This window comes from Hibiscus syriacus, unplaced genomic scaffold (genome assembly GCF_006381635.1).
Source record: "Hibiscus syriacus cultivar Baekdansim isolate YM2019G1 unplaced genomic scaffold, ASM638163v2 tig00111841_pilon, whole genome shotgun sequence".
Lineage (NCBI taxonomy): Eukaryota > Viridiplantae > Streptophyta > Magnoliopsida > Malvales > Malvaceae > Hibiscus > Hibiscus syriacus.
The window spans coordinates 3,513,665-3,585,753 of record NW_024063196.1 but is presented as its reverse complement, the minus strand read 5'-3'; the positions used below and the strand labels follow the sequence as shown (position 1 = coordinate 3,585,753).

The window sequence follows — 72,089 nt, the reverse complement described above, 5'->3', positions numbered from 1 at the left end:
AAGAATTTAGTTCTCATAGGTATGCCCTTAAAGCCATGGACATCGCCTGGTTCTGCAAAAGTTTGAAAGAACTATGCCCCAATAGTCTTCTTGAAGAAGCCCCACTTCACTCTCACATATATGACTTATATTGCTCGGCTCACCAAAGCACACAATGGTCATTAAAAGCTTTTTGCTTAGCCTACATCACTTTGATCATTGTTTATATCATAGGAATGAACTTGAGATAAAAAAAACTTTACAGTTACCGTATACGGATTATGCAATTAGGTTGTCCCTTTGAACCTAGATCTTGGGAACTCCAGTCAGCAAGGTAGGGTTTTCCTTCACATAACGCCTTTAAATTTTATGGGCTTTAGTCACATTCCTTTATATGTTTTCTCAACTTGATCTCGATTTAACCCTTAGGTTAGCGGATCTGTAATGTTATCCTTTGATATTAGAAAATCAACATAGATAACTCAATTTGAGATCAATTGTCAATGGTATTATGTTGATGATGCATATATCTCGACTTACCATTATACTTACTAGTCAAAATAAAACCATATTATGGGAACATGTTTAATCCATTTAAGAATATCCTCCAAGAAATTCCAAAGCCTTCGACTTATTCTCCAGACTTATCTAGACCTACAAACTCATAATCTACTATTAATCCGATTATAACCGTTTTCTTAAGGATTTTCATGACACTTTGTCCTGTGAAAATATTCATTTGTGTCATTGATAACTTAAATATCGAATTCCAACTGACATCAGTTTATCCTTCTAAACAATAGGATATTCAAAGAAAATACAATCCATTGGTTATGATTTATTTTCATTTGTTTTGGTAATATGACAGTTAGCTCAGGAATACTTGAGCTCGACTCATCTCATTTGCACTCTTAAATCTTCTACTTAACATGAGATTATAATATAAATAGCCCTTATATATTTAGAAATAATTGTAATGTAATTGATCTCTATATTTTCTTTCAATTTGGTCATATTTTACCTGAAAAATTGAGTATTGTTTTATATATATATATATATATTAATGTTAGATCGGGTCAAATGTGTATTTTTACCCAAAAATATGGTTGAATTTCGGGTCAGGTCGAGTGATGCATGGAGAGGTGTAATAATCTAGTTAGGTTTAGTTTCACCAAAAAATACACTCAACCCCGACTCATTCCCTAATAACGTAGAAATTAATAAAATTAGTATAATAACAAATTTAACCCTCAACTTTTTTAATTCATTTTAATTTAATTGTAATTATAAATAACTAATTTATTTATTTGATTTATTCTTTATTGTTGTTATCCAGTATTTTTTTTGTTCAACAAGGATTATTATTATTATTATTGATGAAGGAAAATGCTAAAAATGCCTCGTTAAAAACCTCTCTATTCCTATATAGAGAAAAAAGTACATTCATCCTAGCAAACAAGAACCAACAAAACTCAAACACCCTAAGACAAAAGCCAATCCTTGCAGCACAAGCAAACCCCTAGGACTCTAGAACAAAGCCACACATATTCAACAACGAGTTCACTTCAGCACCCAGACATGATCAGAGAAGAATTACCCTTGTTCAACAGCAGAGGAATGGAGCTTACCCGCCAGACTACACCCACTGACTTTAGTCTTGAATTGGCACATAACACAAAAGAGAATATGTGATCTGAGAGCCTAATACGCCCCTTGAATCCCAATAACAAATAATTTCAATCCCACCAAGCTTTGAACAAGACATAGCTAGGCAAACTTTGCTTCACCGAGTGATCTGCAAAACCATTACCCAATCTAGGAATGAATATAAGCTTCACAACTGGCATTTGCTTCATTAGCTTTTTGATCTCAACGAAACAATCCCACCACCTCCATAGTCTCGTAGACAAGTTTTCGATCCACATTCGTGCTACTTGGGAATTCGATTCAATAGCCAATCTAAAATTTGCGACCCACCCAGTTTCTGAGAACAACGACAAAGCAGTTTTATTGCCATCATTCAAAGAAATATGAATTAACCGAGGCTACAAGACCCAAAAATAACGCCTTAATATCATCTTTATTATTTCTCAAGATGCCTCCATAACCATCTACTGATTCTTTAAAAGCTCCATCCAAGTTAAACTTCAACACACTCTCTGCAAGAGGGCACCATACTGTAAGGGAAGACTTTATGGAACATCAATCATGAGGGTATTAAAATTCAAAGATTCTTTCAGTGCATTAATGCACCGAATGGTCAAGCCAAAAGTGGCAGTTGTTGTTGAAAATTTGGTAAGGGGAAATTACTAAATTTAGTCCCTATACTTTAGGGTATTTACAAGATTAGTCTTTAAGCTTCAACTATAAATACCTTAACCCATTTAGCTTCAAAACCATCCAAATCATTTCTTTCTCCCAATAGTAAAGAATTTAGAGAGTTTTCTTGTGCGTTATGAGTTTTTTTTGTAAACACCTGTAAATTTTCTCCCTTTAGTAAAAGATCTGAAGTAGTTTGGAGACGTAGGCATAATTGGCGAAACTCCGTTATCAATTTCGGGTGTTATTATTCCGCTTTTATTTTGAATTCTCATTAATCTGGTTATATGGAAATTACTTGTTTCATTTCCCAACAACTGGTATCAATGGCTTTTGGTGGTGAATGTTGTCATTTTTTTTCTTCGAGGTTACTATTCACATGAATAGTGAATTTTATGAATAGTAAAATTTGGTCGGCGATACGAGTTTGTCGACGGAGGTGTTCTAATACATGGTGGTTTATAGGATTTATCATAAATGATACAAAAAAAGCCTGATTCGAGTGGGAGCGATGGCTACAGACGAAGGGAAAGTGAAAATTAAGAAGTTCGATGGTGCGGATTTTGGCTTTTGGAAGATACAGATTGAAGATTTTATGTACTATAAAAATATATATCAACCTCTCTCAGGAAAGCAACCAGAGGCCATAAAGGATGAAAATTGTGCTCTTCTCGATAGACAAGCCCTCGAAGTTATCCGACTAACGCTATCCCGCAATGTTACTTTCAACATAGCAAAGGAAAAGACCTCGGTAGGTCTTATGGAGGCTCTCTCCAGTATGTATGAGAAGTCATTGGCCTCAAACAAAGTTCACTTGATGAGGCGATTATTCAATTTACGGATGGCAGAAGGGGCATCAGTGGCTCAACACCTAAATAAACTCAACACAATCATAACCCAGTTGAGTTTCGTGGAAATTGAATTCGATGATGAAGTTCGAGCTTTAATTCTCTTATCATCTCTACCAAACAGTTGAAATGTTATTGTTACAGCAGTCAGCAGCTCATCGGGAAACAGGTGAAGCATCAAGCTCCTCAGCCTTGCACACGGGAGTCTAGAGGGAGAACTTCAGAAGGAAATCTAAATCGTGGCAGATCAAAATCTAGAAGAGGAAAATTAAGAACGAGAAAGAAAGATTTTAACTGTTATAATGGCGGCAATAAGGGCCATTTTAAAAGAGATTGCAGAGCACCGAAGAAAGATATCGGCAAACAGGAATCTGCCAACATGACAGAGGAAACAGGTGATGCCATAATTCTAAGCGTCATCACTCTGATTAATCATGGATCTTGGATTCAGGGGCATGTTTCCATGCCACCCCATGCCAAGAAATCATGGAGAACTATGTCAGTGGTGATTTTGGAAAGGTTCATCTAGCTGATGATGAAACCTTGAAGATTGTCGAAAAATGAGACATCTGATTAAAGTTGCCAAACCAAACCAACTGGAAGCTGAAATGCGTGAGACATATTCCTAGCTTCAAAAGAAATTTGATTTCTATAGGACAACTTGATGGAGAAGGATATTGTACAATATTTTCAGTCTGTGAATGAAAGATTACCAAAAGAGCACTTGTCATTGCTCGTGGTAAGAAGACTGGTACTCTTTATGTAACCTCAAACTTGGAGAATATCATTGCAGTAGCAGATACCAATGGAAAATCAAACCTATAGCACCAAAGGCTTGGCCATATGAGTAAGAAAGGGATGAAGACACTTTTGTCAAAAGGGCAACTGCCAATCTATAGAGTATAGATGTCAGACTATGTGAGGGTTACATCTTTGGCAAACAAAAGAAAATATGTTTTGCAAATATTGGCAAGACACCCAAGGATGAAAAGTTAGAGTTGGTTCACACTGATATACGGGTACCATCTCCAGTTCAATCTCTTGCAGGCTCACTATATTATGTCACATTCGTCGATGATTCTACAAGGAATGTGTGTATTTATTTTCTGAAGAAGAAATCAGAAGTCTTTGATACCTTCAAAAAATGGAAGGCCATGGTGGAAAATGAGACTGGTTTAAAAGTCAAGGAGTTGAGGTCTGATAATGGACGAGAGTACAAAAATAAAAGATTCAGAGAATTTTGCACAAACAATGGGATCAAGATGGAGATAACAGTTCCCATGACACCGCAGCAGAATGGTGTAGCAGAGCGCATAAATAGAACACTGAATGAACATGCCAGAAGCATGAGGATACATGCCGGCTTGCCCAAATTGCTATGGGCTAAAGCTATCAACACTATAGCTTACCTGATCAACCATGGGGCCTCAGTTCCCTTGGATGGTGGAATACCAGATGAAGTTTGGAGCAGAAAATAAATAAACCTTTCACACTTAAGAATGTTTGGTTGTATTTCTTATATACACATAAATTCTGCTGAAGGAAGTAAACTTGATGCTAAGTCCAACAAATGTTTCTTTGTTGGTTATGGTGGTGATGAGTTTGGTTACCATTTTTGGGACTATAAAAATCGAAAGATCATCAGAAGAAAAGATGTCATCTTCAATGAGAATGTGATCTACAAAGACATGTCAATCATGGAATCAAGTAGCTCCAATACCGAAGCTGAAACAAAGGAATTTACTGAGTTTGAGGAGATTTCTGGAAATGATGTTCAGATCATTCCTGAAGTAGTTCAATAAGAACCAAGCATACCAAAACTGAGACGCTCCTCTAGAATTCCTAAACCAACCCAGCGTTATTCACCTTCTTTGCACTACTTGTTGCTGACTAACAATGGTGAACCAGAGTGCCATGATGAAGCAATACAGGTGGAGGATTCAGTCAAGTGGGAGTCTTCCATGAAAGATAAGATCCAGCAGGCAAGAAAGCGCTCCATAACAAGTGAGTTTACAGGATCAAAGAAGAGCACGATGGGAGCAAACGCTACAAAAGAAGATTGGTTGTCAAAGGTTTTCAACAAAAAGAAGGTATTGACTACAATGAAACTTTCTCTTCAGTCGTGAAGCTGTCTACAATCAGACTGGTGTTGAAAATTGTAGTTATAAAGAATCTACATCTTGAGCAGTTAGATGTAAAGACAACTTTCCTTCATGGTGATTTTGAGGAAGAAATCTATATGAGGCAGCCAGAAGGCTTCATAGAGGCAGACAAGAAAAACCTGGTATGCAGGTTGAAGAAGAGCTTGTATGGTTTAAAACAAGCTCCTAGACAGTGGTACAAGAAGTTTGATAGCTTTATAGGTAGCAATGGTTTTACCAGATGCCAAGCATATTATTGTTGCTACATCAAGAAGTTCGACAACATCTTCATTATTTTATTGTTGTACGTTGATGACATGTTCGTTGCATGCTCAGACATGTAAGAGATTATAAACTTGAAGCAAAAATTGTCGAAGCAGTTTGTAATGAAAGATTTGGGTGCTGCAAAGCAAATTCTTGGGATGATGATTAAGAGAGACACAAAGTCGGGGACTTTGAAATTATCACAGGCTGAGTACATCAATAAAGTACTCTCCAAGTTCAACATGCAAGATGTTAAACCAGTAAGTACACCTTTAGGTGTTCATTTTAGACTCTCCAAAGAACAGTCACCAAAGACGAAAGAAAAAAGTGCATATATGGTAAAGGTATCGTATGCCTCAGCAATTGGAAGTCTGATGTATGTCATGGTTTGTACTAGACTAGATATTACTCAAACAGTAGGAATTTTTAGTAGATACATGAATAATCCGGGGAAGGTACACTGGGAAGCAGTCAAATGGATCCTCAGATATCTGCGGGATACCACAAACAAAGCATTTTGTTTCAAAAGTGGAGATACGATACTGACAGGCTATGTAGATATTGACTTAGCTTGAAATGTTGATATCAGAAGAAGCACTACAGGGTATGTCTATACTCTAGGAGGTACTATAGTAAGTTGGGTTTCTCAACTACAGAAGATAGTTGCTCTCTCCACAACTGAAGCAGAATATGTCGTTGTTATGTAAGCCAGCAAGGATATGGTTTGACTTCAAAGTTTCTTGGAATAGTTAGGCAAGAAACAAGAAAACAATGTACTATATTGCAACAGTCAAAGTGATATCCATCTAGTAAAAAATCATTCCTTTCATTCTAGGTCGAAGCATATACAATTGCGATATCATTTTATCAGGTCTCTTCTGGAATATGGGATTTTAAAACTTGAAAAGATTAGTGGAGCTCAAAATCCAGCAGACATGTTAACAAAGACGGTGAGTACGGACAAACTGAAGTTGTGTTCAGCTTCAATTGGCATGCTTGAGTAACACGACTAGAAATATTATTGTATTGATCGAGGTGTGAAAACAGATTAAAATCAATCTTCAAGTGGGAGATTGTTGAAAGTCCAAGAAGCTTTCGTGCATTAATGCACCGAATGGTGAAGTCAAAAGTGGTAGTTTTTGTTGAAAATTTGGTAAGGGAAATTACAAATTATCCCTACTTTAAGATATTTACAAGATTAGTACTTAAGCTTCAACTATAAATACCATAACCCATTTAGCTTCAAAACCATCCCAAATCATTTCTTTCTCCCAATACTAAAGAATTTAGAGAGTTTTCTTGTGAGTTGTGAGTGTTTTTTGTAAACACCTATAAATTTTATCCCTTTAGTAAAAGATCTGCAGCAGTCTGGAAACATTGGCATAATTGGCCAAACTCCGTTATCAATTTCGGGTGTTATTATTCCGCTTTTATTTCGTATTCTCACTAATTTGGTTATAGGGAAATTACTCATTTCATTTCCCAACAGAAGATTGGTCCACCAGCTATCTTCTGTCATCACAAGGTTATCGTTAATCGTTTTCATCCAAATAAGAGCCCTCATCTTTACCATAAATAGGAGATCTCTTTGTGAATTTTGTTTATTTTCAAACACCATTTCATTCATTCCAACCATATGCTCCTAAGGGTTGCAACAACAACGATTAACCACACAGACTTTGCCAAACCTGTGAATAACTCGAAAAAATAGAATAAATAACGCCTCAAATTTTTAAAAGAAGGCCACACCATCGACCTCTAATTGCAAAAATTTCTCCAAAAACAATTAATGAATCTACATTCAAGGAAGAGGTGAAAGGAAGATTCAACACCTATTTTGCACCAATGGCATATGCTAAAGGACTCATCAAAATTCGCCCCTCTAGTAGATAGAAACCTCTTAGTTGGAAGGCTACCAATTTTCTTCATCCAAAGAATTTTTTTACTTTGGGCGGAACTTTTAATTTCCAAATATGGTCAAAATCAAAATTCAAGGATGGAATATTTTTATTGACCATTAATACCGAAAGCTTCCCCACTGAGAACCAACCAGCTTGGTCATGCAACCAAATTAAACTATTCGTGCTTGAACTCGAAATTGTCTCCCCCACAACAAGTTTTTTAAGTGCTTCTGCACCTGCTGGTTCTCTTTGCTAGTTCTCTTTCCAAGAGAGGTTTACATAACAAAGTCGGGTAATTAATCAATTCTAAATCACCCTGGTATTCAGTAGAGGCAATAATGCATAATTTACAAATAGTTAGGCTATACAGTCTTGGGAAAACTAGGTAAAATGATCTTGCCCCCACACCATAAATCTTCCCAAAATAAGATTGAGGAACCATCACCTAGTTTCTAGAGATAGGCAGCCCTATTCATTGACAACTATCGTTTTGATGTGAAAATAAATTCATTCTTCTCAATTAATAAATAAATGAAATACGTAGTAAAGAGAAGTAAGGATCGATCCTCAGGGACTTAGAAAATTCCAAATTTCTGTTTGAATGGTTTAAATCAGGCGTTAAGTAGTGAAAAGGAGTTTTTGGTAAAAAGGATTAAATAATAAAAAAAAAATTTAAAGAAAAATAAAGAGAATAGAAATTGAAAGTTGAAAATAAATATGGTAAAAACAACCTCAAGTATCGCTTTGACTCAATTTCCTTTGGATCAACGAATTAGATTTTCCCTTCGGGATTCACGTCGGTTACTTTGTCCACAAGGGCAATCCTCGTGACTCTTCTTTGTATACTGAACACTCAAGACAAACTTTGATTCCGGCTTCGGAAATTGATTAGATCAATTGTCGGAGATCAATAACATTTAAATTCATGAAGACCGACTCAAATTTTTTTTCAATAACTACTAATTTTGATCTCAATTCCCTCTTGTCAAGGCAATATCACCAAGTGTGTTCCCAGGAAGTCGAATGTGCTTTCAATAAGACGGTCCTTCCTCCTACACATTTAATCACAACAAAATCCTAACTAAAATCAATCTTTGATTTTGAAAACTGTTTCGATTTTTAATTCTCACGTTGGAATTGAGTCAATGCTTAGCTCTCGACTTATGAGAAAATTAGCTAAGCATGAAAAAGTCATACTTAGCATGTTTAAAAATAAAACTTGAAATAAAGTAAAAATGAAAACTTGAAAAGAAAAAAAAAACTTAAAAGAAAGAAAAAAAAGAAGAAGAAGAAGAAGAAGAAGAAGAAGAGTAAATTACGAGTTATGTGTTTAGGCTTATACCAAGAGGGTATTTATAGCCTCTAAAAACCTAGAGACAAACATACAAATTAAAATAAAAAAATCCTAAAGATAATTCCAAGTGTTTTCTAAATTCAAACGTTAAAATTTAAAAATAAATCTCCTAAGATATCTCTGCCCGTCCACCTTCCAGAAGGCGCTGGCTAGATCTGTTGACTGATCCTTCTAGAAATTGCCACGTCAAACCGTGTCATGCCCAGAGTCGTTCCTATGTCTCCAACCGTGACCAAATAATAAAAAATGCAGAATGCGCCTGTTTTACTACTAATTCTGGAAAATAAGACCCTGCAACAAATAAGCATAACAAAACCAAATCAGTAGTAATAAATCCATAAGATCGAAGAATTAACGAGCAAATATTATCGATTCAGAACACTCATCAAATTCCCCTTCACTTATCTCATGCTTGTCCTCAGTATGATATAATCAAATCAGTCAAAAATTTTATTTACCTTTCTTTGTCAAGTCTTACATTCAAGGAAGCAGGTAGAGACCATAATAATTATTAAAGTCGAGACACCAATCAATTGAACATCACCAATTGGAACAAGTTAAATGCAATTGTAACATCCATTCATTCACTAACCTCAATGCCCATAACTCAATACCTTACCGGGTCTCACTCAAATCACTCAATGTGTTTGGGGTATAGAAACACTCAATGTCATAACCGACACAACATTACCATAAGCTTGCAAGTAAATCAAATCTCCACTACTAATAAGAACAAGATGCATAAATCAAAGGGTCTTTTATTGGTTGTAACGGGGCTTAGGTAAAGGTGGGGAAAAGGCTAAATATATGGAGAAAAATTCAAGAAAAGGAATTACAATAATAAGTTTATCTCCATCAATCGACTAAGCAATAAGAAGACAATAACCATCAAACAACACATTTTCCCTTCAAATTGAATTTGATTGTTCCGTACTTTTGTTGTTGTTTTGTTTTTCCACTTTTTCTCATTTTTTTGTTTTTGTCTTCGAACAACTTCTTTTTTCTTTTCTTTTTTAAAACAATTGTTGTATTTTTTGAAACAAAGAATATTTTTTTTCACATTACTTCATTTAAAAAATCTCTTATTTATGGAGCATGATCATACACTGATAAATTGTTCACTTGTCCTGAAAATGGTAGAAAAGATGGATAAAATAAAAAGACTCGAGTTTATGAATATGGTGAAAACAAAGAATGGAAATAGGCTTAAAAGTGGTTAACTATGGGAAAATGTATGGGTAGTCAATTTTAGAAGGGAAAAACAAAATGGTTAATCCTAAGGTGCCCAAATCATTTTTAAGCATCATGTTTATGTGTAATCTCGACAGTATTTAAAATGGAGGTTCTAGAATACCAATGTCAAATTCGAAACACTGAATCCAACAAAATGAGAGCAAAATGATATGCTCATAAAGGATCAAATCTCACCAAATTGTTTTCACGCATTGAGCTAAGCACATTTCAACCAACAAAATCATGGAATATCATAAAAAATCTAACTTGATCACAATTCATGATATCCGCTATCAAGAATATTTTAACCTAAGCAATTATGTGTTCTCAAACAAGCATGACATACCAAATATATTCAACAAGAGAAAAGAATTCAATGAAATTTTCTACAAATCCAATCAACACATACTATCATCAAAACATAGAGATAAGCAAAGGGAAATTCAACCTAGACTCTACTCTCCGTCACTTAAAGCGTTTTGCCCCAAAACGTAAAATAAAAGTACAAAAGAAGGAATATAGTACTCCTTAGATTTAATGTCGACCTCGACCACGGCCGCGGTAGGAGACATTGGAAGTCAAAGTGGGGTGCCCGAGTTGATACCGTGAAATGGAAATATATTCAGGTGGTGTCGTCAGTGGAAAACCGACATTTAAATCTTCTGTAAAACATAAACGAGATGGTACATTAGTAACGGTTGAAAGAAAATAGGATCAGAATTTACCTCTGGAGTATTGTCCGATGCAAATGCATGAAACACAATGAGAAATCTAATGAGCATGGTCGAGAGGATGAGGTGGCCACGGTTGGCATGGAATGAAGGACGGTGATGGAAAACGTGGCGAAGATGGATACGAACAGTGCTCGGTCAGGGGCGGAAAGAGGCGGTGGGTGAAGGCTGAATGGTACGAAGCGGATGGAGAGTTGGGTGCGTGGCCTCGGGCTTGCACCGAGTGAGGAATAAGTTGCGATGAATGTGGCTTGGAATCGCTGGGCACTTCAACGAAGTCAGAGCATTGAGTCGGTGACGCCCACCGAGGACTGTTGGTGGCGCAGCGTCATGGTGTTGTTGGTTCCTAATGCGAACCGTTATGAGCAGCAAGAGACATGTAAAAACACATTGGATCTAATAGAATGACACGATAAAGTCGGAGTCAGTGAGCGTGGTGGAGGAAAGAAGCGATGGACTATTTTTGGGGTGAGAATTGGGTTAGGGAAGAAAATAAGCAGGAAAAGTGTAGGTTTGTTTTCATTTTTAGGTTAAAAAGCACGTGGGGTGGCTTAATTTAAGTGAAATTGGGTTTAAAATTTGAAAAACGATAAGGAGAGATAGGATAGGTGGGGCCCGTGTCAAAGAAAAAAAAGAAAGAAAATGATATGGTGAATGGGCAGTAGTAAGTAATGCTTCAGAATGGGTGACAATTTTTTTAATGGTTTAGCTAATATGTGTCGGCCTGCTAAAGGGGAATGCTAACGTGCGTCGTTAATAAAACGGTGCGCACGAAGCTGGGGTAGATATTCCATTGTGTTGTGCGACAAAATGCTTCTCTAGGGACTGAATTTGTCATTGTTCGAATATAAATTCTGTAAATTTTCCTCGTTTAAGCTCGATTAAAAACATTTGTTCCTAAAAAATAATTAAATTAGATTTTCTTAACCGAAATTAAATAAATAAAATAAATGCAACGGAATTAAAACAATGGGTTACCTCCCACGAAGCGCTTTTTTTAACGTCGTTAGCTCGACGACCTTACTCAAATGATAGGTTCTAAGAGAAATACTTCATCCAGTTCATACGTTTTTTCCATCTAAGGACTTCCTTATGATAAATTCTACAATCATATAATTCTTTTATTTTCTCCTTGTAGAATTTGGAATTCTCACATTTTTTTCTTTGGGTCTTTTTTAGCTTTGAAAGCTTATCCTAAATAATAACTGGTGAAGTAGCATTTCTCCTAAAAAGGCATTCTTTAAGTGTTTCGGCATTTGTTTCAGTTCTAGCTCTGGTGCCTGCAAAACAGAATGTGAACTTTAGAATTAGAAAGAATCAAACGTAAATCAGAATGAACATAAAATAAATTTTTGAACTCCCTGATTTTATCATTGTAGTCTTCTAACTCCCTGCATAGATCAAAAGATACATTAGTTTCTACGAACTCATTTTCCAAAGGTCAATAATATCAACATAATTTATGCTCGCTACTTTGTCGAGGTGTTTCTTTGCCTTATACACGTCAAATTTAACGATCTCACTATCAAACTCCATGGTTAAAGTCCCACTTCTTACGTCAATCTTTGTGTGTGCAGTACTTATGAAGGGACGCCCCAATGGAATATCAGAAGAAGTGTTGGTACGATCATTCTCCATGTCAATTACATAAAAGTCACAAGGAAAATTAAGTCGTTTACCTCCACCAACACATTTTCCAAGAGTCCTTCCGGGTAAATGACATATCTATCGGCAAGCTGAATTGATATTTTGTATCCTTCAAGGGCTCATTAGTGGTCATATTATAAATAGAGAGAGGCATCACATTAATAGAGGCGTCAAGATCATACATGGATCAATTTATCCAAACTTCACCAATTTTACAGGGTATTGCGAACATTCCTTGGTCTTTCAGTTTTGGTGGCAACTTTTGTTTGAGTACAGTTGAGACATGTTCTCATAGATTTACCTTCTCGTTTCCATTAAGTTTTCTCTTTGCTGTGCAAAGTTCCTTCAAAAACGGGCATATCTAAACTTTTCGGATAACCTCAATGAGAGGTATATTGATTTTCACCTTCCGAAATACATCTAGTATTTCCTTTTCCTCAGCTTATTTATCCATTTTTACTAACCTTGATAAAAAATGTGGTGGCACGTCATAGGGAGATGGCGTTGGATCCATTTTTATTTCGGCTCTCTTCTTTTGGAATCCTGAGTTAACAATATTCCTTCCTTTTCTAATTGCTTCATCTTCTGGAACAGGTGGTGCGACCATTGTACCACTCCAAAGAGTGATGGCGCTGATATTCTCCCTTGGATTTACCTCAGTTTGAGACAGAAGTTTACCTTGTGATTACAAACGTCCTACGGTCTGAGCCAGTTGGCTTATCTACTTATCCATATCTTGGAAGTGGGCTTAGTACGAATCTGGAACTTTCTTGGGAAAGAGCTAATCTTTCAACGATTGATTCTAGCGATGACTTTTATGGTTTTGGGGTGGTGGAGGTGGCCTTAGTTGATAAGCTTGATTTGGCCTTGAGTTGAGCGTAATTGAAATTTGGATGATCCATCAATCCTGGTTTAAGTATTGTTGTAGAGATTATAAGCCCTCTGGGAGGTCTTGGAAAGTTTCCTACTACATTAACGTGAGCTACTATGTCATATTGAATCAGTGGACAACCGTCTGTTGGATGATCAGGTAATGCACATATTCCATATAATATGTTGGGTCATATCTTTCCTGCAACAAGATAGTTGACTACTTCAATTAATTTATCTATCTTACTTTCTAAAGAATATGAACTTATCTCATGAACCCTTTGAGGAGGTTTATTAGTTGGACGGAACTATTGGGAATTTGCGGCCATTGTGGAATTAAATCCTAGCCTCAGTAGGAGTCATGTTTACCAAAGTTCCTCCGTCGTCAGCATCGATCATCTTCATTTTCAGGGGAGTTAATCCTTCATAAAAATATTGAAGGAATGTTTTCTCAGTTAACCCATACTGTGGGCAACTAGCACATAATTTTTTAAATCTCTCCCAGTAGTTATATAGTGACTCTTCATCAAGTTGTTTAATTCCAAGTATTCTTCTTCGTAACTCACTTGCTTCCACCGCAGGGAAAAACCTATCAAGAAAAAGACGAGCCATTTGAGCCCATGTAGAAATAGAATTTGGGGGTAAATAAAATAACCAATCTTTAGCCGAATTGGCTAAGGAAAAAGGAAAGCTCTAAGTTTGATTTAGTCTTCAGTTAATCCCTATGGTCTCATGCTGGAGCAGACTATGTGAAATTCTGTGAGATGTTTATGTGGATTCTCGTTTTGTAATCCGTGGAAGATAGGGAGGAGATGAATAATGCCATTTTTTTAACTGGTATGGAGTTTTGCCTTACGGAAAATAAATGCACAAAGGTTCTTGTTCAGTAGGTGCCACGGCTAATTCTATGATAGTGGAATCGGCCATTGGATTTGGTTTGGTATTAACGGCTTCGCCTGAATTTGATTTGAATTCGATTTTGGATCTGATTATTGTCTCCTTCTTTCCTGAATCGTCTGTGCTTGAAGTCTCCTAGCTCTGGCTTCGATTTTTGGGTCGTACTCCACTAATTTGCCCGGGTTTGTCTTGGTCACAAATAAAAAGCAAAAAAATTAATAACTTTGGTGAAGTCCCTGGCAACGGCGCCAAATTGAAACTGTCGTTTCAATGTCAAAATAAATTCTTTCTTCTCAATTAATAAATAAAGGAAATACGTAGTAAAGAGAAATAAGGTTCGATCCTCAGGGACTTAAAAAATTCCAAATTTCTATTTGAATGGTTTAAACCATGCGTTAAGTAGTGAAATGGGGGTTTTGGTAAAAATGATTAAATAATAAAAAGCAATTTAAAGAAAAATAAAGAGAATAAAAATTGAAGGTTGAAAATGAATATGGTAAAAACATCCTCAAGCCTCGCTTTGACTCAATTTCCTTCGGATCATTGAATTAGATTTTCCCTTCGAGATTCACGTCGGTTACTTTGTCTACAAGGGCAATCCTCATGACACTTCTTTGTATAACGAATACCCAAGGCAATCTTTGATTCCGGCTTCAGAAATTGATATGATCAACATAATTGTCGTAGATTAATAACCGTTTAAGTTCATAAATACCTACTCAGATTTTTATTTCAGTAACTACTAATTTCGATCTCAATTCCCTCTTGGCAATGCAATCTCGTCAAGTGTGTTCCCAGGAAGTCGAATGTGCTTTCAATAAGGTGATCCTTCCTCCCACACATTTAATCGCAACAACATCTTGACCAAAGTCATCTTTGATTTTGAAAATTATTTTGATTTTGAAAATAAGTGCAGAGATTGATAGAGATATTTCGAAGTTATTCAAGTACTTTTCAATTCTCACGATGGAATTGAGTCATCGTTTAGCTCTCAGTTTATGAGAAAATTAGCTAAGCATGACAAAAGTCATACTTAGCATGTTTTAAAATAAAACTTGAAATAAAGTAAAAACGAAAACTTGAAAAGAAAAGAAAAGAAATAAATTTATAAAACTAGAAAGAAGAAGAGTAAATTCTGAGTTGTGTGTTTAGGCTTACACCAAGAGGGTATTTATAGTATCTAAAAACCTAGATAAACATAAATTAAAATGAAAATAATCCTAAAGATAATTCCAAGTGTTTTCTAAACTTAAACTTTAAAAATTTAAAAATAAGTCTCCTAAGATATCTCTGCCCATCCACCTTCTAGAAGACTCTGACTAGATCTTTTAGAAAATTGTTGTGATTGGACCTTCTAGAATTGCCACGTCAGACCGTGTCATGCCCAGAGTCGTGCTCATGTCTCCAACCGTGACCAAATAATAAAAAAATGCATAATGCACCCGTTTTACTACTAATTCTGGAAAGTAAGACATTACACAAAAATAGCATAACGCAACCAAATCAGCAGCAATAAATCCATAAGATCGAAGAATTAACGAGAAAATATTATCGATTCAGAACACTCATCATTCGTCCACTTCTCCACATATACATCCAGCAAATTTTAACAATCACTTTTCAAAGGACTGGATATTGCTTCAGCCTATCCAACAAGACCTCCCACTACAAGATTGCTCGTACTTCTCATCAATTAGTTTGCGCCATAAAAAATCTTTCTCCACGAAAAATATCCAACTCCATTTCGCTAACAATGCTTTATTCTTTACTTTTAGATTAATTACTCCAGCGCTTCTTTTTTTCTTCGGCCAACATATTTTCCCCATCTTACTCTAATTAACTTTTTATCACCCGTCTAGTTACCCCACAAGAAGTTTCTTCTCAACTTATCGAGTTTAACCAAGACCGTCTTTGGAAGATCGACATATCATATAGAAGCATAAAAATAACCCAAGTAATAGCAACATAAAACACACACACACATAAAAGATGACTTATAAACTTAGATATTACAAAGAGTGTAAATAATTATATCACATATATCTCAATGCGCTATTATACGAAAATCTGGTGTATTCTAAAACTATCTTTTAACATATTTAAAAAATCATCCCTACAACGTAATTTCAAAAGTTGTATAGGGTACAAAAGAATTATTATCTCCAAAATACTTCTGTCAAGTATCTTCGACTAGTAAATATATACAAAATAACTTTTTTTTAATTTGAAATTGAGTGAATATCTAACAATCTCTCCATTGACACAAATTCCATTAGAAAAGGTATTCGAATCATCCACAACTTTTCTCTCGTAATCAATATTTGTTGAAACTCATTTGTCAAGTCTTCACAACTCCAAATCTTACGTAATATACATTGAAGATCTCTTGGTCGATTGATAATACTCCCCTTACAACTGAAACTCATTGGAACAATTTTCTCTTTTAATTCTCCAATAACAGTAAAAATTTGTAACAATAAATTAATTTAAAACTCCATAACCTGAACCATAGCAGAATACCACTTTATTAAAAGATAATAGTAAACATAATGGTCATATAATAAACATAAAACAAGGGTTTATGTACAAATCCTTTTAGAAAAAATCATAGGTAGAAGGAGAATCTTCACTAATATCAAAAATAGAACGAAATACAAAATGAATCTCATAAACAACTTAACTTGTAAACTTATATCTAATATCTATTTATAGAGACAATTGATTACAAAGGAACTCGTTAGTAGAAATATAATGAAACTAGATTTTTTACTTTTAATCAATGTAAAATAGACTAGTCATCCTACTTCCAACCACAAAATTTTCCACTTTGATCAATCAATTGAGTTAGATCAAACTCGAGTCAAACTATAACAATAGTTGGTGAAAGTACAAATAAATTATATATCATGTATCAAAACTCTGATCTATATACACCAAAATTCAGTCTATCTCAAAACACTCTTCTAACATCCCTAAAATTTCATCTCTATAATGTAATTTTAAAAATTTAAGACAAAAGATTATATACACCAAAATACTTTTCTCTACTTTCTCATTATTTTAAAGATTAGACAAATATCTATTTATAAAACTAAATAATGATCACAAAAAATCTTATTTGATAAGAAATTTTATTAAATAAATTTAATTACCAAGTAATCGTCAACTAATCTTCACCGAGTAATACAATTTGATAGTGTTGCTCTCGATGAAACCAGTTTGATAATGTTGTCATGTCAACTGATGGTTCTCGTGCTCCAAGGCCATATGGTTGTCATTCTTTCAAAATTATTGGGAGAGTTTGAAGGATGATGCGATTGTTTTTTTCAGAAATTTCTATGGCGGTAATAGCATCGACATGGCTCTAAACTATTCTTTCCTGGGATATCGGTCAACCATCGATGATTTTTGTCCTATTAATCTGTTGAAAGTATGTATAAATCCCAACGAGAGTTCTCGTTAGAAGATTATCGTCTTGCATTGGGGAATCATTAATTAGAATCAATTTACCTTACGTCGGAAAAACAAATACTCGATTGTGTCCTTATAGCCAATGAAATGGTTTGACCTAGTTCGTAAAAGAGGCGACAAGGCCATTATTTTCAAAGTTGACTTTCGGAAAGCCTACGACATGGTGGACTAGTCCTTCTTTCTATTATTAATGAGAAAGATGGGTTTTGATTTCAAGTGGTGCAATTGGATAAGATGCATCATGATAGCTTCTATATCGATACTGGTAAATGGAATTCCTTTTAATTCCTTTCATTCCTTTCATTCCAAAGGGGTTGGACAAGGTTGTCTGTTATAGCCTCTCTTACAACATTATTATTGAAGGTCTAAGTATGAATTTGAAGAAAGTTGTGAACATGGGCTCTTTAATGGTATTGTAGTTGACGATGGGCTTCCCTTATCCCATTTACAATTTGTAGACGGTCTGATTACCTTTGCTAAGGCTTGCAAGGTACAAGTAAACATAAAGAGGGTCCTCAGATCTTTTGAGCTAGTTTTAGGTCTGAAACTCAACCTCAATGTGGACACCATTTTTTATACAAAATATATGCTTAACCAGAAATTCATTTTAAGCGTTCGGGAGTTAGTTACACATGGGGAAGGATGAGCACCCCACATCGTCCAAGAAAAATATTATTGTCTAAAATTTAAACATATATTTAAATTATGATCATTTTTAGAAAAATTTAAAAGGGTATTCTTTTATACGAACAATCATCGGAAACACACTTCCCTTATATTCCGGAGACTTTTCCATAGATTCTCCATATAAAATATTTTGTCTAAATTTTTTTCATATTAAAATACAACTAGATCATATTAAAAACATCTTAAGAAATATATTTAAATAAAAGGATGTCTTTTTATATAAACATTCTCGAAAAGTGCTTCTCCTATAGTCGGGAGACTTTTCTATAGATTCCTCACACCAAATACTATTACTTTGTCTTTTAAAATTATATGCATATAATTAAAATAATATTTAACGTGGGAAATATGTACAAGTTAGGTATAAATATATAAAGTATAGAAAAATAAAATTAATTAACAATTAAAAGGAAACAAGAATAACTAAATTAAAGCTTCAATCTAAAATTAAAAAAACGGAAGGAACAGAAAGCAAGGATTGAACATATTGAAAAGATAAGCGGCCAAAATTCAAGGGAAACGAGGGGAATAAGTTTTTAAGTAAATGAAATTAATGGAGATAAACAACAAAATTAAAGAAAATAAATTATTAAAAAGATGCTAACTTTACGCGGATATAGAAAATTTAGAAAATATTAAATAATTAATAGTTACGTAGAAATGGGCATAATCGTGTATAATGAAAATAAATGTATTAAATGTAAATAAATGATATATAAATACTTAAATGCAAAGGAATAAATTAAAGTGTTGAGACTAAAATTGCAGAAAGTAAATGTACTGAAATGTAATGATGAAATTAAAGAATTGAAATTAAAATGACAAAAAAATTGAAGGGCGGAAATATAAATAACAAAAAAAGTTAGGGAATTAATTTTTAATTTTAATTAGGACCGTAATAACAAGGATCTTACTCCAGGGCAGGTCACCGCGAGATCGTACAATGGTTTGAATGCAAAAAAAATAAAGTTAGCTGTTAGTAGCATTAGAAATAAAAAATATAACAAAATAAAAGTCAATAGTCAAAAGTTAGAAGTTAGAAGAGTCTCTAATTAGAACAATGTTAAAAGGGTTTGGGTTCATATAATGTGGGTCTTACCCGGATCAGGTCACCACAAGATCAAATCGAACATTAATGAATATAAATTAAGCAAGCAGTAAGTGACTAAAATGGAAAGTAAAGAAACTAAGAGTACCAGAATCAAAATATACGAAAAACAACAAAAGGGTGACTATTTCATAAAAACACACCTAAAATTCAGGGGGTTTAACGTGGTATGACCCTAGACTTTATCATCCAAAGTCACTAATGAAAACCAAAAGGAAAATAGCCATATTAGGGATGTCAACCTTACAACAAATGAAGAAAAAGCACAGATTGGTGACTAAAACGTAAATAACCGGCTAAGTTTGGGAGAATTAAAATGGAATTTGTCCTTAAAGTTTTACTATATAACCTAATTTTTTCTATTTTGGGTAAACTTAAACCCGAACTAAAAAAATATTTTTTTTATTTCTTCAAATGCTCTCCACTCTCGACTAGAGCTTCATCATAACCCCAAAAATCCTTGTTGGCCACCGTACATCGGTGGCCACTATTCCCTCCAGCCACCACTCACAATGGTCGAAAAACCCAAAACAAGCTTAAACAAAACCCAAACTTCACGATCATTCGTTTCATGACCCCGATCCCAATTTTTAGACCAAATTATGAGATGTAATCCCAAAAAAACCCAAAGACCCCTCTGACTTTTTGAATCCTCTATCTCTAAAGACCTATGGTGAGCGAAATTCCGTCGATGAACTCATACGGTGGAAACCTAACACTAAGGTAACTTCCACAACTGTTTCCCTCTTATTTTTTATTTGGAACCACACATACACACTTAAAGAAAACTGAAAATGGTATAGAATACCTTCAAAATTTTTGGGTATATTGTTGATTGATTCCTTTCTGTTTTACACATTTGGAACGGGGCTTTTATAACCCTTCCTTTGATTACAAAAAAATGAAAGAAAAAGGAAAACACTTCTTGTTTTTTCCTGACATTTTCTATTTTTTGCTTGTTTGTCCACCGTGGATTCCGATGAGGCATACAGTGGAGGATTTGGTCACGCATGGGTCGTATTAAATGGCCCAGATTTCTTGAGATATGTATTGGCTTGAATGAAGTTTATGGCTTCAATGATCGGCGCAACTAGATATGAGGTGAAGTAGAACGGTGTCGGTTGGGCTCAAGCTTGGTGGCAATGTGGATTCCACATATTAGGGTAAAACCTCTAACTGGACTGTTGGATAGGATCCAGATTTGATGGTTCAAGGTGTTTGACAGTGACTAAAATATATTAGGGTTTGTGAAACCCTATTTATACATCAATTTGGACCGTCATATCACTCACAGATCTGATGGTGGAGAATGAGGCAACACAAAGATAACAAGAGAAAACCCTAGCTGCTTCTAGGCTTTCATATATGGGCCTTTTTTACTTGGGCTACTCCAAATGAGTCACTTGTATATTTTTGGGCTAATTTGTACTAGACATATATTAATAACAATTTATTTACTTATAATAATAATAATAATAATAATAATAATAATAATAAAAGGGTTAGATAAAATGGTCATTATATTTGTCCTTATTTGCTCATTGCTATGAAATGGAAATAGAACAAAGTCATAAAACACCAATTTTATCTGACTGGACTATCAACAACTCTCGAGTTCCAAGTTCTTCTCATTATGAACTCTTCACTCTTTTGTAAAGTCAACTATTGAGGTTGAACAAGATCTCTTGTATGACTTATTCTCCTAGGATCATGCTAGTCTACTTTCTTCTCTGATGGAATCAAATAAAATGGTGATGTTGATCCAACTCCTTATGTGATGGAATTGAGCCAAGATTGAACAAATTCTTCTCATTATGAACTTCTTCATCGAAAATGTTGATCCACCTCCTTCTGTGACGGATGAGCCAAGGTTGAACAAGTTATTCTCATTACGAACTTCTTCATCGAAAATGTTAATTCACCTCCTCCTGTGATGGATGAGCCAAGGTTGAACAAGTTCTTCTCATTATGAATTGTTTTATTGAAAATTTTGATCCACCTCATTCTATGTTGAATGAGCCAAGGTTAAACAAGTTCTTCTCATGATGAACTTATTCTCCCTTATCTGGATGATTTTTCTCATTATGAACCCTTACATTAGAAACGTTTGGTTTATCTTCTCTTTGAATAATTTTAAACCTACAAAAATTATCATGTGTCATTGATATGTATTTAAAGCACCCGATGGCAATGACCCTAAGGTTCTTAATTCTTTGTTGATATCCATTTCTTTCAACAATGAAAATATGGATTGATTTATTGTTGAAATCCTCTTCTTTTGTATGAAATCATGAAATGAAATATTGGTTGACTCTTGAATTCCTTTCAAACATTCAAAACTTAATGAAATGAATGTGCATGCTCCTATTTTGAAAATGCCTAAATATGCATGTATGATGTCATTTTAGCATTGCAAACTTCACTATCTTGTAAATCTTTGTTTTGCTCTCTTTGTTGAGTTTTTATCTTTGCTCGAGTCTTCATCTTTGCTTCTCTTAAAACTTCATTTCTCACTTAGGCTCGACCCTTTTTCATATTTCCTCCAGGTTTTCACCTCATTTGTTTTAAAGAGATCTTTAATGTTTTCACTTTAGATTTCTTTTTTATTTTTTTCATTTTTTTCATGGAATCTGGTCTTTAAGCTGATTAAATTACCATTTCACCGTCATTTTCATGTCCTTAGGTCATAGCATCATTCTTTGTCTTATTTGTCATACACTTTCCAAGAAAGAAAACAAGTGATGACACGGTGGCCTATTGAAAACATTTTGATGTTTCGATATAACAAATTAAATGTTATTTGATTTCAAGATTTTCTAATCTTTTTCAAATATATATTCGATCAAACTATTCGAATATCAAAATATTACTCCAAGTTTTTCAAATGTCAAATTCAATCCTTACTCAAGTGTAAAAGTGTGTTTTAATCTTTTAAACAATTTTACAAAGTATTTCGAGCCTTAATCGAGCCAAAAGTATTTTCTTAATAAATCTTAAACCAAAAAACCAGATTGCTCAAATGGTACCGATACCCCCAAGAGGGTACCAATACCCCCATGTAAGATTTGGCTCCGAGAAATAACAGATTGCTCGAAGGGTATAGATACCCCCAATAGGGTACCAATACCCCCATATAAGATTTGGCTCCGAGAAATAAAAAATTGCTCGGAGGGTACCGATACCCCCTGAAGGGACAGATACCCCCATCTTATAACGGTCGAAATATTTGAATTTTACACAGTAGGGTACCGATACCCCTATGCAGGGGTACCGATACCCCTCCAACGCTCCAAGCTGTTTTATTAATTGTTTTCACACACTAACGGCTCTATTAACTCCACTAATGATCCCCCAACGTTCAGGAATGATCCAAGGAGTATTTAAACAAGCTTAGGAGCCATTGATCAACAACAATTATCAAGAATCAAAAGAGAATCAAAGAGAAAGCATCAAACCTCAAATTTGAGCATTTTCAAGCTTATTTCATTAAATATTCATTTTTGCTTTCAAGAACACTTATTGTGCTCAATTGTATTATTCTTGAGTGTTCTTTCTTTGTTCTAGAATTGTGTAAACATCTTTCCTTGTGAGGATTTTCTTGTAAGTTTGCAAAATTTGTATTGTTCTCTTTGGGAGAGAGTGTTCTCAAGAATTTGGGGTATAATTCTTGAGGGATTTGTAAGGTTACTCTTTGTCTTCAAAAGAAAGACAAATTAGTGAATTTGTGGAAAATCCTTAGTGTGGATAGCTAAGGTAGTGGACGTAGACCTTGGTTGAGAAAGTCGAACCACTCTAAATCGCTGTGCAAATATTTTCAATTTTCTGCAAAAGCTTCCACCAAAATTTTTATTGCCAATTCACCCCCTCTTGGCATATTCCATCGATCGATTAACTCAACATGGCCTATTTTAGTTTCCATGCACTTGAAGGTTGACTCAAAGTAATACCAATATATTGTTTGTTTTCTTTTAGATTATGTTAGTTTACTTATAAGATGTTTATAAAATGAATGAAATTGAAGTTTGAAATTATAAACTTGAAATTCATTGATGAAGGATCTTGGAATTTATACAAAGTCGTGACAATTAAAGAAATGATAAAAATCTAGAAATAAAGGTTAAATGCCCTAAGGATTACTAGCATGAGCGTTTCTGAACCAGTCCGTTTGATATAATTTAGAGCATTGAGGTAAGCTTCTGTCTGAAAGATCTCAAATGTTGCCAAAATATCTATAGATGTAAAGCTTCTCTCAAAGTATCAGGCTCTCAAGAGGGTTTAATTATCAGATGTCTAATATCAAAATGCATTTGAGTCGCCCTTTCAAGTTTTCAACTCAAATCATTCTTCTTTTTTTCACTTTTATTTTTTCATCTTTCATTTTTTTTCTTTTCTTCTAAGCGTAGTATTTCTTGACAAATTCTGAGTTTTTATTTTCTTGAGTCAAGTCTAGAGTAGTGGGCATGACTCGGGCCATGACAGCGTCTGACGTGGCATCCAGTCAACAGATTCTAGAAGGCAATCCAGTCAGCATTTCTAGAAGTACGAATGGATTACTCTATTTTAGTTTAAATTCGAATTAGGAATTATCACTTGTTTTTAGATTTTATTTGAATATTTTTACGAATTTTCTTTAGCCATTTTTGTTTTATTTTTAGGGTGACGTGGCATCCAGTCAACAGATTCTAGAAGGCAATCCAGTCAGCATTTCTAGAAGTACGAATGGATTACTCTATTTTAGTTTAAATTCGAATTAGGAATTATCTTGTTTTTAGATTTTATTTGAATATTTTTACGAATTTCTTTAGCCATTTTTGTTTATTTTTAGGGTTTTAGAGAACTATAAATACCCTCTCGGGGTAAGCTTGAAACATATCTCAATTTTAGCTTTCTTTGCTTTCTAGTTTTATAAAGTTTTTATTTTTTTCGTTCACTTTTACTTTTCAAGTTTTTATTTTACTTTCTTTAAAAATGCTAAATATAATTTCTATCATGCTTAGCTAATTTTCAAATAAGGAAAAGGCTGAAGCAATGACTCGATTTCGATTGTGAGAATTGAAAAACACCTAATACCTTTGGGTTATATTCTCAATTTTCTACAAACTAGGATGACAATCGGTCTTCCTTTAAAATCAAAATGATTTCATTTCAAAAAGAACAAGTTTGACTTCCTGTGAACACACTTAGCGGTGGTATGCTAGGGAAATTGAGATCGGATTCGATTTCATTGAGACAACATAGTCTGAGTTGCGTTTTTCCAAATCTTAAATGAGTTAGTGATGGCGATGATAGTCGTGGTTATCCAAATAAGGTCTAGAATTCAAAGATTGATTTGGATTGTCAGTCTACTGGAGAGAAAACAAGTTACAAGGGTTGAGTCTTGTAGACTGTAACTGGCATTAATTTGAAGTGATAATCTTATTCAATGATCGATTAGAATTGAGGCAATGCAAGGTCTGAGGCTATTTTTACTATATTGAAGTTTCATCTTAATACTTTCTTTAAATTTCTTAGATTTAATCTTCATTATATTTTATTTACTTCTTTTTCTTTCAAACAAACCCTTGTTTACTCACCATTTTTGCCCACATCAGAATCAAAAACCTCCTACATTAGAAACTTCAAAGTCTTTGTGGATCAACCATTCTTCTCTCTACTACGCTATTTAATTATTTTTATTTATTTGAGAATAAGGATAATTATTTGATAGTAAAACAACGCTTGTCAACTCTCTACAAGTACACAGGTGAACAAATGTAAATGATTATAGAATGCTAGTTCTAATATGTTTTTCTTAGAAAACTATTTTGTGGTTTTCTATTTAGACGGCTGTAAAAAGGTGATTAACCTACCTCGTGCATAATATATATATATATATATATATATATATATATATGAATGATTAAGGTTAAGCTAAATCTTTTGTTTTTAATTAATTAATTAATTATAATTTAAAATCTTTTTAAATTAATACCAATTTGAGGTTATTTTAGTCTCCATTTTTATGATCTAGTTAAGTGGATTCTGTGTTGCATTTTCATCGATAAAGGTGGTATCAGTTTTGTCTGCTGTTTTATTGTGGGTTGATTTTTCTCTGTTAAATGTGATTTTATTGTATGGGTAGTGAATTTGAGTGTATGTGGATAAGGCATTGTTATTTGCTTCTGTCATTTAGTGGTGTGCAATAAATCAAGTTGTGTTTGGTCTTCCTCAGTGAAGATAGCAGTCTGTTGTACGTGTAGGTTACTCCCTAGCGCGTCGACAATGACTTATTAAAAGGTGTTTTCGTGGGGTTGTTTTCATTTCCCTGTGGATATTGAGGGCAATAGTTAAGCAATATCAAATGCCCCAGTTTTAGTGCGTGAAAATTTTAGATTTTTGGATTGTTTTATTTTCTGAGGTGTCCATAGTTGGTTCCTTTATGAGTGGATTAGGTAGTGGATGGTGGTTTTATGCTTTAGGCAGGTTTGACTGGTGAATAGTTTGTACGGCTCAAGGATATTCTCGTGTGTACTGCTGTTGATTAATAAATAAATGGGTACTCCTTTTTCTTTTTTGTCTTTGTCTTGATTGAGTTTAGACTCGATTGAGTTAGAAGAGTTTTTTTAACGAGAGCCATATTTCTTTAAAAAACAACAACATACTCTAATACTTATTGACTCATTTCCACGGTCTTAAGTTGATTTGAGTTGTAATGATCATAACTATTGATAGTTATCGGTAGTTGGATATTTTCAAAATTAATTTCGAAAACTAATATTAGAAAGAAATTTTGAAAAATAGAATATTTGAACTTGAATCTATTATATAATGAAATAATTCATTTATAAATTCATATAAGGACTATTTTGAATTGAGGATCAAAATTGAAGCTCATAAAGTATAATTATTCATTTTTAATTTAGTAGTTAAATTCCTATTTTCATAATCTGATTTTAATAATTAATAATATCTAAATTTTAAGCATTATTTTTAATTAATTAATAGTACCATATGTCCTTTTAAATTGCTAACCAAATTCTATACTTAAGTTTGAATTTCAATCACTTTATTTTCATTTTCTAAAAAATTCCCAAACAGTTTCAATTTTGTCTCACTTTTCTTCAAAATCTTTACCATTTTAGTTTTTTTTCCTTAGAAAGGTAATGTACATATTATAGTAGCTGATTAGTTGATTTTGCCTTGAATACCAAGTTAGCATCACTTCTTATATAGATTCCAAGATCATAGAAATCTTGTGTTGAAATGAATATTTTTTTTTTATTTCATTCTTAACCTTTAAATTGATTCTTGGTATATATTAATTATTTTAGATGATTAATAATCATGTATTTAAATCATGGTGATTTTAGATTGAAAATTTTATTATAATATATGATATCTCAAAATCATAAAATTATCTTAACACTACTTAAAATTATCAAATTATTAAATGATCAATATATTCACCAGTCAAATTTAATAATCCCATATTACACCCAAAAGTATTACATAATGAAAAAAAATCATGTGTCTTTAAAATCAGTCAATTACTACCGAAAGTACGGATTTTTTTTAGTCATCGATATCTGATTTATTAATTGATTATTTTGGATTGAATTTTACAAAAGTTTACTATGAGACCGATCATTCCAACTTAATTTGCTTCATTCGCAAATGTCGGAATTCAAACTCTAAACCTTACTTAAATTTGGTAGTAATTTTAATAGGTAATCTATATTTTATCGTATGATAATATTTTATATATTAAAAAATCACACATGAAATGAATGTAAAACAAACTTCAAAAGAATCCACATCTAAAACAAATAATATGAAGAAAAAAAACTTCGTACAAGAACACTTACACCACCTTAATCATTCTACTAAATATCTAACAATAAAAACGGATAAGACAAAACTAGAATTAACACCAACCAAGTGTAACCGATGTCACCAAATATTAACCCAAGCAGGTAGCCAATATGAACCAAATAAACTGAACTTGACCAAATATTTCTAAAAGTAATTGTGAGCTAATAATGTGGAAACTGTAATTCATAGTGTTTAAAGCTTTTCAACTGTCGGTCGTTGAGAAATGGATGGAAATGAATGAGGCCAAAAATTTTGGGTTGTGGGTCTCCTAACTTTTACCTACCCATTACCAACAACAGCTGATGGAACCCTTAAACTTTGTTTCCTGAAAAAGTTCCCTTCCATCAAGGTAATTTTAGAAGAGGTAAATTATAAACTTCATCACTGAACTTTTTTTGTCTTAATTTAATTATTAAAATTTTAATTTAATTATTAAATTTTGAAATTATTTTTGTTTTGATCATTTTAATGTTGTGACATAATACACAATACTAAAATAATTTTAAAAAAATTTAATTATATAACTTTATCAAAACGATATCGCTTTGGATCCATAGTTATAAAAACCTTTTATACAATCGAACCAAATTAACTTTATTAAAAAATTTAAAATGATAAATAAGTAGTTCTTAATCTGTACTAAAGAAAAGAAAATATATAGTAATGCATGTGTTATTATCTCTAAAGGTTTTGAGTTTGAGTAGTTAAACATCGTCAATAGGCTTAAAATAAATATTATAATTATAATTATCACATGCTATTCAAAATTAATAAATAAGTTAAACGGAACTCATCATGTAGTCTTAGTTGTGAAAGAAAATGTTATTTTCCCTTAGACTTTTTTGGTTCAAGTAGTTGTGTTGCAGGATGTGTATGTGTTCTTGATTGGTTAATTTTTTTTTAACAAATAATATCTTATAATCATCTTAAATTATTTAAAAAGTAAGTAAATAAATAAATTATAAAAAAATCTAAGATGATAAATAAATAGTTGGTTAGCGATGGGAAAAAAAACAAATGATTAAGGCCATCTCCAACGCATCGCTAGAGTAAAGAAAATCTCCACTTTGGAGTAGAGATAGTGCTTCAGCCCATCGCCTCTTTGGAGTAGAGATAATGCTCCAGCTACTGTAAAACGCTACATCTGGCTTTGCACTATAGCTGCGCTATAGTTTTTTTTTTTTGTTATTTTTCTGATTTTTGGTTTTTATTATTTTTGTTATTTTTGTTTTTTACTTTCTTTTGTTTTTTTCCTTTTCCTTTTCTTTGTTACATTATTTTCTCTTTATTCTATCTTTTATTTTTTTTATTGTAATTTTTACACAATAAAATAAAAATTAAACATAATATAATAAATTCAAGTAGATTAAATTGCAAGATCTTACTTCTCCAATTGTAGAAGGAAGGGATCTTAATTCTCCAATTTTCTCTGTATTTTCGCAATGTTATTTATGAATGTTTGATTTATGCTTTTTTATATAGATATTTATTATAAATGTATATGTTTTATTTTATATTTACAAAATCAATTTTATAATAGTTAAATATTGTGAATAAAGTAGAGTTGGTGATAATGTAGAGATAGTGATGGAGATGAATTACTGTTTCATCTTTAGAGTAGAGATAGAGATACTGTAGAGTAGAGATGAGGGCTGGAGATGACCTAAAGCCTAGTTATTCTCAGGTCAAAGGTCCCAAAATTAATAATGAAAAAAACCTTGATATGTATTCTGATACATAAAGAAAATGAATACCCCAGGCTACTCATAAGAAAAACCTTTAACTTCTTTCCCATTCTTCAGGAAAAAGAACTTCATGAAATTATAGATTAGTTCCATGGGAGATTAGTTTCATGAAATGATCATCCAGTTCAGTTGGTAGAGCACAAGATTCTTAACCTTGGGGTCGTGAGATCGAGTCCCACGGAAGGTATTTCATAATTCGGAGGTCTCCTACGGAAGTTGCTCTCAACCTGACGTTGGGGCCAGCCTATTATCCTATCTCCCCTTACCCCATTACATATGAGAATAAGGGTCAACTAATTTATTTCCATGGGAGATCGATTAAGTAATAATCCAAGAAGGTTAAACATGCTAAACATGAAGTTTTAACCAAGAAAAAGATGAAGAGATCGTAAAGAAATCATCCAATTGGTTTTGATTCAGTTCATAATTTAGACATGAACATGTCAAAGTTCAAAACTTCAACTGCGAAATACGATAGAAAAAAAATATATACACAAACTATTTGATCGCGTCTTCGTTATTCAGATAAACTATCTGTAATCTCTATATGCTTCTTTATAATTATCTGTTTTTTAAGCACATGAAATACCGACAGTGGAGGCTGAAGTGAATCTATCTGATGCAGTTCTCTTACCGACCAACGAGTTATTCTCTGGCGAAAACCCTCCAAAATGGATCTCCGAGACCTCGGGAATGGTTGTCAGTGAACCTGTCTTGTCATAAACCACGTAGTACTCCTCTTTTGATCTTTGTTTCATCCACAAAAGTGAGGAACTCGAACTTTGTCTGAATTTAAACACGGATTTGAAGAGTTTTTGAATGGATCGAGACAACTTGGACTGCTGCTTCTTGGAAACTGATGGTGGGTTAGGAGGAGGAACTCGAGTGTTGCCGGTTAAATGAGGCATGGACATGGTTCTTGAACTGATGGCTGAGTTAAGTTGACGCCTGAATGAGTTGAGCTCAAACGAGTCATAGAGATTGCTATCACAGTCCCATACTTGGGTTTTCTGTAGCTTTTGATCTTGAGGATTTTCATTCAGGGTTTGTGCTTGGGATCTATGCATGTGCTTGGTAAGAGGGAAAACGAAAAGGAAAGTTTTCTATGTAAGTGACAAGAGTTGGGAGAAAAATTGTGGGGGGGGGGGGGGGAAGGTAGTAGTTGCCGTATTCAACGCGTCGGTGAGAAAATAAAGTACGTCACTGCGGTCACGGATCTATCCATATCCACCGCTAGAAATGGAGAGAAGTTACCCATGTGGCCAAGATTGCATTTATTGAAGGATGGTTCGACTTGGTTAGAGATTTCACACTTTTCTTTTGCATGCTTACTAATGCTTTCCAGACGCGGTTTGGACGAGAGAGAAAAATAATGTATTGAATAAGTTTGAGAGGACGGGAAAAGTGCTTTTGGACATCTCTCAATAGTATCAAACGTAAAAGTTAGAAAACTCAGTTCAAACTAATTTCGGTCAAAAATTAAATTTATTAATGATAATAATAAGTTGATTGTGTCCATTGTTGGTCATTTATTTTTTCGAGTTTGAATGAAAAGTTATGGTTGGTATAAAAATGTCATTTACCTATAAACTTCATAGAAAGGTAGAGGAGAAAGTTGTCTACATAGATAATAAAAGAGTTTTAGAAAGATAGTAAATTCTCTTCTTTCAGTTGTGAACAAAAGATATTTATAATAATTATAACTTAAGGGGTTAGACATAAAATAATTATGATTGTTCGCAGGTGTCGTAGGTATCATTGGTTAAAGAAATCTAATTGTAAAATTTTTGAATTTCACTCTAATAAATCACGTATATTTATTAGAAGTCTTGTCTTATCTATACAATATAGTTATCTCAAACCTAAGAGGTCTTGGTTGAAAATTTTGAGCTAACATTTTTTGAAAGCTTCTCTCGAAAATATAATAATTATTAATTGTACTTTAAATAAATATTAAATATTATTATTTAAACTTCCTATGTTTGAATAAAATTATTTTCATGTTATAAATTTGTTTGAAAGATTATTTACAATTATTAACTATTTTCTTCTTTTTTAGGATGAAATAGAATTGTTAACTACTTTAATGAGATGTGATGTTATGTATTATAAATAATTTTAAGGTTTAAATTTTAATGTTGAAAAAAATAGACGGGACTAAAAGGATCCTCATAATAAATATCTATTATATTAATTATAAGATATTATTTATTTAAATATTTTAGTATATAATTATTTAAATTTAAAAAATTTAAAAATGATATTTTTTATGTATGAAATCACTTAATGAATTATTTGATCTTATTAATTTGAAAGCGAGTATAAATGAAAATATAAAATTAATTTAGGCAGTTAAGAGGTAGCAATTTGATTTTGACTGCCGTCCTTGAATGGTTGAACCGCTTCGGTTTCATACTTGAATAATTACTTTTAATTCAATCACATGGATACCGAGTTATTTTTTTATTAATCTAGAGTAACTATAAAAGATAGTATTTATTTTAAAAATTATCAATAATTCAACAATAATGTTAAAATATTTTACAATTATTAGTGTTCGAATTTGAAATTTTAAAGGATCACAATCATCTATTTAATTACTGAGATACTTTAATTTGTGTGATATCTAAGTTGTTTTGAATAATGGTAAAACAAATATTTAAAAGGGTAAATTATAGATTGTTTGAGTTTTATAAAATTTTCCTCAATGAATTCAAAAAACATAAGATTTGGTCTATTTCGTTTCGTTTTAATTAAGATGTATTCACCGAAGATTAATGGCCGTTAAACCTTTAACGGTTTACGGCGTGGTACGATAAATATATAAAATTAAAATTACACAATTTTTACGTAGATAATACATATATTAGATTTTTGTCACTTTCCTTTCATATATGTAGACTTTTACTCTCCAAAAGGGAAAAAAGTTTTGGTCACTTACGTTATTGTTTTATTAAGTTTCGGTCACTTACGTTATCGTTTTATTAAGTTTTGGTCATTTGGACATTGAATTTCGTTAGTTTGATGATGTGACCTATTAGTAAAATGGTTTAATTTTTATTTTATACCTTAAATTTTAGATAAAATATTGATTATGGGTTTTTTTGTAAATTCAAATTAGTTTAAAGATAACATTTCAATTTACCCATTTTTAATATTTACTCTCCCCAACCCCTAAAAATGATCATCTTCTCCCTGTTTCTTTGTCAGACGTCTATATTCCATTACAATAGGCTTCTTGTTTCTAATTAGTAATTGCAATTATTTGAAGTCAAATTATGTGGGTTCTCAGTTGTAAGAAAATGTATAAAGAGAAGTAATGAAGATCGTGAAAAAATGAATAAAATTCGCCATTAAAACTCTGAAAAGATTCAACACCACAACGACGCCATCGCCTCGAGCAAAAAAAACTAGAGCTTCTTCAATGGCAGCGTGATTGATGAAACAATACCATATTTCTATCTCTGACACATTGTTGACCAACGAAATCCTTGTGATACGAAAGATCGTCAAGAACATTTCGTCGCATCTGAACGTGATTGACCTTTACGATGTTTACGAAGATCAAACTAGTGTTCACGTAGTACTGTAGCTCTGATCTGACGGTGAGTTGTTTGATTGGGTCGTCGCAAAAACGAGTTACTCGGAGCTCGGAGTTATGGCGGTGGTGCGACAGATCACACATGTCACAGGGGTTAATGGTGATTCATAGGGATCTAGAATCGAAAAATTGCTAGTTCTTGAGCAAAAACAAATATTCGACGTTGAAGATCATGGATTTTGGATTGAGTTCAGTAGATGAACTCACGGATCCAATTATTTGGTTGTTTGGATCCATTGATTGTCTTCTTGTTCTTAGTTGGATTTGACATTCTACAATCTCAATATTTGAAAATTGAATTTTAGTTTGTATAACTAAGATTAATCGGCTTCCTTTTATCTCTAAATGCTTACCCTCTCATTTTCTCTGAACTTGTGGTGTTATTATTTGTTATCAGAAGTTAGAAATCTTTCATTATTCTTGAAATGTAACATGAGTCCTTAAAAGAAGGTAAATGGAACAATGGAGCAGAGATGTTTAAAGAAGAAGCATAGAGAAGATGAACAACAATGGGGTTGAGGGAAAACTATTGAAAATGGATAAATTGAAATATTATCCCTAAACTAATTTGAATTTACAAAAAGACTCATAATCAATAATTTGTCTAATGTGTAGGGTTAAAATAAAAATTAATCCATTTTATTAACAGGTCACATCATCAAACTAACGGTATCCAACGTCCAAGTGACCAAAACTTAATAAAACGATAATGTAAATGACCAAAACTTAATAAAACGATAACATGAGTGATTAAAACTTATGTTTTTAAATTTAGTGAGCAAAAGTTTACAAATATAAAAGGAAAGTGACTAAAAACTTAATCCACGTATTATCTACGTAGAAATGATGTAATTTTAATTTTATATATTTATCATGTCACGTCAGCAAACCGTTAAAGGTTTAATAACTGTCAACCTTCAGTGATCACATCTTATTTGAAATGAAACGAAAATGACCAAATCTTATATATATTTTTTGAATTCAATAAGGAAAAGTTTATAAAACTCAAACGAAAGTGATCATTTTTTTAGTTTACCCTATTAAAAATTATGGATATCTTACGTGAATGGAATACTTTTTTATTAAGCTAAGGTGAATATAAAGTAATATATATTTTAAATACTCTCAACCATTTGACAATAAACACTCAATCACTCTGCTGCAGTCGCTGGTGCTCGAACCCATCACTTTTAGGAACAACAATAATTCCTTTAAATACTGAGGTAAGTTGGTTCGTGCACGTGAATGAAATACTTTAATTTAATCCAAGTATACTTTATAATTGAAATATAGGTGTCATGCTACTAACGGTTGATGTGGATAACTTTGTTAATGCTTAATTATTTTTTCAATATAATATGTTCCCCACCACTTAATTTAAGTATTGAGTTCATGTTTAACTTTAAATAATTACAATTTAATGTTTGAAGTTCACACAAGAATATCGGTCAAGAAAAATTAATTGGATTTATAAAAATGATTTTTTTAATTCTTAATTATTCAAGTTAAGTTTATTTTTTAATTTAAATTTTGATTTTTAGTAGATTTTAAATTTGTAAAGCTTGACTAATCAAAAAATAAAAAGTTAAAATGTCATTTTTTTTTTGTTTTTAAGTTAACAATTTAATTGTTTTGTGGTTTTGTTTCTTATTTTTTTTTTCAAATTTTCTTTTGGTTTAATGTAAATTTGATCAAACTTGAATCACACACTCCTCAATTATATAGGATATACCCATGTAGCTTCAATATTTATTTTTGATAATAAATTTTCTATTTTTTATTTAGTCCCTTAATTTTGTATGTTTTTCTTTCTTCAACTATTTATTCGTTTTAATCTATTTTTGACCTTATTTGAACTACATACTCCACTACCACTATAGAATACATATGTAAGTTTAATTTCTTCTTTTGAAAACAAATTTATCTTTTTTAAATTTAATCTCTCAATTTTATATTTTATTCATTTTGATGCCTTAATTGCATCTCTTTTCAAATTTTTATTGTCATCAGTCCCTTGACTCTTTTATACTCCATCAATACTTTGATCTGAAACTCTCTTGTTTGAAAAATAACATTATAAATATATTATACAATTTTAGATGATATTTAATTTATTAATAACCTTACACATACGTTTACATATGTGAAAAAAAGACTAAATTATATATATATATATATATATATATATATATATATATATATCGTGTATGATTAGAGAGAGTTATTTAAATTAAAATTAATTAGTACCATAATATTATAAATAATTATATTTTTTATTAGCATGAGGTGATTACAATATAGTTTTGTACGCATTTTTTTAATCAACTGACAATAAACACACACATATTTCAAATCAAGGTTCATTAGCTAATCACATTAATCGAATGTTACATAATTTTACTATTCGACTTGATAGAATATTCACTCCTATATACATATAGATCTCAAGAAATTAGGGTCCATTGGCTAATCACATTGATTTTAAATATTTTTAAGGCCTTGATTTGTTACCAAGGGGTGCAAAAGCTAAATAGGGAGGTTGCAAAATTGATTCGGTTTTTCTAATTTCTTATTGCATTGATGGTGTTTTTTTAAAATACAACATTTTTTTAAATAGTATGGAGTGATTAAAAATTAGTATATATTCGAATTTTATTAATCAATTAACAACATATATACATCTTATATAAACAAATACTCAAACTCAAAACTTCTAAAAAGAACAATATTTCCTTTTAACTGGACTCTTAAATACATCAACTAAAAGAAGAAAAAATAGATATTTGTAATAAATATGATGTAGGAGAACACATGTGGCTAAAATACATGCAACGTTACAAACTTGCTATCTGAACTTTTACATTTATTAGTAATGACAATGCATTTATTCACATAGTAAAAGAAACATGTAAATTAGGTAAATTCATATTTCTCATCATGGCATCTCCTATCCAAATTGCCATATATGATTCATCATAATGTGCTTGGATGAGGTTTTCGTGGTAATTTCATTTTATGGAGATTTTTATAATTTTATAATTAATTTTTTTTTGTAAAAATGATGAATGGATTCAAAACAAAATTTAAATGAAAAATTTTAAAGTAGAATTTGGTAGCCAGCTTCTTCATTTAAATTCCACGTAAAGACGCAATTAAAAAAATTCCACTTAAAGACGTGATTTTTCAAATTTCTTCATAATCTTATTTCATTAAATACATGTGATTTTACTATAAAATAAAATAATTTATACTTTATTTTTATCAAATATATATTTTATATTTTATATCATTAAAAATATTTACATTTTTAAAAATCTAATGATATCTATATATTTTATATTTTAATATTATTTAGTTTTAATATCATTATTTTTTTTATATGTATGTTTAAAAGTATTAAAATTTTAATATTCTAAATATTTCTAAAACTTCCTTATACAAACTAAATAATCATAAGTACTAACATTGCAAACTGATACATTTTAAAAATATTTACATTTCAATATTCAATATAAAAAATAATTTTAAATTTATATTTTATGCGTGACTTATGTTTATGTTACGGGTCGCAGGTTAGACTTAAAATGCATAAACACATAGTTCTGTAAGAAGGTTTTTGCAACATACAGGGTTTGGTTAGTACTGAGAAATGAACAAACAGGGCTAACAGAAATGATATCTTTCATTTAACTAAATCCTGGTTTTACAACATATGTATTTGTAGTCAAGCTTTTGATCTAACTTCTTCACACAACAGTATAACAAACTCGGTAACAGTATAACTTCTGTTAACAGATTTGTTAAGCCAACAGATTGCTGATGCAAGCCCATGCATGCTGCGTGAACACTCGCACACACAAAGTCATTAGCTTCATCCAATATTTCCCCTGCTCTTTCTTCTCTTCTTCCTTTGTTTAGCAAGACTGAACACATATTTTACCCCAAAAAACTTCAAACGCACCTTTTGACAGAGGTTTTGTCAGCCCATCTGTTATCTGATGAATGGCAGGGACATAGTTGACACGAAGCTGGTGTGCTGCTACTTTCTCTCTCACAAAGTGTAGGTCGAGGTCGACATGCTTTGTGTGAGCAAATACATGGGATTGACACACAGTACCACGGCACTGGTGTTATCACACCAGACGACTGGTTCTTCTCGCTCATGCACACCCAGGTCAGTGAGAAGTGCTTCCACCCAGACAACATCAGCTGCTGCATCCAGTATAAGTGTGCTACTATCAGCAGTAGTACTGTTGTTGAGTGACTCTAGGCTTGTACGACCTACTGGGCTGTCACGTAAACTAGCCTCATTAGGTACATGTGCAGAACAGCCCTTTGAAGCTTATGAACATCATTAACCACTGCCAAGGATTGTGACTGGCATCGTGAATCACCCTGCTTAACACTTCCATTAGCCTCATGAGCAGAGTTGTCTCAAACAATTTCGGAGTCCTAAGGGAAAAATCAAAATTTTGTATTTTTAAATAAAAGTATATTTAATTACTTTGAACAATTAATTCAATATTACATAAATAAATCATAAAAAATGATTAAATTTTGTGAAAATATATAATTGTTATTATTTTATTAAGAAAACACATTAAATACAACTAAAAGTGAATAAATATAAAAAATTTGAATGCATGTATGATACATAGCTTGATTTTGAATAATAAATAAATAAAAAGAATTGTATATTATTTTATTGTTAGTTGAGATTAAAGAAGACTAAAAATTAAAGAATATTTGATAAATAAAAGAGTAAGATTTGAAAAAATGATAATAGCGTGATCAAATTTAATTCAAAATTGAATGAATAATTAAGAGAAATGGAAAAAGAGGGTCAAAAACAAAATTTTTATGGAATCATAAAAATTAGGGACCTTAATTATAAATATAAAAAAATTAGTTAAATTTAATTCAAAATTTAATAAATTAATAAGAGAAATGGAAAAAGAGGATAAAAGTTAAAAATTTAATAAAATTTTAAAATTATGGGTCCTAATTATAAATATAAAAAATTGGAGGCCCTAATTATAAATAAAAAAACTGGGAGCCCTGAGCGGTTGCTCAGGTTGCTCTCCCTTGGAGCCGGCCCTGCTCATGAGCAAAAGGAAAATATGCTTCATCAAATACTACGTGCCACGAGATGTACACTAGGTCATTCTTTGCAAGGCACAAGAAACCTTTGTGTTGACTACTGAACCCTAATAAAACACATGATTGAGACCTGAACTCAAGCTTATGTGTTTGAAAAGGTCTCAAATGGTGGGAAACACCTGCATCCAAAAATTTTCATTCAACTAAAATCTGGGGATTTATCATACAGTTTCTGAAACGGGGACATACCATGCAAAACCTTTGTAGACAGCATGTTTATCAGATGCACAACTGTCTGTACTGCATAAGACTAATATCGAATGGACATAAACGCCTGAACGAGTAGCACTAAAGCAACCTCAACAATGTGACAATGCATGTCACGCGATGCACAATTCCAGCCTTTTGTAATTCGAGGGACAACGCCCTCTACTTAGTCTTTTTGAAAAGCTTAAAAAAACTGATTAAACTTATTGCTAACCAATTTTGGAATAATCTAAAGGCTGTGACAACTTTAGTCTTATCTTTCAAGAGACCATGTGTGGCAAGTGCAAGAATCAACGAACGTAACATAGTACCGAAATCCGTTTGATGAAACGTGAGGAGACCCCCATAGGTCAGAAAAACACAAGTTCGAAAGGATTATTATACACAGTATTTGAAGAACCAAATGGAAGTTTATGACTCTTCCCCATATGACAAGCAATACACACTTCATTAATATCAGTTGCAACCTTTACATCAATTGTTTTGCAAGCTTTAACCAGAGTATCTTGCAGGGTGACCTAACCTCCTGTGCCATAGTTCAAACGAATCAAAAGCACTAGTCACATTATTAGCTTCAGCAATCTTACACTTATACATTCTATTACTCAAAGTAAACGAGTACAATCCTCCTCCTCTCTCCTTTGTCACTTCATCACTAACAAAATAATCCATTGCATGAAACTCAAAGAACACATGGTTGTCCCTAGCAAGTTTTGATGCCGAAAGCAAATTTTTCGTTATGGTAGGCACAAGCAGCAACTCATTCGACAATAATGCACGCGAAGGTCTCATGCATCGAAGCCAGCCAACTGAGTCTCGGCATCGATCAACATATTACAGATACTATCAATGGACAAGGTCTCACGCATAACAGAGATAAAGGCTACAAAGGGCCAGTATTCTTTAAGAATCCCCTTCAGTATGTTCATCAAATGCTCGATCTGAGACATGGTGCTCAGAGAACTAGCAACGGAAGCAATCAAGAACACACCATGATACCGGCAAAAGATACCATACTGAGAATATAGAGAAATGAACAAACAGGGCTAACAGAAATGATATCTTTCATTCAATTAAATTCTGGTTTTACAACAGAGACATTTATAGCCATGCTTTTAATCTAACTTCTTCACATAGCAGTATAACAAACTCAGAAACAATATAACTTCTGCTAACAGATTTGTTAAGCCAACAGATTACTGACGCAAGTCTGATGCAAGCTCATACATGCTACGTGAACACACACACACGAAGTCATTAGCTTCATCCAATAGACTTGACTCAGTCGTGGGAACATTTTAAAAGGCTATTCTACAAGAATCCTATCCTGACTTAGTAATCAACTCCGTAACTTCATAATTATTATGATAATTTAGATTCTAAGGATAAGAGATAATGTACAAATTGGTTTGTGTTGTTAAACGTAACAACTGAACATAAATAGAGGTCTTTATCATTTGTATCATCCATTCATTGAATAATCTTAGAGATAATGTACAGATAAGTTATCTCAATTTGCTAGTTTCAGACAAGTTAATATGTAGATAGAGATCCTTGACATTGATCATAAATACCAAAACATTATAATAGAACTTCAATCCTATTTTTCGCAGGTAGAATCTTAAGATCAGAATGAAAAACAATTAGATCCTAGTACCAAATCATCATATTAGAACTTTAATCTTAAATTTTGCTGCTAGAACCTTAAAATCAGAATTAAAAACAATTAGATCCAAGACATGATGTTCAACAAACACTTGAACATCAACAAAACATTAGCATTCACTGTTGCTGCTTGTTCTCCGCTGCAGATTTGTTGTATTCTTCCAATTCTTTCTTATAAGCTTCCATTGCTTCAGCTGCTTTGCCATTCCAAACATTCTTCTCTTCCTCGCTAAGTTCCTATAACCCCAACACACCAAATAACACAATATTAATCCAGAAATCGTACTTTAAATTTAAGACCAAAAGAATGGTTGGTTTAGGACAATATCATACCTTCCATTTGACTGAAATCATGGCATTAACAGTGGAATTGTTGATTCCTGGGCTCTCTTGCATCAGGCTTTTCCTTGCTTCTTTGCTGAACAAGATGAATGAAGAAGCAGGCTTCTTAGGCTTGTTAGGGTCACTTCTCTGCTGCTGCTGCTTCTTTTTTTGTTTCTCCTCTTTGGTCTTCTTGATTATATTCTCCGTCTTCTCTTTCTTCTTAAGCAATTGAAGTGCCTCTTGTTTCTGAAGTTTCATTATCTCTTCTTCTTCCTTTCTAACACTCTCAGCTTCTTCCTTCTTTCTCTGCTTGTAAACCTCCATTTCCTGCATGTATTTCTCCTTGTTCTTCTTTGCCATCTGCAATTTCACTCAAAAAACAAAACAAACGTGAGAATTTGGAGCTTGGGATGTGTTTTTCCAGGTACGAAGTTTAAATCAGTAACCTCCTCATATGGTCCTCTTTGTTCCTCCGTCATGTTCTTCCATTCTTCGCCGGTGATTTTGGCCACCTCTAGAATGTTCTTGTTGTCCTCCAGAAGAGCCGCCCTCCTCTCGTTGGAGAACAAGAAAAACGCTGACATTGGTTGCTTTGGCTTTAATGGATCCCTTTCTTTCTTGGTCTTCTTTGTTTCCTTCTCCGCTTCCTCTTTGAACTGCAAATACTGTTGAAGCAACTCCATAGCCATCTTCTGCTTATGCTCGTCTTCAAAGAGTTTCATGGCTTCGGTCTCTCGCTTCTCTTTAGCAATAACCTGCAGATAAGCTTCCTTCTCTGCCTGATATTTCTCTTCATAAGGCTTCTTTTCCTCAGTTGTAATGGTCTTCCATTTGGCCCCCAAAATATTTGAAACCTCTTTGAAATCTGCTTCCGGGTTCCCCTTCTTGACCTCATTCCATTGATCTTTACACCATAAAATGTAAGGCGGAGATGGTCTTTTCTTCTTCTTCTTCTTCTCTTTTTTCTCCTGTTCATTGTCTTTCAAAGATTGAACCTTTGGGAATGTCTGATGAAGAGAGAAAAAGGTTTCAAAAACCATCCATAATTCGAAGATTAGGGCAGGGAAAAGGGAAAAATAAAGTACCATATTGGGCTTGAACTCCTTCATTTTCTGCAATTTCTTCAACTCCATCTGCAATTTCTCTTGTCCTTTACCTTTGGTCTCTAGCTCTTCCTCCTTCATCTTCAAAATCTTATCTTTTTCCTTCAACATCTCCTCGGTCTTCTCCTTCTGTATCCTCAATTTACGCAGCATCTCTTGCATTTCCTGCAAGTCTTTCTCGAGAGACTGCGGCTTGCTCTGTTTCCCTTTCCCTCTCTTGGGAGAAACGAGAGTTCCAGAAAGTCCGTCGTGATTCTCTTTGGAGTTGTCGTTGGCCTCCATTGGAGAAGGAAGGGGAGTTGCCTGAGAGAGCTTTTCAGCCAAAATATTGGCTTCATTTGTTGAAGGGGTTTTCTGTTTCAGGGCTTTTCTGCCATTGTTTCTTGATTTCTTGGGGACATCAACGACGGCTGTTGTATCGGCCATTGGAGGTAGGGCAAGAATATTAATAGAACGAAAGGTTTTTCCTTGAGATATGGAAATGGTAGAGCGATGGTTTATAAAGTGCGGATTTGAGCGGTAGCTCAACGGTCTATTTTTCAAATTCAAAATGAGTTTTGGATATTTCGGAGGGGCGTGGCGTCCAGGGTTAAAATAATTTTGACCGTTGGCGTTAAGATGTAAATATTATTGGGTTAAATGGTAATTTACCCCTAAAGATGTAGATCATTATCATTTCATGACTTAAAATAGTTTTTATTCGGTTTGATACTTAAATTTTCCAACTCTAATACAAATTACCCTACTTGATTTTTCATTTTTAAAAAATCCACGTGGTACTTTTATAAACATATCACGTGACACATAAATACATTAAATTTGAATATTTATTTAAAAAAAACTTTAAGAATCCAAAAAAAGTTTGAAACATAAAAAATCAAATATTTTCTTAAAGTTTTAATATATCCATATATAATAATTAATATTTAATATTTTCAGTTAATTCATTTAATAAATTGATTTTGAATCGAATTAACGGTTATTTGTACTTTAAAAATTTTCTTAATCGTTAATCGATCTAACATCATATTGATCGATTAGCCAAACTAAATTTCGATGCAATCGATTAATTCAGTTAATGTCAAAAAATGAACACCTCAAAAAATAAGTATGAAATCTCATATTATACATTTATAGTCTCAACCAAATAAGTGGTCAATGATATTGTCCATAGAAGGGATGATTTACCATATCTCATTACATAGATTGTAATACATATAACATTGATCTTTATAATACAATCAATTACAGTTGATATTTGACTGTATCAAAATACTCACGATATTAAGTTAATTATTATCTCAAGTGATGGATCATATATATATATATATAGTTACAATTATATAATATTAATATAATATAATGAAGATTATTTCAATTATATCCTTATAAAAATTATAATTGAACTTATCATATTGTGATTTGATAATGTCATTAAAACTAGTATCTGGTGTAATTGCAGGGTATCGCATATGCCATCATTGAATCTCTTCTCTTTCAGTTGAATATTGGTTGAACTTAGTAATTTTGCATCACGCATGCATACACCATCTATAATCATATTTAAAGGTATAAATATATTTGGTGCTAAGCATTCATCCTCAAAATTGAAGAACATGAAAGATTATATACTAAATTTCGAAAAAGAAAACTGGGTATTGATGACAAAATGAAGCTATACGACGCCAAAGCTACAGTGTTCCTATTATTGCAACTACAAGGTTATGACTTATGATGATTAAAGAATAAAATAAAATATGGCAGTCCCCTGTGCCAAAATGTTTGATACAATACCTGCAATCCTGTCGATGATTATGGTGATTTATGTATGCTAATCCAAGGGATCATTGGCTGCTAATCTTAGCCGATCAGTGCTCGAGGACCTCGTCATTGCTTTCGATCGATTTTCTCTAATGTTCTTTGCACTCTGAACTCGAGGTAAGGGTGGTTGTACTTGTGCAGCCTTCCCATTTGATGACCCTGCATCGTTCTTTGCCTTCACACTACTGTTTTTCTTGGTCTGTAAGGTTTTCTTCTCTGGAATCTTGGTGCTTGTTGATCTCCTTTGTGGCGTTGAATTGAAATTTACTGATCTTTTATCGGGAATCTCGGAATACACCGGTTTTATATCCGCACCGACCGATCTTACATCCGAAGCTACGGAATTTGCATCACTTGCTGCTACCAATGGATCCTCATCTATACATGTTGAGGCTGCTTCATTTCCCAACACTACATTATTATCCATGGTGTTGAAAATAATAGTCTTGTCATTCTCAACAAGCCTATAAGCAAACATTTGAAATGGGATTTGTGCCACTGATAATGAGTTGAAACTCCCATCGGCACTGAACTTTTTCAAGAACCATGACTCGATCTCGGTGTAATCTGGGATCAGGAAACCAGATTCAGGCCGATCATGGTCAGGGTTCATCACAAGGAATTTCTTGATGTACCTTAGAATCCGACAAATCGATGAGAAACTCGGACGTTGAATCGGATCAGAGTGCCAACATCTTTTGGTTAGGTTGACAAGATATTTAGGTGCAGTGTAGGGAAACAAAGGCCTCTCCCCTGATCTAATATTTCGACTCATCTTCTCCCCTTGAAGATGTCCATCTTCGAATGGGACTTTCCCAGTCAAAAGCTCAAAGCATAGCATCCCAATGCTGTAAACACCAGCTTTCTCAGTATACTTAAAACTGGTGGAATTCCCTGGCGACATTTGCTCTTGCTCTTGCAAAACTTCCGGTGCATACCAAATAAAAGTGTTGGTTTCATTCTGTTTCGACGACGAGCTCAGATAAGAAGCAGTGGATTTAAGGGTGGATAAACCATAACCCCAGATTTTCAACTGCAAATATCCATCAGTGCCGTTCCTACCTTTGAGAAAGATATTTGAAGGGTTCAAATCACCATGAAATATCTTCTGTGAATGAAGATATTCCATTCCTCTTGCAATCTGAAACAAAAGATCAACCACGACAGGAAGACAGCAGGTTGTCTTCCTCCTAGAACCACTCATGTAATAACTTAGATCCTTGTTCATCGGCTCTTGGACGAGCAAAACTTCTCACTTCTCGTCGTCGTAGAACCCGCAAAGGTACTGCAATATGTTGGGATGTGATGTTGAAAGTCATGGGCGGCTGCATTATTCATTAGCAGCCGACAGCTATAAAAAATTAATTAGTAGCCAAAATTGTTGAAAATTAGCAAGGGTAAAATACCCAATTTAGTCACTTTAATTTTAGGGTATTTACAAGATTAGTCCTTAAGTTTCAACTATAAATACCCTAGCTCATTTAGCTTCAAAATCATCCCAAAGCATTCTAGCTTTCTTCTAATACTAGAGAGAATTTAGAGAGTTTCTTGAGAGTTGTTTTCTCTTTTTTATCAAGAGAGAATTATCATTGTTTTCTCCTTGGTAGATCGAGAAAAGTTGTAATTCCTATTTTCTCATAGTGAAATTCTTCTATCGTTGCTAGTGGTTTTTACCCTATATTATTTAGGGGTTTTCACGTAAATTTTGTGTCTCTTTTTATCTTCAATTTTTATTTTCTCAAATTATCAGTTGCATTTTTGCTCTATCCGATAGCCGTCTTCCGCAACAATTGGTATCTGAGCCAAATTTGAGTGTGTAATATCTGCTTATTGTCTTTGTGGTTGCCACCAAAAGGTGGATCATCCAACATAAGAAAGTAAGAATGTATTACCCATTCTTTGAAGGTTCCAGAGAACTATTCACGATAGTGAAATAGTGGGAGCTATCCGAAATAGAAGTTATGACAACGAAATTTGATATTGAAAAATTTAATGGAGAAATTTCTCATTGTGGAAATTGAAGATGAAGGCCATCCTGAGGAAAGACAATTATCTAGCAGCTATCAGTGAAAGACCGGTAGATTTCACAGATGACAACAAATGGATCGAAATAGACGGGAATGCTATGGCAAACTTTCATCTGGCATTAGCAGATGAAGTATTGTCAAGCATCGAGGAGAAGAAGACAGCTAAGGAGATATGGGATCATCTCACCAAATTGTACGAGGCCACATCGTTGCACAATAAAATTTTCCTTAAGAGGAAATTGTACACTCTCCGGATGCCAGAATCTACTTCAGTGACGGAGCACTTAAATATACTTAACACTTTATTTTCTCAGCTTACATCCTTAAGTTGTAAAATAGGAGAACAAGAACGTGCTGAACTTCTACTTCAAAGTCTATCGGATTCGTATGATCAACTCATCATCAACTTGACAAACAGTAATGTCACCAATCTAGTCTTCGATGACGTTGCAGCTGCTATTCTACAAGAAGAAAATCGGTGCAAGAACAAGGAAGACAGACAAGTAAATCTGCAACAAGTAGAAGCATTAACAACGATGAGAGGGAGATCAACAGAACGTGGCCAAAGCAGTAGTCACAAACATGGTAGATCGAAGTCGAGAAGCAAGAAGAATTTAAAGTGCTACAACTGTGGAAAGAAGGGTCACTTGAAGAAGGATTGTTGTAGTCTAAATAAAAACTCCAATCCACAAGGCAATACCGCAAACACTTCAGATGATGGAGATGCTCTATGCTGTGAAGCATCAACTACCGTGGAAGGTAGAAAAATATATGCAGATATATGGCTCATTGATTCGGGAGCAATATATCACATGACCTCAAGAAGAGAATGGTTTCATCATTATGAACCTGTCTCAGGAGGATCTGTGTATAGTTGCAATGATCATGTCTTAGAGATCGTTGGTGTGGGAACCATCAAATTGAATATGTATGATGGAACAATTAAAGTTGTTCGAGATGTGCGGCACGTGAAAGGCCTAAAGAAAAATTTATCATCCTACGGATTGTTGGATAATAATGCAAGCAAGATTGAAACATGGAAAGGAATCATGAAGGTGTTCCATGGAGCGCTTGTAGTGCTGAAAGGTGAAAAGATAGCAACAAACTTATACATGCTGAAGGGGGAGACTTTGCTAGAAGCAGAAGCCTCTGTTGCCTCATGTAGTTCAGATTCTGCAATGCTATGACATCAGAAACTTGGACACATGTCAGAACAAGGAATGAAAGTCTTTGTGGAGAAAAAACTACTTCTGGGCTTAACAAAGGTATCACTTACTTTGTGTGAGCATTGCATAACAAGTAAGCATCACCGGTTGAAATTCAACACATCAAATTCCAGAGGCAAAAATGTTCTAGAATTGGTTCACTCTGACGTATGACAAGAACCAGTTACATCCCTAGGTGGAGCAAAGTACTTTGTCTTATTTATTGATGACTACTCCAGGAGATGTTGGGTGTACCATATTAAGAAGAAGTCATATGTGTCTTCAACTTTCAAAAAACTTCAAAGCGCGGGTGGAACTTGATTCTGAAATAAGATCAAGTGTTTCAGAACATATAATGGAGGAGAATACACAAGCGAAGAATTTGATGACTTTTGCAGGAAAAAAGGCATCAAAAGACAGTTCACAGTGGCGAACACTCCTCAACAAAATGGAATGGTAGAGCGGATGAACAGAACCTTGTTAGAAAGAACAAGAGCAATGTTGAGGGATGCAGGCCTAGAAAAATCATTCTGGGCAGAAGCAGTCAATACCGCCTGTTATTTGGTGAATCGAGCTCCATCAACTGCAATAGAGCTGAAGACACCAATGGAGATGTGGACTGGTAAACCAGATGATTATTCAAACCTCTATGTATTTGGAAGTGTTGTGTTGGATCCAAAATCTAGGAAATGCATATTCTTGGGGTATGTTGATGGTGTAAAGGGGTATTGCTTGTGGGATCCCACTACCCGCAAAGTGATAATCAGCAGGGATGTTATCTTTGTAGAAGATAAACTAAAAATAAAATAAGACGATGATAGCACTAAAAAGTCAGAGACTACACAAATATATGTGGAAAAGAAGGTTGAACAAGGAGATTCTTCTGAAGCAGAACCAGCACATGATGCACAAGAACCAGAGAGTTCTGAAGCTCCAACAACTCGTCAATCAGATCGTGTGAGAAGACGTCCCAATTGGTACTTAGATTATGTTATAGAAGGTATATTGCATACTGCCTTTTAACAGAGGACGCTGAGCCATCAACATACCAGGAGATAATAAATAACTCAGATGCTTCATTATGGATGATGGCGATGCAAGAAGAAATTGAAGCCCTTCATAAAAATAATACATGGGACCTTGTGCCACTACCACAAGGAAGGAATCCAATTGGTAACAAATGGGTCTTCAAAATCAAGCGAAATGGTGACGATCAAGTTGAGAGGTATCGTGCAAGCCTGGTGGTCAAAGGATATGCTCAAAAAGAATGTATTGATTTCAATGAAATATTTTCTCTTGTGGTTCGACTAACAACAGTTCGAGTAGTTTTGGAAATGTGTGCTACATTGAACTTACATCTAGAGCAGCTAGATGTTAAAACAACTTTTCTTCATGAAAATCTTGAAGAAGAAATTTACATGCTCCAGCCTGAAGGTTTTGAAGAAAAAGAAAAGAAAAACTTGGTTTGCAGGTTGAACAAATCTTTGTACGATCTAAAGCAGGCGCCGAGATGTTGGTATAAGAGATTTGATTCCTTCATTATGTGCCTTGGATACAACAGACTTAATGCAGACCCTTGTTCTTATTTCAAGAGGTCTGGTGATAACAATTTTGTTATATTGTTGTTGTATATGGATGACATGTTGGTTGTAGGACCCAAAAAAGATCATATTGAAGAATTGAAGGCACAACTGGCTAGGGATTTTGAAATGAAGGACTTGAGATCAACAAATAAGATTTTAGGGATGCAAATTCACCGAGACAGAAGTAATAGGAAGATTTGTCTTTCACAAAAGAATTACTTGAAGAAGATCTTGTCAAGATTCAACATGCAAGATTGTAAGCCAATTTCTACCCCTCTTCCTATTAACTTCAAATTATCCTTCAGTATGAGTCCTAGCAGTGAAGAATAGAGGATGGAGATGTCTCGAGTACTGTATGCATCGGCAGTGAGAAGTTTAATGTTTGCTATGATATGCACAAGACCAGACATTGCACAAGCAGTGGGAGTGGTTAGTCGGTACATGGCGAATCCAAGCAAAGAGCATTGTAATACAGTAAAGAGGATCCTGAGATACATCAAAGGGACCTCAAATGTTGCATTATGTTATAGAGGATCAAACTTACTAATCAATGGGTATGTAGATTCTGACTATGCAAGAGATTTGGATAAAAGAAAATCTACTACAGGATATGTCTTCAAAATTACTGGTGGAGCTGTAAGCTGGGTTTCAAAATTGCAGTCAGTTGTGGCTACATCCACAACAAAGGCAGAATATGTAGCAGCTACACAAGCCAGTAAATAAGCAATTTGGTTGAAGATGCTATTGGAGGAGCTTGGGCACAATCAAGAGTATGTCTCTTTGTTTTGTGACTGTCAAAGCGCCTTGCATCTAGTAAGGAATCCAGCATTTCATTCAAGGAAAAACACATACGAGTTCAGTACCATTTCATTCGTGAAAAGGTGCAAGAAGGGACGGTAGATATGCAGAAGATCCATACCAAATACAACATAGCAGATTCCATGACGAAGGCGATCAATGCTAATAAATTTACTTGGTGTCGACCCTCTTGTGGCCTGTCAGAAACATAAGCAACATGATGGTATAAGGTAGAAAGAATGTTGTGAAGATATGATTGTTCCAATCAAATATTCAAGTGGGAGATTGTTGAAAGTCATGGGCGGCTGCATTATTCATTAGCAGCCGGCAGCTATAAAAATTAATTATGAGCCAAAATTGTTGAAAATTAGCAAGGGTAAAATACCCAATTTAGTCACTTTAATTTTAGGGTATTTACAAGATTAGTCTTTAATTTTCAACTATAAATACCCTAGCTCATTTAGCTTCAAAATCATCCCAAAGCATTCTAGCTTTCTTCCAATACTAGAGAGAATTTAGAGAGTTTCTTGAGAGTTGTTTTCTCCTTTTTATCAAGAGAGAATTATCATTGTTTTCTTATTGGTAGATCGAGAGAAGTTGTAATTCCTATTTTCTTATAGTGAAATTCTTCTATCGTTGCCCGTGGTTTTTACCCTATATTATTTAGGGGTTTTCCAAGTAAATTTTATGTCTCTTTTATCTTCAATTTTTATTTTCTCAAATTATCAGTTGCGTTTTTACTCTATCCGATAGCCGTCTTCTGCAACATGTGACAGTGAGAGAAGGTTTGAGATTTCAGAGCCTGAAGTGTCACCATCCCCATTGAAGTTTCTCAATACAAAGTTATCTCCAAACCATTAGATTTCCTTGTAATGTCCCCATAACTATCGCCTAACTTGGTAATCCCCTCCATACAAGATCGAACTGGGGAAAAGTTTACCGTTGAAACCTTCTGATCCAATGATTTTCTTGATCAACAAGTCAGCCACATGCTGCTGGGATTTCGTTGCAGATTTTGAACTACTCTTCTCCCTTAGAACTTCAACAAGGTTACATCTATCTTCTCTCCAAGCACTCTCGAGCCGAGTACAAATCTCTCGAGTGATCAGGTACTGCTTCCCAAATTGGAACTGAAAAAGTTTGGGGTCGATCCATTCCTTGTCATACTTCCTAGACAGTTTGATTCTCCGTCTTTGCATCTCGCTCCAATCTAGCCCTGTTATCTCTCTGGCCGTCTTGATGGCCTCGATGACAATGGGAGGTAACAAAGCAAATTGTGGATGTAGTTCTCAACGCAATCCTTGTTTTGGTGGAGGTTGATTGCCCTTAGGCACCAGTCTTTTTTGTCCATACATTGTTTGACATAGAGTTCACCATGTTTGAAAATCCTTTGAAGCTCGTTCAATGGATATTCAAGAGCATTCCACTTCATGTTCTTTTCGTCTAGTTCCAGGTTCAACTTGATCGCCTCGGCAATCGTGTTGAAAGCCAAACTGAAGATATCGAACAATAAACGACACTGGCGTTGATTGATTTGCAGATCATCTTGTAAAACAATAAGAGCTCTGATGCTTCCCAAAACCTCACCAATTTGCCTGAATTGCTCCATTTGAAGTTAAAAAAATCAAAGGGTGCTGCCAAATCCTGGGTATAAAAACCCCAGAATCAACAGCCTTCAAATCTCAGGCCTGCACATGTAATTTTGTGAAGAAAAAACTGGTTATCTAATCAAAGGTGTAGACACCCGTTTTTGTCTGGGTCTTTCTTTTTATTTATTTTAATGTTAATATTATTTATATGATGATGATGATGATTATTATTATTATTATTATTATTATTATTATTATTATTATTATTATTATTATTAATATATTACAAATTTTTGCAGGCTCAAACCCGGAGCCCAATTATAAGGGACCCAAACGAAGCCCACTCGATAGACCCAACCCAGCAGACAACATACCCAACCCAGCGCCCATGATCCAGACCCGATTAGCGACCTGAACCGGTTCCCTAGGGTTTCTGAAACCCTAACCATAGGGATATCATTAGCTCAGCCGCCGCCGCCGTCCTCCTCTGCATCACACAATGGCTCACATCCATCATCAACAGTGGATAGAAATCACACCAAGTCAGAAAATAGAAAAAAATCAAAACCCCCAAATTAAAATACTAATAAATCCCTAAATATTCTGGATTTATATCTTACCAAATCAGAAAAAGCCATACCCTATTCTAGATATCATCATCATCTCACCCAACAAAGAAGATAAAAATCACATACAACAAAGAAAATGGGGACGGTTGGGGGTTTTGGGAACAAAATAAAAAATAATAGAGAGTACTGGGGGTTTAGTTTCGAACGAAAAAATGACAAAAAAATAAAAATAAAAAAAGAGGGGTTCGAATTAAAAGGCTTACCTTAAGCAAGGATCGGTCTTCGACTACTTCATTGGTGTTCATCCGCTCCCTAACCGAAGGTAAACTTAGTATCTTAGGAGCTAGATTGTCTTTTGGATTCGGGTGTTATGGGGGTTGTGTTTTTAGGGGTTCGATTTAAGGAGAGGTTGTGTTGGGAAGAAGGTTTGAGCGGGTTAAGTCTCGTGGCCATCGATTAGCGATGACCTTGGTCTTAGTGGCTTCCTACAGCAGCTTGGGAGGGGAGAGTTATCTCCTCTTTGGTTTTGGGATGCGGCTGAGAATGAAAAAAAAGCAAGGGTTTCGAAACCTTTATTTTGGGTTATAATAGACCCAAAACGACGTTGTTCAATGGGTAGAGGGTTTCAGCGTGTTTTTAGAAAAGGGTTAATCTCAAATTTAGTCCTTTCTCCTTTGTAAACACATACTCGTGTCCTGGGCTATAGGGGGTAAATGTTAAGTTTGGTCCCCAATATTTTGTAATCATTTTGTTTAATCATTAAATGTAATTTTTAATGTTCTGTTTTAGGCATGTATCTTTCAATAATTATATTTCAGTCACTAGTTTGTTTATTTTGTTATATTTGTGTATGTTTTACTTTAGTCACAATGTTTTCAGTACATTTTATTTTAGTCACTAGTTAGCCTATGGTTTAATTACATTATAAGGGTCCTAGTGTTTTGTAAGTTTGTTTAAGGGATTAGTATATTTTATTTGTTTTGTACTTTAAGCCCTATATTTTGTAAAGTTTACATATTGGTCACTGGACTGGTTATTGTTAATATTTTGTAAAGTTTAAACATTGTACTCTTTATTTATGGAACTTTTATTTTGATCACTACTCTCATATTTTGGGTTAAATATTGATTAATGTCTGTTTATTTTACTTTCATTATATTTTAGTCCTTATCTGGTTTATTATTACATTTTTATTAGAGTTCGAATTTGGCCATATTATTTTATGCATGTTTCATTTTAGTCCCTGTTTAACATTTGGCTTAATTATTATTTAGTTCTTTATGTTTTTTTTATTTCATTTTGGTCCCTCTAGTTTCTGTATTTGTGGTTTTGGGTCCTTTAATTTTTTATTTACTGTTCAATATTTTACATTTTTGTTAATTATATTTTAGCCCCTTAAATGTTTTTAATATTTATTTTGGTCTGTAATATTTACTGATTTGTATTTTAGTCATTTATGTATGGATGTGTATTTTACTCATTAGATAATTATTTGTATTGTGTAAATAATGTGTTTGATTTCATTTAATGTAAATATTTGTATTTCCAATTACATTTATTTTCATTATATTTTTATCTATGTATGAAATATTCGATTATATTTTCAAGAACACGTATGTGTAGAATGGGCGTGGAAAGTACCACTTGGTCGAAGTGGTACGATCCGATACGACATTTTAACGTCATAGGAACTTGCAACAAATCGAGTTTATGTTACTAATTAATTTATTTTAATGATGCAATGTTTGTTATTTTAATTCACAATTTATTTCATTGTATGCGAATGCAAATCGTCAACTTTCCTTTATATTCGATTCGTATATTTATTTATGATGGAATATTCTCTTACTAATAAGAAATAGTTGAAATTAGTTTTTTTCGATGGAGAATTACTAATTTCGAGATTTCTGTTTGAATTAAAGAATTTTCCCTAACATTCATTAATTCGAAGCAAATTAATTAAATTTTAATAAATGGATCACACTTTAACTTTATATTCGATTCATAAGTTTCACCATTTACGACAAAGAGTAAGTGGCACAGTACCAATTTTGGGCGCTGTGGGGGTGCTAATCATTCCCCATGCGTAACCGACTCACGAACCCGTTTTAATAGAATCTTTGTAAACGCATACCAGTTTTTGTCTAAAAATGATTTTTCTTAAAATCGTTTTTAAAAGACATTTTTAGGTATTCGACCTACCTAACACAAAGGTCGATGGCGACTCTATCCATTTTCATACAAATTAATTCAAAATCGCCCAAATTTCCAAATTAAAGTCGTAATCGTTTTTTAAAACCATAAATAATGGTTTCACTCTAAAAAATGGTTATGACAGCTTGGCGACTTTGCTGGGGACTTTTTTAGAGAGTCAGGCTGTAAGTTACTTACACATTGTCGTATTGGTGAGAATTATTAATTTGGATCTTTAGTTAACTTATGATCCGTTTATTGAAGTTTTTAATTGCTTCATTTTTTATTGTCATACTAACATTTTAATTTTGGCTTTTCAGTTTGTCCAAGTTTTTTGTCGATTTTTTATTTTCCATTTTTTGAGTCAAAGGTAGGTACGTTCCTCCTCACACACATCACGTGCATTTGCATAACATGATCTCTAGACACGAGCTTCGATCCAAATTAGTCAGGGTGATTGCTTTACTCTCGTAAGAATTTATTCTTCGTATGAGTTTTAGCAAATAACCCATGGGATACATACCTTATACTTTCGTAGGAATTTATTCCTCGTATGGGTATAGGGCAGTGAATCTCCTCGAATTGAACTCGTTCTGTTCGAAACTTGTAATGGGTGAGGATCGAGGGTCTGGCAACCAAAGGGGGCACCGATATCAAGGACAATTCGGGTACCCTTTTCCCGTTAGAGCCGAAACCATGCATGTAGTGAACCGTAGAACGGTCACCCTAGGTATAGTCATACTGAACCTCTGTCCGTTAGTAGGTACCCATATTAGCTGTACACAAAGGATGAGCGCTTCTAAACCCTTATCTTTTGCTTTAAGTTCGTAGAATTTGTTTTCTTTTTGAATAAAAGCATGCGAACTAGATACCATGCGGTTAGGACCAATTTTTGAAAATATATCATTGTGGGTAGAAAGCATGTCCGGGTAGGATTGATATCTATTGAAAGCATGGTCGGGTAGATATCATGACGGGGTAGGTGTTATATTATTTTTATGTGTATTAATTATTTTACATGTACTGACTTGTTTTTCTCTTTTGTCTGTGTACACTAACTTATTTATTTTGTTTGTGTTATTTTTCATCATTCTTTGCATTGCATTGCATCACCATAATATAATGCGAAAATGTTGATCATCAAGGGGACATTCGAGAGAAAATATTCACAAGAAGAAATGAAAGTTTTCAATCAAGCAGTCATGTACACAGATATACGCCGAAGGCTAAAAGGAGTCCAGAGTGCAATAATGAGAATTACTCGAAGATTGTGCAACATTCGAGACTGAAAGGAGGATTCATTGATCCGAGGAGTAATCCAGCGGTAGAGTCTTATCTATAATCATGTCATCGCTAGTCGACAATGAGTGACGCACTGACTTCAGCACCGTCAGGGCATTAACGGAGTCAGGTTACAAAGCATTGATGGGCATCAGTTCCAAATACAAAGATCCGAGACGAAGCAGTGACCTCGAAGACTGTGCAACATTCGAGACTGAAACGATGATCCATTGAGCCGAAGAGTAATCCAGTAGTAGATTCTCATATACAATTATTTCATCGCTATTTATCAAGGAACGACGCACCGTCTTTACCACCGCATGGACATTAACCAAGTTAGATTATAGAACGCTTAAGGGGCATCATTTTAGAGGAAGAAGATTCGAGATGAGGCAGTGATCCACTTCAGACTCAACATCTAAGTGAAGGCATGTTTCTAAAGTGGATTATCTTGTAATGTGAAGACTTTTATCTCTGGTGAAAATTATTCTAAGATATTCATCGTTGGGATCAACATTTTTGCATCTGCATTTGCATCTTTGCATTTTGCATCTGTATTCCATTTTAAGCATTTTTGCATACATCATTCATAAAAGTAGTGGAGGATTCAATGAAGTGGTTCTAACCATGTGACACTAGATAGAAGCAAGATTCTAATAAATCAATACAGTGGAAGCATATTCAGCTGGTGGTAGGACTGAACCTCATTCCAAGATGATCTAAGAAAGAGTCTACATATCCTGAGGGCTATGATGTTGATCCAGTATGCAATTACCACCTAAGAAGCTCTGGACATTATACTGAAAACTGCAAGGCATTGAAGATCAAAATCCAGAATATGATTCATTCAGGGGCATCCTAATGCTAAGCAAGATAAGTCATTATATGTCTTTAATATTTTCTTAATTTTTTTTTATCTTAATGATTGAACTTATGCTACCTTCTAAGGTTGAGTAAGTTTTAATCATTAGTTCTTTGAATATCAAATGAATTATGGATTCTTTTAATTCCTCAAGAATTATAGATTTTTGACATATGGAAAGATTAGACCTATTTTATCGAGTTTAAACCAAAATAAAATCTCTTGATTTTTACCCAAAATAATTCATGGTCACCAAAGGACCAAATTTTGACATTCTCTTCTCTCTTTGAGACCTTGAAACATTCTTTGAGACCTTGAAACATTGACTTTATCTTTTTTTCGAGACACAAAAAGTCATACCCTTATCTTTCATTGAGCTAATAAATTCACACCATCGTTTTCTTAGACGTCAATCCGACATTTTGTCTATCAATAAAACCTAAAGGTATTGAGTATACTGTTCACTTGAACATGAAATTTCTTACAAGAAGAAACAATGTGAGGCATCTCGAAGCGATCTTCTGAAGACAAGCCTGAGAAATCGAGCTTCAAACCGTGAGATTGATCAAGCATAATCACTCCAGAATCACTTCACTCGAAGATCATGGAACATCAAGAGAAAATAAAGAACTCATACGAGCAGATTCAAATTGAGCAAGACAAGATTGAAGGCAACAGAACGAATTGATCCTTGGTTTAACTACCCTTAAACACTTGTTTGAGCCTATTTATCCATTTCTTTCATAACCGTGAACCATGACCTACATTACGTTCCTTACAAGTCCTTTCTAATCATATATGGATTTCTAAACAGAAGAGACTATCTTCCGATTTCATCCCGCCCATCAGGACTAATCTTTTATTTAAAAAAATGTTTTCTAAAATCTTTAATGCATGATAGAGAAAAAAATAACAAAAGGGAGGTTCAAGACGTAAATTATGAATAATGTCTTGAAACCAAAGGAGGATTCGAGTTGAAAACCTGAAAAGGCGGCTCGAATACGAAGATGGTACAACGATGCATATAAGGCGATTGCGTAAATCTCTTGATAAGGCATCGCACAACCCAAATAAGATCATGAGAGCTGGGAGTCGGACAAATAAGTACCGACGCTACTCCATCAGATCATTGAACAGTAAATAAATGAGAACCATACCTTTGACCAAAAATAACAACCTGAGACTTTTTTATCCTTTTCTTACTTAACCATTTCTCAAAAATAGCAATAATCTTGACACTTGTCAAATAGCTAAAATTTATTGAAGAATTAACAGAGTAATTAATTCTTTGATATCCAATGAACCCTTGTTTTATGATTTATCAATTGTGAAACCTTAAAAGGAGCAATATTTTTAAAACTTTTGATTAAACATTTTTCAAAACTCTTTTAATTGATATTTCATGATATTTTCATACTTTTGAAAATACAAGAAGAAGAAAAACATTTTTCAAATAAGATAATCTCTTTGGAGGCGTATCTTGGAATTCAACAAATATCTCTCCGAAGCTCGGAAACAAAGCTGGGGCAAGAAAAGCTAAATGTTTTGGGCAAAATTTGACGGGGCAAGGAAAACAAATTGTCTCAAGTTGAGGTTTACCAGAGTACACCCTGGTGGAAATGCAGACAAACTAAATCAATGATAGAGTGAAGAATGCTCTAGCAACCATTCTCCTTACAGATTGAGAAAAACATACATCAACACATACATACATACAAACATACGCATACATATATGATAAATAAATTTTGCATCAACCATTTATCATCATGTATATTAAAGACAATTTTCTCCTCTCTTGAGGACAAATTCAATAAAACTTCAAATAAATTTCATCTTGACATCCATCATAACATCCAAGATAGTCAGTCAAAAATGCATCATTTTGATCTCTCAGGAAATCAAAGCTCGGAAATTACCATATGTCTCAAACTTGAAGAAGCAATGATTTGACTTCCTAAAGTCAACAATTAAGACATTTCCTCCACCAGAAGGAACAAGAAGATTATCAGTATCCTTTGAATTATTTTTCTGGAAACAAATTTTTGTCTCTCTTGAGAATATTTCTTTAGAAAAAAATATTTGTGTTTGTTTCATTTGAAACAAAATTTTGTCTCATTTGAGACAGTTTACGTCGAAAACAAATTGCGTCTCGCTTGAGATATTTTCCCTTTGAGATACAAATTTTGAATTTGCTTCACATTAAACAAAGTTGATTTCACTTGAGATCGCTTTCTCAAAAACAACCTTTGTCTCGCTTGAGACAATTTTTCTAAAAACAAATTTTTGTCTCGCTTGAGACAATTTCTTGAAAACTAAATTTCGTCTCACTTGAGATATTTTCCCTTTGAGATACAAATTTTGAATTTGCTTCACATTAAACAAAGTTGATTTCAATTGAGATCGCTTTCTCAAAAATAACCTTTGTCTCGCTTGAGACAATTTTTCTAAAAACAAATTTTTGTCTCGCTTGAGACAATTTCTTGAAAAACAAATTTCATCTCGCTTGAGATATTTTTCCTTTGAGATACAAAGTTTAAATTTGTTTCACACTAAACAAAGTTGATATCGTTTTCTCAAAAAAAACAAACCTTGTCTCGCTTGAGACAATTTCTCTAAAAACATTTTTTGTCTCGTTTGAGACAATTTCTCTAAAAACAAATGTTGTCTCACTTGAGACAATTTTCCAAATTATGAATTTGTTTCACTGGAAACAAACATCATCTTTGAGTCGTTTCTTTTGAAACAAAGGATCTTTGAGTCTATCTCTTTTGAAACAAAACTTTGTCTCTCTTGAGACAGATTGTCTTGAAAAATCTTTGAGTCTGTTTCACTTAAAACAAAATGAAATATCTTTGAGTATGTTTCTTTGTTAACAAAATTTTGTCTCTTTTGAGAAAGTTTCTTTTGAAAGAATCTTTGAATTTGTTTCTTTGGAAACAAAATTTTGTCTCTTTTAAGACAGATCATTGTGAAGAAAAATCTTTGAGTTTGATTTTATGAAAACAAAGTTTTGTCTCTTTTGAGACAATTTCTCTTAAAACAAACATCTTTGAGATTGTTTCCCTTGAAACAAAACCTATCTTTGAGTCTGTTTCTCTTGAAATAAAAATATGTGAGTTGTTTCTTTTGAAATAAAAATCTTTGAGTTATTTCTTTTGACAAAATTCTTTAAATTCTTTGAGTCTGTTTCTTTTGAACCAAAGTTTTATTTCTCTTAAGAAAATTTCGTGAAAAAATCTTTGAGTCATTTCTTTTGAAACCAAAATCTTTGAGTTTGTTTCTTTTGAAACAAAGTTTTGTCTCTCTTGAGACAGTTTTTCTTGAAACAAATCTTTGAGTCTGTTCCTTTTGAAAAATCTTTGACATTGTGTCTCTTAACAAAATCATATGTGATTCTATTTCTTTAAAAACAAATTTTGTCTCTTGAGATAATTTTTAATGAAAAACCCAACCTTTGAGATTGTTTCTTTTAAGAAAAATCCTTGAGTCTGTTTCTTTTGAAACATCATCTTTGAGTCGGTTTCTTTTGAAATCATTATCCCTAAAGATGGCCCTCTTCATCACATATGAGCCGTGTCATCTCCTGACCAAATCATTTCATCATGTAGGAGTCATGTCACCCCTAGATAACCAGACGTCCTCATCACATAGGAACCTTGTTATCGCCCTTCCTAAAGATGGCCAGAACTCTTCATCACGTATGAGTCGTGTCATCCCCCGACTAGATCTCCTCATCACGTAGGAGCCGTGTCACCCCTAGATAACCAGCCATCCTTATCGCGTAGGAACCGAGTTATCACCCTTCCTAAAGATGGCCAAGAACTCTTCATCACGTATGAGCAATGTCATCCCTCGACCAGATTTCCTCATCACGTAGGAACCGTGTCACCCTTAGATGACCCGAACTCTTCATCACGTATAAGCAGTGTCGTCCCCAAAAACAAATATTATCCAATTTCTAAGTGAAAAGGGAGAGAACCAGACAAAAACATGTTGTCTTGTAGTATTTGCCCTATTCTTGTTAACACAAGAATGTGCAAAGAGGGGCAGCTGTAGACACTTGTTTTGTCCGGGTCTTTCTTTTTATTTATTTTAATGTTAATATTTTTTATATGACTATTATTATTATTATTATTATTATTATTATTATATTACAAATTTTTGCAGGCTCAAACCCGGAGCACAATTACAAGGGACCCAAACGAAGCCCACTCGGCAGACCCAACCCAGCAGACAACATACCCGTCCAGCTTCCATGATCCAGACCCGATTAGCGACCTGACCCGATTCCCTAGGGTTTTTAAAACCCTAACCCTAGGGATATCATCAGCTCAACCGCCGCTTGCCATTGATGCCGCCGTCCTCCTCTGCATCAACACAGTGACTCGCAACCATCATCAACAGTGGATAGAAATAACACCAAGTCAGAAAATAGAAAAAAAATCAAAACCCCAAATTAAAATACTAATAAATCCCTAAATATCCGGGATTTATATCTTACCAAATCAAAAAAAACCATGCCATATTCTAGATATCATCTCACCCAACAAAGAAGATAAAAAGCACATGCAGTAAAGAAAATGGGGACGATTAGGGGTTTTGGGAACAAAACCAAAAAAAAACAGAGAGTACTGGGGGTTTAGTTTCGAACGAAAAAATGACAAAAAAAAAAATAAAAAAGAGGGGTTCAAACTAAAAGGCTTACCTTAAGAAAGGATCGGTCGTCGACTACTTCATCGGTGTTCATCCACTCCCTAACCAAAGGTAAACTTAGTATCTTAGGAGCCAGATTGTCTTTTGGGTTCGGGTGTTGTGGGGGTTGAGTTTTGAGGGGTTCGATTTAAGGTGAGGTTGTGTTGGGAGGAAGGTTTGAGTGGGTTAAGTCTCGTGGCCATCGATTAGCGATGGCCTTGGTCTTGGTGGCTTCCTAAAACGGCTTGGGAGGGGGAGAGTTCTCTCCTCTTTGGTTTTGGGATGCGGCTGAGAATGAAAAAAGCAAGGGTTTCGAAACCCTTATTTTGGGTTATAATAGACCCAAAATGATGTCGTTCAGTGGGTAGAGGGTTTCAGTGTGTTTTTAGAAAAGGGTTAATCTCAACTTTAGTCATTTCTCCTTTGTAAACACATACCCATGTCCTGGGCTATAGGAGGTAAATGTTAAGTTTGGTCCCCAATATTTTGTAATCATTTTGTTTAATCATTAAATGTAATTTTTAATGTTCTGTTTTAGGCATGTATCTTTCAATAATTATATTTCAGTCACTAGTTTGTTTATTTTGTTATGTTTGTGTATGTTTTACTTTAGTCACAATGTTTTCAGTACATTTTATTTTAGTCACTAGTTAGCCTATGGTTTAATTACATTGTAAGGGTCCCAGTGTTTTGTAAGTTTGTTTAAGGGATTAGTATATTTTATTTGTTTTGTACTTCTAGCCCTATATTTTGTAAAGTTTACATATTGGTCACTGGACTGGTTATTGTTAATATTTTGTAAAATTTAAACATTGTACTCTTTATTTATGGAACTTTTATTTTGATCACTACTCTCATATTTTGGGTTAAATATTGATTAATGTCTGTTTATTTTACTTTCATTATATTTTAGTCCTTATCTAGTTTATTATTACATTTTTATTAGAGTTCGAATTTGGCCATATTATTTTATGCATGTTTCATTTTAGTCCTTGTTTAACATTTGGCTTAATTGTTGTTTAGTTCTTTATTTTTTTTTATTTCATTTTGGTCCCTCTAGTTTCTGTATTTGTGGTTTTGGGTCCTTTAATTTTTTATTTACTGTTCAATATTTTAAATTTCTATTAATTATATTTTAGCCCCTTAAATGTTTTTTAATATTTATTTTGGTCTGTAATATTTACTGATTTGTATTTTAGTCATTTATGTATGGATGTGTATTTTACTCATTAGTTAATTATTTGTATTGTGTAAATAATGTGTTTGATTTCATTTAATGTGAATATTTGTATTTCCAATTACATTTATTTTCATTATATTTTTATCTATGTATGAAATATTCGATTATATTTTCAAGAACACGTATGTGTAGAATGGGTGTGGAAAGTACCACTTGGTCGAAGTGGTACGATCCGATACGACATTTTAACGACATAGGAACTTGCAACAAATCGAGTTTATGTTACAAATTAATTTATTTTAATGATGCAATGTTTGTTATTTTAATTCACAATCTATTTCATTGTATGCGAATGCAAATCGTCAACTTTCCTTTATATTCGATTCGTATATTTATTTATGATGGAATATTCTCTTACTAATAAGAAATAGTTGAAATTAGTTTTTTTCGATGGAGAATTACTAATTTCGAGATTTCTTTTTGAATTAAAGAATTTTTCCTAACATTCATTAATTCGAAGCAAATTAATTAAATTTTAATAAATGGATCACACTTTTACTTTATATTCGATTCATAAGTGTCACCATTTACGACAAAGAGTAAGCGACACAGTACCAATTTTGGGCGCTGTGGGGGTGCTAATCCTTCCCCACGCGTAACCGACTCACAATCCCGTTTTAATAGAATATTTGTAAACGCATACCAGTTTTTGTCTAAAAATGATTTTTCTTAAAATCGTTTTTAAAAGACGTTTTTAGGTATTCGACCTACCTAACCCAAAGGTCGATGGCGACTCTATCCATTTTCATACAAATTAATTCAAAATCGCCCAAATTTCCAAATTAAAGTCGTAATCATTTTTTAAAACCATAAATAATGATTTCACTCTAAAAATGGTTATGACAAAAGAATACTATTGGGGTCATTCCAGAAAACAGAAAATGAAACTTTAATGGAAAATAAATGTTTGAAACTATACCTATCAGTGACAAATTAATTAACACTTTTAAAATTTTCAATTTTATCATCAAATTCATCCAAATATGTGCATGGTTTCAACTATAATTTAACATATTTTTCAAGCACATAATAATATAGCTTGACCTAACGGTTTTATTAGTAAGATATGTGATTAGCATATACCGATAGTTTGTGATGAAATTAAAATATTTGTAAGCACGAGATCAATTTATAATGAGGGTCATAGTTTGAAGATGAAATTGAAATATTAAAAATTTTGAATATTAATTTAGAATAAGAGTAATGATTTAGAGATGGAATTGAAATATTTAAAATTTAAAGATTAATATAAAATAAACATATGTTATAATTAACCCTAATTAAAATTAGAATCCTTTTTGCAAGTATGAAGACTTGAAAGATACTCTGAGCCTTCACGTTTTGGAACGTCATAATTGGAGTTAATATATAATCAAAGGAATCAGAGCGAGAGAATCTTCCTTTTGGAATACTTATAAACTTCATGATATCAAAGTCAACACCAAAAATTAATTGAAATGGACTTGTTTAACACCAAGTCTTGCTATAACCATAACTCATAAACCAACTGCACTCGCCATACATAATACCTTTTTTAAAATATAATTTAAACTTTAAATCTTAACATTACAATTTGAATGAAATTTAATATTATAAATATTTAAAAAAAAAATAAACTAGAATAGTTATTTTATCAAATATTATAAATATTTTTTTATCATTATGTCCTATATCATTTACAATATGAATGAATAATCGATTGGATTATCTCATAATACAAGTTGTGATAAATGTTACATATCTTATCTTCTGGCTGGAAATTTAAGTGGGAAAGAAGAACGCCATGTGGCAGCTAAATACACTGGTGGCGGCGCGGCTAACGTCTTTAGGTTTTGGCTCCACATGCTTAAGCAGCTAACTCAACCAAAGGATTTGGTCAGCATTAATGACCATAAAAATAAGATTTGTTGGTATTAAATAAAGGAAAATCATTACATAATGGTGTTCTTTTGCTCATTTTTTTAAACCGACGCCTTACTTTTCTTATATGGTATATAAAACTAAGCAAGTAAATGAGTTTCAAAACATTCTATTTATGTCAACAATATCTAGAATAATTATTCAATTTTTTAGTTGATAACTCTTTTTTCCTTTAGATTATAAGTTATGTTATAATATCAGAATGATTATCGGTAAACAAATAAATAAGATAAAAAAAATAAAGAACACTAAGATTTACGTAGAAAATTCAAAAGTAAAAAGCCACGGTCAAAGGAGAAGAATTTCACGGATATGAATGAAGAAAATACAAGAGGATTTTGGAGAGAAAAAAATTTAATATCTAACTCTCATTCTTAGTATTTATTTATAGAGATATATAGATAATTGATTACAAATGAAACTAAATAAAGTATAAATATACTTTGATAAAGTTATCTACTTTTAATCAAATTAGGTTTCTTATTTTCTCAAATTTATATATTATTTAATTTGTGCCACTTTGAATTCGAGTTTAGTTCTAACAAATACCTTGACGTGAATTCTAAAAATGTGAAAGTTTCGAGACAAAACAACCAAATTCGATGAGACACCCAAACTCAACAAAAAATAATAATTATTCACTTCAACAAACAAGTTCTCCACCTCTTTCACAACACTGTCAAAGGGGAAACCTTCAGCAATGGACATTGACCGAATACAAGCTTTTTCTAAGATTGGATTTACTCTTCACATCGATGAGGTTCATAAGTGTCAACTTTACTCACAAATATATCACCACAAATAATATTACCACAAATAATATCAAGCACAACATTATCCAAATCATCAATGATAATTCTATCTTCAATTTAGTTATGCCCACGAAATTTAACTCTTTTCTGCTTCGCATAATTGTTCTGCCCACAATTATCTTATTCAACAAAAAAAAATCTTATTTTGCTTAATTTAGTCAAAATGTTTTTACCATTAACAACGTTATTTGACACGGAGGAAATATCAATTGCATTATCTAAAATTGTTGAACCTTGTATAAGATAAAATGTGGTATCTTCATATACCTTTTCATCACAATAAGTGAGCATTTGTAAATTTTTATAGCTCCACTTTCACTAGAGAATTTGTACCCTTTTGAATCTAAGGTATCATCCGAAATTAGATTTTTACTTAAATATGGAACATGTCTCACTTTACCAATTATTTGAGTAATCTCATTGAACATCTTAATCTTGATTTTTTCGATACATGTGACTTTACAAATGACATTATTTCTCAAAAATACATCACCTGTAGATACAACTTTATACGTCATAAACCAGCCACGGTTAAGACTCATATGAAAACTGCTACTAGAGTCAAGTATATATTCAACACTTGTTATAGAGTTGTTAGTCGCATCTAGGAGTTCTCCGTCATCGCACTCCTTTTCTACACCAACCTCACCAAATATTTCAGAGTTCTACTCTTAAACTTCTCTTTTGATTTTTTTCTGTAACTTGTAACACTCCGATTTAACATGACATTTGCTTTTATGAAACTAATAAATTTTAACTCGGTTGAATGATGTTGATATGTCCATTCTTTTACTACCAGAAGAATCTTTGCCTTTTCGTCCACGATCTGAGCTAGTCGATACATGCACCACGAGACCCTCTGCCTGGGGCTCGAGACCCTCTGCCTAGGGCTCAGAACCAGATACAAGATTATTCATCTTGTCGAACGAGTTCAAGCCATTGTATACCTATTCAAGAGTGAGTGTTTCGCGATTTTACAAAATTGTGTCTCTAAAAGATGAGTAGGAATGAGGCAACAAACATTGGAGGATAAATTTTAAGTCTCATCTCTAGATCATAGTCAGTTTCCTTAAATGCAGTCAGATGCTCTTCAAAATACGAATTTTCTTCCAACTTAAGCGAATAAAGACATTACTTTAATTGCAACTTGCTAGTCAACAATTTCTACATGCATAGTTGCTCTAATTTCGCCCACAAAGAAACAATCACTTTTTCTTTGAACACTTCCTACAAAATTTAATTTGAAAAGTGTAAATGAATCTGATGAAAGACTTTACGATCCTTACGCTTTTCCTCGTTCTTCCATTATGTTACCAGCTTCTCATCAAACCCTACTCTTATATTGTCGATATCTAATTGTGCAAGAACATCCTAAATCTTCACCTACCATAGCGAGAACATGATGTTTCGATCTAAAAACAAAATATCATACTTCATCGTTGCTATAATCTTAAACCCGAAGCTTTGATACCAATTTATTACAATATCAGAACGATTATTAGCAAATAAATAAACACTGTCGAAAAAGAAAAAAGGGAAAAACTATGGGCAGAGGAGAATAATTTCACAAATTAGGAAGAAAGAAGATACAATGGGATTTTGGAGAAAGAAAAACTTGATATCTAACATCTACCCTTAATATCAAGGAAACTAAATAAAGTAAAATATATATACTTCTAAAGTTATATACTTTTAATCAAACTAAGTTTCTTACTTTTCCAAATTTATATATTAATTAATTTGTGCTACTTTGAATTTGAGTCAAACTCTAACGATATATTTCACTCATTATTTTCCTTCATTAATTGAAGAATATCATACACTTAAACATATTTAAATTTATATTCTCTTACATATTATAATAATATCAATTAGACTAATTTAGACAATATTTATAAATGTTAATGTGAATCTTTATACTTAAGGGTAAAGTTAAACAATATCATTAAATTATCTCAAAATAATTTTTTAGGTAATAATTTTTTAGAAGTTATAAAATTCAAATGTTCTTCAATCAATATGAAATATGTACGACTCCAATTCCTCGTTTTGATAATAAATTTCTCCTTTTGAATTTTGAAATGATAAAATTCCTAACAACAATTATTTTATATATGAAATATCAATATCGATATATCATATTTTCTGTATTTAGTATTTATGCTCAAAGTACCGAAATAAAATTTAATTACAATAGAGGGATCAAATAAAATATTATATCTTAATTTTAAGAGTAAATTATACATTTAGTACTTAAACTATTAGTTTTAGTCTATTTTAGTATTTAAACTTCCATTTTTTTTTCAAAATCATACCTAACATTTAGTTTTTGTTTCATTTTAGTACTTGTTAAAAACTTAGCATTAAGTTTAAAAAAATGAAAGTTTAGGTACTAAAACATATCAAAACTGATAATTTAAATACTAAATGTATAGTTTACCCTGATTTTAATGTGTTATATCATCTCTTAATAACTAACTATAGATAACGATATGGTACCCATTTTGCGCCAAAACCATATCTATTTTATAGTTTTTGAAAATCCAATACCAAATTTTTTTTAAAGATAATTTGGTGACTAAATTTAAATTTTACACACTCTATACTTTTAATTATCAAAATTCAATCAATATATTGTGTTGGAAAATGAATTTTATGAGATGGTTGCTTTATGTGAAAGCAAATATTATAATTACCGAATGCGTTGTTAATTCTTTCATAGGTCATTATCAATCTTCCATTCCGCACGCTCTCTTTTTGACATGCTTGTGCTGATTGATTGAATTGGGTTTTATTCCTTTTCTGAGTAAACAAAGCAGAAAGGAGCCATTTGGCGAATGAAACTAAGAATAGGTTAAAATTAGTACAGGGACTAGGGAGAGAACTTTGTGCAAATTCGGGGTTTAGAACGTCGGTTCAAAGTTTGCATCAGCTAGGAAAGTTGAGCAAATTGGGGGACTTCATAATGCTAGAGATGAGGAAATTGGGAAGAGGACTTTCATTTTAATCCTGGTAATATGATACAGTTCTCCTTAAAGTTTTAAATTATCTCATTGGTAATATATTTTTGCCATTAAAATCTTATAAATTCATCTCATTAACGTAAAACCATGCATTTGCCCTTCCTGGCTTCACCAAACTTGTCCTATTACAAATATTCAAAAGTATTATCATTCACTTTAATGATCTCTTGATTACAAACGTCCCCTTACACAACGACAATGGTTTGAACACATGTACCATGGATACTTAGTTTTGGCTATTAAGATTTTAAATTTTTACCAAAGATAAATAGGATTACTTTTTAGAAAATTATGTTTCTGTAGTATAAATACTTGTCCGAAAGAAATGTATGTTAGGATACTATAATATAATTACATGAAAATATAATTATTACTCTAATATTCTCATGTCACACTCTCATGTAAACTTGTTTGACTAGCATAATATAGTTCCCATTTCTGGATGAATGATTTGTAACTGTGCTTCAGGTCTGATTTTAGTCCTAAATGGCATCAACATAGCCCTAGTCTAAGCAACTTGCAATCCCACTTCTTGTGGATGTACTAACACATGATGGCTTTCTTGCATGCTCAAGTGTTCTAAGGTTCTAATAACATGTAGAATAATCAAGGGATTCTATTAGAACGACCAACATATGACAGCTCCAAATCAAAATTTAACGATATCATCATAAATAACACAATTTATTTGATTTTTAGACCTCAAATTGGATCATGAAAATTAAAGCAGACAATCAAACATCACAAGGAAACATACACCTTCTAACCTTCAAAGAAACTTTCAACCAGCACCAAATAAGTGCAATACCATATCAACTTCAACATTTACTCAAGTGTAGTTCTCGGTGGGAGCAGTTTAGATTAAACATCTGTAATCACGAAGATCTATGTTTCTCAACATTACATGTTCAAACAAAGTAATGATTTCGGTGAGAGTCTTACAACAGAGCATTTTGATCAATTTTTCTTGGTAACCGAATCTGTATCATGCTGGTGATTGTCTTGATCATCTAGTGAAAATTTATTGACTTTCTGCAAAGAAAATGGTTACAGCAGACATTTTTTTAATTAGTCTAAGGTGATTGCGAGGTAGTATCTATTCATAATTTTTCTTAGTCTATTGACAACCTACAAACACAACTGTTTATACTCGAGTCCTCTAGGGAGAACAACATTCTTTTTTACTAATGAGACCACTCAATAGCTTCAATTCAGCACACATAAATTGCAAAAAAAGGGTACCTGGTAAGCACCAATGCCAGAACAAACAAGATCCATAGAGACAAGTACATGAGCAAAAGATGCGCTTGACTAAACCCAAAATGAAAAAAAAATAGTTCATTTACTCATATTTTCGAGGAGAAAAGATTTCCCAAAACAGTTAGAGAAACATCTTCCAATAATAGCTGTGACCTTTCAAAAGCTTGAATTTCCCAGAGGCTAAAATCATCTAAAAAAGAAAGAATTCATCAATCATAATTTATCATCACAAAATCATGCTAATTGTTTCTACGATTCGACACATTAATCAGTATTCAACATAGCTGAATAACGCAATTTATATACGGTACCGGACCTTGTAAAAACCATGCATGGATTTTTACTCAACTAAAAACTCAAAATACCATGGAAATTAAGAAACCCAGTTGGACATTACAACAACAACAAACATTTTCACATGATAAATTTGGGATTATTGCATATTAGGGATTTGGGTTAATCAAAATATCGATTTATAGGTAATAAACATGAAAATGCCATAAATCTTCCGTGAAATGAACTTAAATTCAAAATCTAAGAAATGGAATCTGTCGAAGGTAAAGGTTGGGAATAGGTAAAGGTACCTGCTTGAGGACGCAATCTCTGAGAGAATGCAAGAGACGGAGGCATTTGTCTTGATCAAAGGGAGATTGGGTAACACAATTCAGTAATTCCAGAGCCTCTTGAGCGCACACGGGCTGAGCTGATGCCTTCTCCATCGTTTCTTTCGGATTCTTCTACTGGGGTTTATGGTATAGGGTTTTAGGTTCCAAGATATCCCCTCCTAAATCAAGGTTTTAAGCACAAGAATTTTGTTTCAGTTTACTGCGCCCGTTGTTTTCCTGGTGCAGTTTTAAGTTTTAGGGTAAACTACACAAATGGTCTCCGACTATACGGTGTTACTTTATTAAGTCTTCTAACTATCAAAAATTACAAAATAATTCTATAATTATATGGCATTAAGTTGTCGAGTCCCTCAGCTACAAAAAAAATTATAAAATGATCATTTGACTATTCATATATTTCAAACTCTTCCTTTTTGTTAAAAAATTGATGGTAGTGTAAGATATACATTAACATTATGATTGAGATATGATAGTAGGTTGAGATAATATGATCATATTTTATCATATATTAGTCAGCAGGTTAACGTCCAACTTAGACTGTAGTCAACTTTTAAACGAAAAATGTTGAGCTTGGAACATATGATATTGAGTTATAATTTTATAACTTTTAATAATCGACAGACTCAACAAAGCAACGTCTTATAATCAGGAGATCATTTTGTAGCTTTGATAGCTGAGAGACTCAACAAAACAATACCCTATAGTCGAGGGACTATTTTTGTACTTACCTTAAGTTTTAACTTTATTTTTTGGGTAAAATACACAAATGGCCCCTCAATTGTAGGGTGGTGCTTTATTGAGTCAATCGACTATACAACATTGTTTTGTTAAGTCATTGACTAATAAAAATTATAAAACAATTATCTAACTATTTATATATTCCAAACTCGTATCTGAGCTCTAAACGTTAACCTGTTGACTAGAATATAATACGTTGGTTAAGTACTACCAAAGAACTTGAACAAGAGTTTTTTTTTTTTGGGCATCTTGTTCCTCTCCAATTCCAGGGATTCCAAATCTTCAATAAAGTCACCTTTGGAAGTATCTATATGAGTTTCTATATATGCTTTGGTCCCTAGTTGCTTGTGCATTAAGTGATGAATTACTGCATGCATTTGAATAGGAATTTGTTGCGGAAATCATTCCTAATGGCTTATCATTAATGAAGAGCTTTTGAGGCTTGGTTTTAGCACTAGCCTGGTTCTTGAAGACAAAATTACATCCGGGACTTCTCCATCAACATTTGCACGCTTTGAGGGGCCGAGCTCCACTCCGGTCCTTTCAAGCTTGGTCTCTTGCAGTTCCCTTGATTAGGGTTGAATTCGATCGAGTAAAAATCGAATCAATAAAGGTATTGCTTTGCTCATTTCTATTTCCTAAGCAGAGTACGGTTACGCTCCAACGTTGCAGTTACATTTTCCAAGGGCGGAAACCTTGAAAATGACATTAATGGGGCTCCTTTTTCATTGATGTATGGCTGTGGATTGATTGGAATGAGTGCATACGCATCTGAAAATAATGGCGTGCTGTAAACTCAGAATCGAGGTGGTTGGGGCAACTCACTTGGAAGTTGAAGTTTCCAAATATCAAGTGTGGTGTGGCTCAGGACTGGACTGGACCACTGCTCCATCCATTACGTACGTGTACTAGTACCTGAAATTAAAGTTTAAAAGAAAATGGTTTCCACTTTTAATTCCTGTAGTTTATTCTAAAATCTAAAATTTTAAAATAGTATATCTTAAATTCTAAATAGAGAAGGTGTGTTTGTATAAATTAAAATTTATATAATTATTAATAATCTCTAAAGTAGTGGCTAAAATTTAAAAGTTCTCAATTTACACCTCATCTCTTTCTTAGATTGTGGGTTCATTAGTCATTAGGAGCAAAATTCCCCTCCCCTCCTCTAGATAGGAATTGTTGAAAAGGAAAAAGTTTATATAACATGTATATCATAAAAAAATTTCCATCTTTGAAATATATGCTTGTATTTTATTTACACTTTATATCAGCAATTTATATGACAAATCCAAGTATTACATACCAGAAAAAGCAATGCCAATGCTACTAGTCTGGTTCTAGTTTTGGAAGGTATTTAGAAAAAAGTAGAGGTATATTTAGGGTTTTGGTTTGCCTAGATAATGGTTTCACTTTCTCGTTGAAATTTGAAGGTGCATAGTTACTTGGAGAGGCAAGATAAGTTTCCAAATCTTTATTCAAACTTTTGGATGTTGGAGATATGGAAAGCGAATCAGAAAATATGGACTTTCGTTCTAATATAAAAAGTGCACCATCTTCCATAATCTCATTCACCCCTACAAAAGTTGTAAAATATTCATTCAGTCCTTATACTTCAAACAAATTATTGAACCTTTCCAGTCAATACATCCATATAATTATTGACTTCATATAATTACTTATTATTTATAATACATAAATTAATTATTTTAATCAATATATCTTTTGCAGCTTTTGATTCAAATTCTTTATGGATTACTTAAATACAAACATATGTGTTGGAAGGGGAATGTGTTTGACACGTTCAATCGTTAAGGACAGAGTTGGGCTTGGAAGAAGCTTTTAAAGCGTCGGGTGTGCTGGTGAGCATAGGGGATCCTATAGAACTTTATAAAATTAAGGATGTGTGGGAGATGCTGAGAAGGAAAAAGGATAGAGTAGATTGGCACAAGGTGATTGGGACAGATTGATTGTCCCTCGACATAGCTTCATCTCTTGATTGGCCATGTACAATAGTAAGCCTTCCAAAATTTGGTTAGTATCGTATGATATGCAGATATTAAAACCAGGTGAAAAAATACCTCATATTATTATTATATTAGAATAGAAACTATACATATATATAATTCTAATCTAACTAACTAACTGCCAGTTAGTTACAAGTAAAACATAAAAAATAACAAACTTTAACTTTTAACACCCCCTCAAGTTGGTGGGTAGAAGATATTTTTTATGTCTGCTAATTGCTCTGAAGAAGACACAAATTCTGTTTTGATAAGTCTTTCTTGTATTTTTTTCCCTTACAAAGTGACAATCAATTTTTATATGCTTTGTGCGCTCATGATATATTGGATTAGCTGCAATCTGAAGAGCAACTTTATTATCACAATATAGCTTGATTGGATACTTCCTTTCTAATCCAAGTTCATTTGTTAAACCATTTAATCAAGTCAATTCAGCTGATGTAACAACCATGCTTCTATATTCTGCTTCAGCAGATGATCTGGCTACTGTATTCTGTTTTTTGGACTTCCATGAAATCAAGGAATTTACAAATTTAATGCAAAAACCAGAAACAGACCTTCTTGAAATAGGACATGCAACCCAATCTGAGTCACAATATGCTTCAAGATCACAACTGTTGTTTGAATCCATCAAGATCCCTTAACTGGGGTTCCTTTTTATGTACATCAATATCCTCAATGTTGATTGCAAATGAGATTCTTTAGGTTGTTGCATAAACT

The 72,089-nt window shown here is 33.2% G+C and overlaps 2 protein-coding genes and 1 pseudogene across 2 annotated transcripts; all 3 read right to left on the bottom strand.

Annotated features, from left to right (window-relative positions):
* Nucleotides 1-29,618: 29,618 nt before the first annotated feature.
* LOC120172090 lies at nucleotides 29,619-30,113 on the bottom strand. The gene has a single exon (XM_039179650.1). It carries the CDS (start codon nucleotides 30,111-30,113, stop codon nucleotides 29,619-29,621), a length of 495 nt encoding a protein of 164 aa, XP_039035581.1.
* A 9,683-nt stretch (nucleotides 30,114-39,796) lies between these two features.
* On the bottom strand, nucleotides 39,797-41,560 carry LOC120172007 (high mobility group B protein 13-like). Its single transcript, XM_039179591.1, has 4 exons — nucleotides 41,089-41,560; nucleotides 40,450-41,010; nucleotides 40,013-40,363; nucleotides 39,797-39,916 (listed from the first exon to the last, which is right to left on the bottom strand). The coding sequence occupies exons 1-4, from the start codon at nucleotides 41,530-41,532 to the stop codon at nucleotides 39,797-39,799; spliced, it is 1,476 nt and encodes a 491-aa protein (XP_039035522.1). The 5' UTR covers nucleotides 41,533-41,560.
* Nucleotides 41,561-42,937: 1,377 nt separating this feature from the next.
* LOC120172089 lies at nucleotides 42,938-50,182 on the bottom strand (annotated as a pseudogene).
* Between the last annotated feature and the right edge of the window lie 21,907 nt (nucleotides 50,183-72,089).

Excerpts from the sequence above, each read along its gene's own strand:
- LOC120172090 (XM_039179650.1), bottom strand. The coding sequence starts at position 30,113 with ATGCATAGATCCCAAGCACAAACCCTGAATGAAAATCCTCAAGATCAA.
- LOC120172007 (XM_039179591.1), bottom strand. The coding sequence starts at position 41,532 with ATGGCCGATACAACAGCCGTCGTTGATGTCCCCAAGAAATCAAGAAAC. Across the intron at positions 41,011-41,088 it reads AGGAGTTCAAGCCCAATATG|ACATTCCCAAAGGTTCAATC; the intron begins GTACTTTATTTT and ends TCTCTTCATCAG. Across the intron at positions 39,917-40,012 it reads TGATTTCAGTCAAATGGAAG|GAACTTAGCGAGGAAGAGAA; the intron begins GTATGATATTGT and ends TTGGGGTTATAG.